Source organism: Glycine soja, chromosome 7 (genome assembly GCF_004193775.1).
Source record: "Glycine soja cultivar W05 chromosome 7, ASM419377v2, whole genome shotgun sequence".
NCBI classification, from domain to species: Eukaryota; Viridiplantae; Streptophyta; class Magnoliopsida; order Fabales; family Fabaceae; genus Glycine; species Glycine soja.
In genome coordinates, this window is record NC_041008.1 from 32,585,740 (window position 1) to 32,657,828 (window position 72,089).

The window sequence follows — 72,089 nt, forward strand, 5'->3', positions numbered from 1 at the left end:
GATGAGGGGAATTGGTGTCATTTCTATGATTTTTTTTACCAAACAAACAAGTAATAAAAAAAACTATGTACCAAAATGAGTGTTTATAAAACTATTTACATGTCATGAGTTGTTTTTGTCACCTAGTATAGTAGAAATGCCACATTGAATAATCCGGAGTGGCACCAATTGACGAAATAGTTTTTGGTTAAGAAATACAAGCCGTTACCACTTATACCAACCATTGTTGGTGGTCTTTTGTATATTATTCATAAGTTTAAAGCATAAATTTGGTTGGTGACTTATTGTTAATTTATTTAATTTCAGGGGTTAATGGAATAATATTTTACATTTTATTTAATATAGGCTTAATTGCAAAATCTGTCCCCCTATTTTGTCTATTACACTAAATTGGTTTCCCTATTTTTTAATTTACTATTTGAGTATTTTTATATTTCAAAATACATTATCTTAGTCCCCAAAACTGATTTTAACCGTTGACAGTTAAATTTTAAACGATGGCTAGACTATAAAGTTGACCAATATTTTCTTAAAAAATAAGAACTAAAAAAATACTTAAGGAAGTACTACACCCAAGTACTCATTTGAATATCTGGTTCAAAATGTAATATTAATATAATTTTTTTGTGAAAATAATTTAAAATTTAAAATTTAAATTTTATTCTTTTTTAATCTATTATATTTTTATAATCTTATATATTATCTCTTAAAATATAATATATAAGATTAAATTCTATTTTCAGATAAATTAAAATATGTATACTTATACAAGCTTTATTTTTATTTTGTATATTATATTTTTATATTTTTATGTATTTTTTATCACACAATTTAAAACTTATTTTATAAAGTAAATATATAATATAAATTTTATCTTTAATGTATATTTTTTAAATAAATTATAATTTCATAAAATGACAGTATTTTATTATCTTTTTAATATTTATATATGTGATTTAATGAAATATTTTTTTACCTATATTAAGATATTCTTGTTATTTATTAAATTATTTTTATTTATATTTAACTTTATTTAATCAGGTACAATTTTTTTAAAATAATTAAATTATATATAGTAAAGATACATAATTAAATAAAATGATAGTATTCTTTATTTTTAAAATATTTATGTATGTAATTTATTGACATTATTTTTTTATCTATATTATAATAAATTACATGAATATCTTAATATAGATAAAAAATATTGGTACTAAATCACAAACATTATTTTAAAAGATAAATATAATATATAAAATAAAATATATAAATATGCATATTCTAATTTATGTGAAAATAAAATTTAATATTATATATTATATTTTAAAAGATAATATATAAGATTATAAAAATATAATAAATTAAAAAAAAAAATTTGAATTTTTAACTATTTCCGCATGAAATTTATATTAATATTATATTTTGGACTAAATATTCAAATGAACACTTGAGGATGTAGTGGTAAAAGAGTGTATATCTTATTTCAAGGACCTAGTAAACGATTAAAATAAAAATCAGCTCTAGATACTAAGATAATGTATTTTGAAATATAAAGGAACTCAAATAGAAAATTAAAAAATAAAGATACCGATTTAATATAATAGACAAAATAAAGGAATGAATTTTACAATAAAATCTTTTAACATATCAACACGGGCCTGCATATTTAACAAGTTTATTTAAACTTAAAAAAGTTTCCATTTAAGAAGTAGATAACAGGCCATTTGTTTAGTTTTTTTTTTAAAATAAAATAAATAATTTTTTATATATTTGTTTAAACTTTTTTTCTTAAAAAATGCTTAATTACTAATTTCATCTCTAAATCATTTAAAATGCGTCAATATGATCCTCAAATTTTAGAACGCTCCAATTAGCTCTTTTAATTATTAAAATGCATCAATTAAAAATTTAAGAAGCACAAAACTTATCTTCTTATTAAAAACACTTTTTTGAAAATTGTTTTTTTTAGTTTAAACAAATTAGCCGCAGAGACACTTCATAAAAAAAACTATTAAAAAAACAGTTTGAACAAACACAACCAAAAACTTAATTTATTAAAAATATATTTTTCAAAAATAAATTTAAACAAACGTTATTTAATTTTCTATGTAGTGTTTAGTGGGATTCCTTGTTACTACTAGTAGTTTAAGGCAAATTTCAGTTCGGACCAGACTTCTCTTTCTTATAATATGCGGCACATTGCACTTTTTAGGTTTTACTTTCCCTTCAACACTACACATTTCAGAATAATGTTGCGAGGAAGAGCAAGAGCTTCCCTTCATTGGTTCCCTCTTCTTCTTCTTCCACACTTCGGTTCTCTTTCAAATTCCACACACTTTCGTTCTTCTTCAAACTTCACAAACAGAGCCCAATTCCTTGATTCCATGAGAGACCTCAAAAGTGAAGAAGCTGCTCTGAGTTTCTTCCACAAAATGGTTGTCATGAACCCTCTCCCTCGCGAGAAGGATTTCACCAAATTGTTCGGCATCATCGTGAAGATGAAACATTACGCAACCACCATTTCCCTTATCAAACACATATATTCATTAGGGATCAAACCCGATGTGTACACACTCACCATTATCATCAATTGTCTGTGCCATTTGAACCACACAGTGTTTGGGTTCTCTGTTTTGGGAGTCATGTTCAAAATTGGTGTGGACCCCACAGTGGTGACTTTTGCCACACTCATTAATGGGCTGTGTGCAGAAGGCAATGTGGCTCGAGCAGCCAGGTTTGCTGACAGTTTGGAAGACATGGGCCATCAATCCAACAGTTACACCTATGGCGCGATAATTAATGGATTGTGTAAGGCCGGTGACACGTCCGGTGCGATCTTGTATCTTGAGAAGATCAAGGGAAGAAACTGCGATTTGGATGTTGTTATAGCTTACAGCACAATCATGGACAGTCTTTGCAAGGATGGGATGGTATGCGAGGCTTTGAATTTGTTCTCCGGAATGACCAGTAAAGGTATTCAACCTGATCTTGTCGCTTATAATTCACTAATTCATGGCCTTTGCAACTTTGGTAGATGGAAAGAGGCTACAACTCTTTTGGGTAACATGATGAGGAAGGGAATCATGCCAAATGTGCAAACTTTTAATGTTTTAGTTGACAATTTTTGCAAAGATGGGATGATTTCGAGGGCAAAAACTATAATGGGTTTCATGGTCCATGTGGGAGTGGAACCTGATGTTGTTACATATAATTCGGTTATTAGTGGTCATTGTTTGCTAAGTCAAATGGGTGATGCTGTGAAAGTATTTGAGTTGATGATTCACAAGGGCTTCTTGCCAAATCTTGTAACTTATAGTTCATTAATCCATGGATGGTGTAAAACTAAAAACATAAATAAGGCTCTCTTTTTGTTGGGTGAGATGGTTAATAGTGGACTAAATCCAGATGTTGTCACTTGGAGCACTCTTATCGGGGGCTTTTGCAAAGCAGGGAAACCAGAAGCTGCCAAAGAATTGTTTTGTACAATGCATGAGCATGACCAACATCCCAATCTCCAAACATGTGCCATTATTTTGGATGGACTATTCAAGTGTCAATTTCATTCTGAGGCAATATCATTGTTTAGGGAGATGGAGAAGATGAATTTGGAACTTAATGTCGTAATATACAACATTGTTCTGGATGGAATGTGTAGTTTTGGAAAACTTAATGATGCACAAGAACTCTTTTCTTGTTTGCCAAGTAAAGGCATAAAAATTGATGTTGTTGCTTATACTACAATGATTAAAGGTCTATGTAAAGAAGGACTATTGGATGATGCTGAAAACTTATTGATGAAAATGGAAGAGAATGGCTGTCTCCCGAACGAGTTCACTTATAATGTCTTTGTCCGAGGATTGCTGCAAAGATATGACATTTCAAGATCAACAAAATACCTTTTGCTAATGAAAGGCAAAGGTTTATCAGCAGATGCTACTACAACTGAATTGCTTATCAGCTACTTCTCTGCTAATAAAGAAAATAGTGCATTACATGTGTTTTTGCAGGAGTTTGTTTGAGTATTTAATATTGGTATCTTTTAAATACCTACATTTTCATGAGGGCCATCATGTTAACAGAGTCAGGTTCTGTACATCAGGTTTTGATACACATTTTTCTGCTATTCCTCTTTTTAATATTCCTATTAACAATGTTTGTTTGTTAGGGCTAGTTTTTTTTTTTAGTAAATATATAGTTCAGTTAAAAACTGTTCCTTGCACATTTAAATGAATCTTTTCTAGAAACTGATGAAGTTTATCTAACCATGCAATGCATAATGTTTTTATTTTTGGCTTGTGATAGTTTGTAGGAAATGATTGATGGATGCAGTCATACAGTCTTTTCTTTGTAAAATTGTGAAATGGAAGTATCACCATCTTTTCTTTCAATTGTTATGGCCAGTTCTTGGCTGGTTGACTGACTTTTGTCTTGTTTGTCTAATTGACACTCAAATGAAATTTGATTTAGTAGCACATCTGTAAAAGATAAATTTGGCTGTGTTTGCCACTGAACAGGTTTATAATATCTTCCCAGGCACAAGATATATTTCTTTTCCATGTTCAGCTTAATTTGAAAATGATGCTTTTGTGACTCTGACCTTAATCATATTGGCATTTTAATGACACACTTTACCTTGAATGCAGAGTTAGAGGAAATTAGAATCTATTTTTTGTGAGGCTAAAATATTTAATTGCTACAATTGCATTTGCATCGATCAATTTGTCCCAGCTTTCACTTTTGTCCTTGCACTTATCTTCAGGTTGGTTGCAAACAAATTGGACCTATCATTTATTTCACAAAATAATACGGTAACTTTGTTGCTATAGACCTTATAAATAGTAGTCTTTGATAATAATGGTGCCAAAAAGAAAGTTAGTATTTGATGTTTTAGTTTTATTTTATTTTACAGGTAGCCAAGAGAATTTGAGAATCAAGAAGAGGGCTGGCCTAGCAAAGGTGTTTGGGACAATATTGTGTGTGAGAGGAGCCTTGCCTCTTCATTTTACCATGGAAAAACCATTGGTTAGGAAAATAAAGTATTCACTGGAGATATACAGAGAAAATGGAAAGAACTAGCTCTTTTGGCAAAGCAAACAGGCATCCAGGCCCTTTATGTGTCCTTAATTGGTAGCACCCTTATTTAGGTAGGATGGTTCATAATTCAAGTAAGCATCGTTATAAGTTATCTTAACCACTTGTTCTCTTTATATAAGAACTTATAGAATCACTATATTATCATATACTTGTTTTCTCGTTTCAAACAGACATAAGCAAGAAGTTTCCAATTCCTTACTTGAGCACCGACTTAATGTGTTTCTTGGAAAGCTTTCAATGCATGGTCACTGCCTTGTGTTTTGATCATAGGGCATCAGCTTGGTCACTCTACAATGCCATGAGACTTTCCTTTGCTCTTTATGCGGTACATATGCTTCTTCAATTGCTTTGACATATTGACATTTAATTCATTATGCAAGCTTGTATATATGTACATTACTACTATTTTAAACCTTATCAAAGGATTAAATGGGAGTTATTTATGTTGTAGGAGTATCAGAACAATCTGTTTCTGCAGTGTGGCAGGCAGAATGATGGTAATGCCCTGTAAAATTAGAATTATATGCCTTTGGGTATTTAAGGGAGTTTCTTCTAGGTGGTGCAATGAAGCCTACTACACATGGCCAGTGGGCTCATTTAGCTTGTGCCATGTGGATACCTAGTTTGTTTGTGTATGACTTTATTCACTCTTTTTTACCCAGTTTGGTTATTTTTACCAAGTGTCAAGATCATGGACATGACAGGTATAGTAGCATTCTTACACCATAAGGGGAGGGCAAAACATTCTTAACAAGATAATTTAAGAATGCAGTAGAACTATAAGGAGGAAAAAACATAAATATAGGTGATGTGATTGTCACAGGATGGTTAATTAGTTAAACGGTCTTGCTAATCAGTGCCCTTAGGACACTGGTCGCAGGATTCATCTATCGTGATTTCCAATGCATTCCCAATGTGAATTCCAACAAAAACTTTCTATTTTGGATTTCTTAACTAGTGTCCTAAGGGCACAGGTTAGCATTTGCCTTAGTTAAATTATCTTTCCTTTACAGAAAGTTGTTTTCACTTTTCAGTGTTCCCCAATTATAGTTGCTGAACGAGAATGAATTATTAAGCTGGAAGGAGTGTGCTAGAACTGTGTTTTTCTTGATGAATCCTCCAATGGGACAATGTGTTCCCTTGAAGTAGAGAAGAATTACAGAAAGAACCTGATAGGAATGTCCGAGAGCCTATCCACTCCCCCAATCACTTTCTAACAGACTAACCTGATACCCTTTCTCTTCTCCTTCTATTCTATTTATACAATTCTTACAAAACTAATCAATTACAGCAGACCCATCTTATTGGGCTTGGGCTATCCTCTTGGGCCTATACTTCTTGTGAGTCTTCCTTGTGTAAGTCTCTCTAATTGGAGGTCTAACAATACTTCCCCCCAAAAGAGCCACCTTGTCCTCAAGGTGAAATGCAGGAAATTGTTGCTGAATGGAAGTGACAGATTCCCAGGTTGCTTCAAAATCAGGAAGATCCTTCCACTGAATTAATACCTCTGCTGTTCCAAAAGGATGGTTGTGAACAGCTTTAACAGCTAAGGGCTCTACCAATAGTTAAAGGTAATGTGCTAACATTTGTGGTAAAGGTTGAGGCTGCACCGATGGAGCTATGGCTTTCTTCAAAAGGGACACATGGAAAACATGGTGGATCTTGCTGTCTGGTGTATGTTCAAGGAAATAAGCTACTTTCCTAATGACTTTGTTAATCTGGTACGGCCCATAGAACCTGGGACGGAGTTTTTCATTTATTTTCTTGACTAAGGACTTCAATCTATTAGATTGCAGCTTGAGATACATGCAATCATCTACTGTAAAATTGTTGGCATAGACTCTCATGTGGTCTTGGGCCTTCACCAGCTTTGGTTTTAGCTCGTTAAGAACTATGCCTCTGTCTTGGGTTAGTCAATTGACTTCTTCTACTGCTGAGGGTAGAGTTGTTCCTTTCAAAAGTTGAGGGGGATCTCTTCCATAAAGGGCTCTGAATGGAGTCAGTTTGGTGGAGCTGTTGTAATTAGAATTGAACCAAACTCTGCCCAGCTCAACCATTTGGGAAACCATGCAATCAAATAATTTCTTTGATATGGGTGACTAAGTGAGGTAAAATGGGTATACTTAGTGAGTCTATCAACCACCACCAGAATTGCATTTTTGCTTTGTGCTTTAGGAAGTCCCTCCACAAATTCCATCGACATGCCAGACCAAACCTGTGTAGGAATAGGTAATGGCTATAGGAGGCCCGCGGGAGTGAGGGCCTGATATTTATTTAGTTGGCAGATTTCACAAGAAGCTACAAACCTCTGATTGTCTTGTCGCATACCTTCCCAATACACTAAAGCAGCCAACCTTTTGTAAGTTTGAAAGAAACCTGAGTGGGCTACTATTGTTGAACTATGAAATTCAGTAAGCAGTGTGCGAATTTTGGAAGACCCTTTTGGTAAAACCAATTTCCCTTTGTACCATAACTTCCTATTCTGAAAAGTGTAACAGGGTGTGCAGATGAGTTGCTTGATAAATCTTGCATAATACTCCACAACTTGTCCTCAGCCTGGATTTCCATCTCCCATTATTCCTAGTCTGAAAATTGGACCAGGGAAATAGCTTCATAAGTCATTCATCTTGACAGTGCATCTGCAGCCCTGTTGTCACTTCCGGGTTTGTAGAGGATCTCAAAATCAAAACCAACGAGTTTGGAAGTCCACCTGAACTGCTCACTCCCCAACACTCTCTGATCCTTCAGGAACTTCAAATTCCTATGATCTGTATGGATGACAAACTTCCTCCCAAGTAAGTAATGTTGCCATTTCTGTACAGCCATGACGATGGCGATAAGCTCCCTTTCATACACTGACTTTTTCTGGGCTCTTTCTGGCAATGTTTGGCTTAGAAAAGCCACTGGCCTTCCTTGTTGCATGAGGACTGCACCCAGTCCCTTATTAGAAGCATCAGTCTCTATGCAGAAGGTTTGACAGAAATCAGGCACTGTGAGGATGGGGATTTCAGCCATAGCTTTTTTTAGTGTTTCCATAGCATACGGTTTATCATTTTATGTTTATTATTCTAATTTTGTGTAATTTCTGTTACATCCTTTGTAAAGTTGTTGATGAGTGCCAACAAACAATTACATAAAAAAAATGAAAGGCAAGTGTATGTCCATGTAATTGTGAACCCATCTCCAATTAGATAGCTTTCTTCAATCCACCAAAATTTCTCCTAGGCTGATTCAAGTAAGGTCCTTTTAACTTCATTGAACTATTTCCCTTCAATCTGATTTTTGGCTTTGTCTGATTTTTTGGCTTTGTACTTATGTCAAGGCTAATTAATCTTAACTATCCAGTTCCAAAGACCCTGAACAATCTGCAAAGTTTAGGTGATTAATCTAAATTCCAGAATTATACAAGAGTCAAATTTGTTGGCAAAATTTAATACAAATTTTTTAATATTCTTTACATATGATATGTCACTCTTTAGTGGATTTAATCATGTGGAGAGATAGCTCAAGTTCAGCATTTATCTTTGGGACTGGAACATTCACTATAGTTTGATTGTCTTATGCAATGGATGTCAATCTGAGGTTTTAGAAATTCACACCACAGAGAGTTCAATTCATTTTGTACATACACTTTGCCACATAAAAGAGAACCTAGAATTGACCCTTTGACCCTTAATTCTGTAATGTTCTATGTTGGCCTTGTCAATCTAGCTGTTATCTTCCTCTACGGATCACTAACTGTCTAACCCCAGCGCACATGTCAATATCAACTTGGGAATCATATAAAACAAAATTGCTAACAAATTTGTCCGGTGATAGAAACATTAATAAGTGGGAAAAAGTGTTTAGTAGAAGAGGTAGGAGCAAGGTAGTTAGTTACAACTAATTGATTAGTTAGTTAGCAGATAATTAGTTAGTTACAACTAAGTGATTAGTTAGTTAGGATATAAAAGGGAATGGGGAGAATTAGTGAATGGGGATATGGAGTAAGTAGGAGGTTGGTGAGGCCTCAAACTCACTGTGTAAGCTGTTAGGTGTTGGAAGCACCAATCATAATAAAAAATTCATTCATTACCCAAACCAGTTCTATTAACTGGTATTAGAGCTCCGATCTTGGAGCCCTTTTCCGTTCATGGTGTCGAAAGCGAATGCAAGGATGGAAACTTGCATGAAAGCTGTCGAGAAAGCAATCGAAGAGAACCACAGAGCTCGAGAATTGGGACTGACTTCCATAAAGTTAGTTAGCATGAAAATGGTCAAGGGTACCATGCTGGAAGTTGACCAAGGGTTTAATGTGGAAGTCAAAAGGGTAGAAGAAGAGAAGACAAGGGAAGCCGTGTATGGACTAGTGGCCCAGGTGTTGACACAGTTTGAGCAAGTTTTCCAGGAGCCTCAAGGGTTGCCACCACATAGAGAGAGAGAAAGATCATGCTATTACTATCCAGGAGGGCACAAGGATACCCAATTTAAGGCCTTACAAATACCCCAATCACCAGAAGGATGAAATTGAAAAGATGGTAAGGGATATGTTAATTGTTGGAATTATTAGAACCAGTACTAGTCCATATGGTAGTTCAGTGATTTTAGTTAAGAAGAAGGATGGGAGTTGGAGGTTTTGTGTAAATTATAAGACTCAATAAGACCACTGTGCCTGATAGGTTTCCTATACCCATTATAGAAGAATTATTGGGTGAAATTGGTGGAGTTGAATGGTTTTCAAAGTTGGATTGTGCCTGATAGGTTTCCTATACCCATTATAGAAGAATTATTGGGTGAAATTGGTGGAGTTGAATGGTTTTCAAAGTTGGATTTGCATTCTGGATACCGTTAGATTAGAATGAAGGAAGAGCACATCCAAAAAACAGCTTTCAGAACACATGAGGGTCATTACGAATTTTTAGTCATGCCTTTTGGGTTGACTAATGCACCATCAACATTTTAGGCATTCATGAATGAGGTGCTTAGGCTCTTTTTAAGGCAATTTTCCTTGGTATTTTTTGATGACATACTGGTGTACAACAGCTGCTTGAGGGACAATCAGTTGCCTTTGAAGAACATTTTGCAAGTTCTACAACATGACTTGAGGGTGAACAGGAAAAAGTGCATTTTTAGCTAGAATTCTTTGGAGTATTTGTGACACATCATTTCAAGGCAGGGAGTAAAAGCTGACCCTAGCAAATTGGCAGTCATGACTGAGTGGCCTAAACCTAAAGATGTTAAGGGATTAAGGGGATTTTTGGGGTTAATAGAGTATTATAGGAGGTTTGTGAAGGATTATGGGAGAATTGCACAACCATTGAATGCATTACTCAAGAAAGATGCATTTCATTGGGAGAAGAGGCTACTTCTGCATTTGAAGAACTTAAGGCAACAATGCAAAAGCTACCTATTGACGTAGCTCCATGTGGAGTTTGTAGGCCTTGGATCTTCTTCATCAATGGAGTCCTTTGTTTCTTGAAGTTCAATGACAGCGGAATGGAGAAGGAAGAAAGATGTTTGGAGACATCACTTCAAGGAGAAGATGAGTCAAGAACAAGCTCACCACCATACGAAGTCATGGATAAAAGCTTGAAGATAGGAGAAGATGAGTGGAGGGAGAAAGAGAAAAGGAGCACGAAATTTTATGCCTCAAACGAGGACTGAACTTTGAAGTATAATTTTCTAATGATCAAAGTTGAAAAATACACACATGACCTTTATTTATAGCCTAAGTGTCATACAAAATTGGAGGGAAATTTGAATTTCTATTCAATTTTCACTTGAATTTGAAATTAAATTTGTAGAGCCTAAGTGTAATTTCTGAACTTTGAAGTATAATTTTCTAATGATCAAAGTTGAAAAATACACACATGACCTCTATTTATAGCCTAAGTGTCATACAAAATTGGAGGAAAATTTGAATTTCTATTCAAATTTCACTTGAATTTGAAATTAAATTTGTAGAGCCAAATTTTGGAGTCAAAATTTTACTAATTATGATTAGTGAATTTTAACTATGGTTCAGCTCACTAATCCAAGATCAAGTCCAAGATTCTCCAATCTCCACTAAGTGTGCTTAGGTGTCATGAATCATGTAAAGCATGAAGGACATGCACAAAGTGTGACTATATGATGTGGCAATGGGGTGTAGCAAGAAAATACTCACCTCTCCCTCTAAAATTTAATTGGATTGAGCTTCTCCCAATTCAATTAAATTTATTTTCCAACACACGTCAAATATTCATTTAATGCATGTGAAATTACAAAACTATCCCTAATACAAAAACTAGTCTAGGTGCCCTAAAATACAAGGGCTGAAAAATCCTACATTTCTAGGGTACCCTACCTACATTATGGAGTCCTAAATACAAGGCCTAAAAATAATGAAACCTTAATCTAATATGTACAAAGATAAGTGGGTTCATACTTAACCCATGAGCCCGAAATCTACCCTAAGGCTCATGAAAACCCTAGGACCTTTTCTTGCATCTTTGGCCCGATCTACTTAGAGTCTTCTATCCAATCCCCTTGCAGGATAGGATTGCATCAAAGTGGCTGCTGGGTGTATAAATAAAGTCCCAAAAGTGTTCGGGGTAAGTGGCTGTTGGGTGTATAAATAAAGTCCCAAAAGTGTTCGGGGTAAGTGACTGTTGGGTGTATGCGAGGAACATACAAAACCGGTAACCCTAACAACTTCCCAAATCTACATTGGCAAGAAATAAAGTATATGGAAATAGAAGAGAGATAATTAGAAAAAACAAAAATAGAGTATTAATAAAATAGAATTTTTGGTTATTTGGTTTGAGTGAAATATGTGAGAAATAGAGTAGAAATAAAAAAAGTAAAATTATTTGGTCAAAAGTGCCTACCGAAGACAAAAAGTAAGTTAATGTTTTGTATCGTCTTAAGGGTACAAAGGTAAAAAATCATGTTGCTCAATAAAGACAAAATCGTGAGACCCATTGAAGTCTTCAATAGCATTGGACAATGATTAGAGATGTTCCTCTCCAAGACATGTTGGAAACATCCTGATCATCTATCAACCCAACTTGGTGAAATAAAAATTCTATCCAAACAACTTTTTGCTCTTCCATTTGGCCTAAACCGTGTATACTTTAATCCTACCATCGGAATATCTCCTACCTCCATCTCCTCAATGAACAAGTTGAACTCTTCCATCTCAAAGTTTCCCACCTCCACATTTTGGTCACCTCTCCTCTCTTCCAAAAACCTCACCAAGCTGAAGACCCTCAAAATACACCATTTGTCTATAGAACTTGATCTCTTTATGCTTCTAATAGCTTTCTATTGTTGTCTCTTGCTAGTCCAATCCGAGGAAAGATATGCATTTTTCAACATTCGTGGCACTCTCCCTTTCTCCTATATCCCTTTCACAATTATGAACCCATCACCAACATAAGTATTCTCCACTTCAAGAATCCCTTTCTTCCACGAAGTCACTAATCCACCAGCATTCCCTATTGTTGGATTTTCTCTCCATTCAACCTCATAGTCACCCTATATCGCATAACATACCTCTTTTTTTATATGGTTTCCGTATTAGTTTCTTGTAAACAAATAAATTTCATTCCTTCTCTTGCAATCAGCTCCCTTAGCACTTTCTTCTTAGCCCCCCACCCAACCCTCTAATATTGTAGCATAGCATCTTCATAAAGACTTCTGTTGAGCTACCTTTCCTACCTTCATCTCCCCTAACCTACTGCAAACAAGTCTCTTTCCTCCAACTTTCTACACCGTTGCACTGTGATCCTTACGAAAAGAACGCCTAACACTTCCTCTACGCCCCTCAAGAGTCAGTTGTTGTTCTTAAGGTCTAGGTACCACCAGCACAACATGATTTCAATAAGCCTTTTTTTTAGGATTCTTAAAGAGTAAACTATCATTTTTGTCCATGAAAAGTTTATAATGTTGTCACAATTGTTCTTGAAATTAAGAATAGTTGAAATAAGTCATTGAGATTTTTAGTTGTTTCATTTATATCCTTAAACTTAACCACTTACTATCATTTTAGTCCCTAAACATATGATAATATTGTCACTTAAGAAGAATTTTATTTTTTTCATTTTTTACTAACGTGATTTACAAACTGAAGTGGACCAGAAGGTCACTAGAAGGGGGGGAGGGGGGTATCAATTTCTGAAGTTCTAAAGATATATTAGAGTATCAACTTCAAGAAGCTTTGTAGAGAGCAAACATTATCCTTTTATAGTATTTTGTATAAAATTATTTTTTGATAATAATCATACAAAAATAATGTTGTATACTGCTTCAGAAGCTACTCATAAAATATTAGATTCAGGGTAGGTAGAATTTGTTTTGCCAACTCAAAACATGAATAGATGTATGCCTCTGAATGTGTAAAGCAGTTTAGCAAGCTTGAAAATTTTTATATCAAAGATATAATCATTTTAAAAAGTAAGATGCTCAAGGAAATAATTCAAAAGCACACAAATCAAAAGCAATAAGAAGGGTAAAACACACAAAGGAATTATCCTAGTTCACTCCACCTGGTCTTTGTCTGTCCCTACAATTGTAAGGCTTTTCACTAACACAAGCACCAACTTGATTTTTTTTTTTCTTTCCTAAAGCCTTCACATGATCCTACAACTCATTATTCTCTAAGTCTCTGTAGGTTATCTCCCCAAGTATTCTTTTGAAAAGCCTTTTTAGGCTTCAAACCCTTAGTAGCAACTACTACTTGACACACACAACAACACATTGTAGTCACTCTCAACCTTCGGAAGCAACAATCGCTTAATTACTATTATGAAATTCCCTATTTGAAATGGGTTCTGTTTGGATAGGTATCTAATACATCTCCCAGGGAAAATTCATTAGTAACCTCCCCTTGAGAAAATGTTTACAATCTCTTTATGGCTGAATAGATTCAGTTCTACAAATCAAGAGAGTGTGGATTAAGGAAGCCTGGTATCAAAAGCTAATAATATATATTTGCAATACAACTTCTGACTCATGTCCTCTCTATATTATTTTCCTTCCTAGTAAATAACTCCAGTTGTACTTCAATGTCCTTATATTGACTTTCTTGAAGAGGACCATTGCACCTTGTCTTGAAGGCCAAGGAAACATGTTACTTTTTATCTTGAAAGGCATGGAGGCCAAGTAGATTTGTTGTGAATTGTCTCTATTACACAACTGGTTCCTCCTCTTTCCTTAGCTATAGCAACTTGCACACAACTTTTGAATTTGAATTGTATCATTTGGTGCCTGTTGTTTGCTTAGAACTCATGACTTCTCCTTTTTTCCAGCTCAGTCATAAGGCATGCTACTTGTTTAGAATAGGAAGTCTTCTGCAGAATGGTGTTGATCTTTTCTTGATTGTTGCAGATTGTGAAGGACTACTTTTCTTCTTCATGGTTGCCTTGCTAATGTAGGGCTTAGCTTTCTTTCCTTTTGAATATATTTACAACTACATGACGTAGATATTTACAACTCCTAGTGTGTGCTTCTCAACTTTGTAGACACGTCTATCTTCACTTGTTGTCACAACATTTCATCTTTTGATGATCCTTAAGTCATGTGTAATTTTTTATATCTACCCCTTGACTTAAACTATCACTAGCATCATGCCTTTGATCATATACAACTATTGATATCTACAATTTGACCTAGAAAACATGATTGTGTTTCCAGGTTATTGTTTCTTGGTTCTGAAAGGCAAGCTTTAGATTTGGAAATCATGGTTGTAGGAAAATGCTTCACACCCTTTATCTATGCTTCTTGATAAGTCCTATTTTTTCAAAAGCACTTCAAGACAAACCATTAGTAGTAAAAGTCTAATCGACTTAAAATTTGCTTCTTAAAAGTTTGTTATTGTTAAAACATTCATCTCATAAAGGGTTCTGTTTCAACACAAATTTCACTTTTAGGAACTTATTTTGAATTTTTTTTTTTTTTTTAGTTTTAGTTATGTGATGGTGTTATACAATTTTGACACTAAAATAGAGGTTTAGAGGTCCTTTATAAACCATACTATCACATATTTGTGGATAAGTGAGGACCAGGCACGAGCTGAAGGTGGTCATCCATAGGATTGGATGAAGATCTTGTACTTCAAGAAGGAGCACAAGCAGGTGATGACATACTTATAGAGGTCTAGGCTATCGCCTTTTCTAGAAGCATGTTACCGTAGGTGGATAATGGTGTTCTGTACTTTAGGTGATTGGGGGTTGAAGTACGCTAATTCCTTCCACTTTCTTGTTGGGGATATAATAACCATCACTCTATAAGATGTGTCATCTGTTACATTTACCTTAGTTGGGAGGCTATGTTCAACCAAAGGGAATGTAAATACCTAATGTATCTACTTGAGATCACCTTTGACTAGACATTTGTTGAGATGGTGAAGACTTGAGTAGAGAGAATGTGATTTAGATGGTTGTGGGACTTATACAATGCACATGTTTGGCTTGGGAACATCATCTTAGAAACCATTGTTTTTCTAATGCATTTGGTGGCTTGCATCATACGAAGCAATTCAGACTTCTGAGGATATAATAATGCTTTTGTGAGTACCAATACTTTTTCTTTGGCTTCAAAGTTTTCTCTTTTATGACAATTATGTAAATGGCTTTACAAGCTTGGATCATTGAGCTAGTTTATGCCATTGGCTCTCGTCAATTGGCTGATGGATATACAAAGTATTCTTTCCATGCTTGTCATTGAGAGATTGTGAGGGGATCCAATGATGTAACATTGTGATTTTCTTAATGTGTAGTTAGGTGATTTTAATTAGATTGCAAGAGAAAATAAATTTAATTTTCATGTTTAAAAAAATATAATACCTTGTGTTGTTTAAGTGTTGTGGGTTAAATTGTTTTGGGCTTGAAACATGGTTTTAGAGGGCTTTAATATTGTAATGTTTGATAAAAAAAATGGTAAACAATGGAGACATGAGCAATGTAATTCTTGTACTTTACCCAAAAAAAGGATCACAGTTTAGTGATTTTGTGTGATGAGAATCTCTCCCTTTTTCATTATACCTTCTTTTTCTTCTTCCTTGCTTTTCTATTTTTCTTTTTTAATTTGTTTGCTTTAGAACCATCTTTTATTTGTTTTATTTGATTTTTTTCGCTTTCCTCTTGTTTTGATTTTGTAAGACAAAAGATAAAATAAAATAAAACTCAAAATTAGGTATTGATAACAATGTTTCATATAGCTCCAACTTATCTACTAATAATCTACATATAATTTATTATTTTATAAAAAACTTTTGAGTGCTTGCTAGACTGCTTACAGAACACCCTATTTTAAGTGCTTGCCATAAACAAAAAAAATTAATAAAAACTTCTATGATTTATTTTATACTCTATCTTTATTATTGGTTTCTCATTTTTGTGCAAAACTACTAATAAAATAGATTTTTACTTTTAAAACATTATGGAAATAATTAATAAAATTCTCATGATTAATGTGTTAGCATTATGCATTATAATCACACATAAATATGATATCTCTGTAGATTACGAAAATCTAGCTTATTTATTTTTGCCGAGATCAAGTAGAATGAAGATGTAGAGAAGAAAAGAAAATTTGTACAAGTAAAAGAGTTTGTGTTTTTAGAATCAATCCCAATATATCATTTCATAATTATTGAATTTCTTAATTAAATAATTTATACATTCAGAAGGTAAAAGTCAACGAGTTTAAAAAATAATTATTTTAAAATCAACTCCGATCCATGAATTCATACATATCATGTTTAATTCGATCTCTAAATCTAAAAGGTCAAAGTCAGCTAGATTTTAAATTTCTTCAATTTTTAGTATTTGACATGCATGTAAGGCTTGATACCATTAATGTGAACTCCACCATTTGCTATAAATATGGATTATAACTTTCTATTCATTTTTATATTTAATAATGATTTGACTACCATTTATATTTGATAAATATAGTATTTAATGCTTCTTTCGGTCATTTTTTTATAAATATGAATTATAACATTTATTAAATATGACATAGTTATTACATGGGATAGTGGGCTTAAATGCTGAGTGAATACTTTAGTCAAATCTCACATCTTTTTTTTTTTTTTTTAATTTTCTAACATTCACTACTCCACAAAAGAGCTTTAATATCAATTATGGAGAAGTTTCAACATCGATTTTGAAACGGTTGTCATTGAAAGTGAACATTTTCAATATCGATTTTAAAGTTGATGTTGAAAATCATTATCTACCTCGGTTTAAGTTAAAATTGATATAGAATTGTGACTAAAATTCTATACTCTGAAGCGCTTTTAACATTGGTTATGAAAAAATAAATATTAAAAGTCATATATAACATCGGTTTTAGACCAACTAATGTTGTTTTCTACAAAAAAAATTAATAATAATTATAATAAAATACTACTACTACTAATAATAATAAAAAACTAGCGTACCCCATTGCCCAGAGGCTCTTCGCTATGCGAAGATATGAGGGAGGGATATTGTATGCAGCCTTACCCTTGCATATGCAAAGAGGCTGTTTTCGGATTCGAACCCATGACCAACAAGTCACTAAGGCACAACTTTACCGCTGCACCAGGGCTAATAATAATAATAATGGTTAATTTTATCCCTAAAATTACAAGTATTTACAACCTAATAACAAAAGGATGCAACAATTCTATGACATCTAGCAAGCTATAAGAATAAATGCATAGATGTATTTACAACTAAGAGAAACCATAACTTTTCTCTATAATGGAACATAATTATTTTTTGGCTGCATTCATGAGCACAATGTACAATACTAACCGAAAAACCTTCATGTTCTTCACAAACCTTAGTTATATTTAGTTTCCTCATTTCCTAACCACGAACCATTTTAGGAGATTGCATACTTTTCTCCATTTTCTTTGTGCACCACCATTGGCTGGAGGACGTGCCAGCATGAAGCTATCAATAGCACTCTATAAATCTCCTTGAACGTTAGTTTGAATATCAATATAAAAAAATTGCAGATGATCTTCATCACTAAAAGCATAAGTCATTGAATCAATGTCAGAGATCAAAGAGTTTGAAACTTGGACTGGAAAATTGAGGGTCTGATCATATCTAAGGCCCATTTGGTCAAAATTAGGCAAGCAATAGTCATCCCACAAAATAAATGGATGACATGATATCTCTTATACCCTAATTTTGTCTAGGAACTATCGTTCGTTGATCTTTTGATCCTTACTAGTCAACTTACGATGTTAAACACCAGTTACAATGCAAAGCAAGAAACCATTCAGTGTTTCGATTAGGAATGCAAAAGATACAAAAAAGGAGGAGCAAAAGGGTCTTTTTATTGAGTTTCCTGGACCCTAGCTCGCCTAGGCCAGCCTCTGGCTCGCCTGGCCCCCCAAGAGACTTCAGGGTGAAGTAACCAGCTCACTAGGGAGAGCCAGTTACTTCAGGAGTAAGCATCAGCTCGCCTGGGCGAGCTGCCATTGCCCCAATTGTCCATTTTCCTATAAATTGGTGTGCTAGGGAGGATGAGGAAGGGTTCTAAGGTTCAGAAGGTGAGGGAATTGAGAGAAGAGAGAAAGAAGAAGAAGAAGAAAGAAGAGGAAACGAGGCCGAGGTGCTACCGAATCACGTCTATGATCAATCTCTACATCATTCCTTGTTCGGTGTTCTTTGTGCGACCGTCTGTTAGCATTGTTTTTAAGATTTGAATGTGATCTATGCACCCTTAGGGTCCCCTTTGTTGTTTTGTGCATATTCATTTCCTCCATCTATCATCGGCGATCTCATTTTTTTTTTGTAAAGTTCAATCTTAACCGATCACTAGTGTTGTAAAGTTGTCTTTAAAGAGATTGAAAGTTAATAAACAAAACCAAGATAAAACTAACTCATAACTAACTTCTTTTTATCAAATATCACTTGAGATCTTTTCAAGGTCCAATGCCTTAATGATCCTTTCCGCTTTTCAAAAATTTAAAAGATCGTTTCAAGGTCCAACGCCTTAACAATTCTTTCCGCTTTTCAAAAATTAAAGCATCGTTTCAAGGTCCAATGCCTTAAACAACTTTTTTGTTCACAATTAAAATAAATCTTTCAAAAACATAAAAATCAATTTAACACACAAATATTCAAACTTAATGAACTATGTAGGTCTAAATTCCTCATCGCACCTGAGGATACGTAGGAGTAAGGACAACACCCTTGTCGACCCCAAAAAAATATAAAATATAAAAAGGGAAAATAAATAACATTGAAGTCACATTTTTTGCACACTCGGTTAAAGGCTGTCGTCCCTAGTGACGGGCGCGTGGGGTACTAATACCTTCCCCATGCGTAAACAACTCCCGAACCCTTATTTTCAAAATCCACAACCCTTTTTTGGTTTTTCTAACGTTTCCTTTCAATAAACGTTGGTGGCGACTCCACGCGTTTTCTTCATGAGAAGATGCACTTTGGCTTTTCGCTCGCACTTCCGTCGTAGTGTAGGTTGCGACAGATGACGACTCCATTGGGGACCGTTAGAGAGTTAAGCCATTCGATCAGTGTGTAATGTTTATCGTGACTTCTTCTTTATTTATGTTCCCTTTTCTCTATTATCTTTTGTTTTGTCCATATTTCTATATAAATTTTGCTGTTATTGTGTTTGGTGCCTGTCTGTCTTTCTATTACATTTGTAGTTAGAAATATTTTTGCTCTATGCACACATGGCACCTACACGTTTGCACACACGTTGAGATATTAGGCCCTATACCCGGGTCTATGTGAGCCATAAGGAGCGGAGGTCGATCTGTCATCATGTTGTGTCTCCAACTCGCTTGATAACTGTGAAGCCTCATCTAGAGTTTTCCTCTCTTGGTGATGCATTGTCGCTGATAGTCCCTATCGCCACAATGTATTATCTAAGAGGATGATATCTCTAGAGACCAGTAAGGTTACATGAAACCACCCTTGGGATATCATCATGCATCTCTTGGGATATCATCATGCACCCTTGGGATGATATCTCTTGATAACAGTGAAGCCTCATCTAGAGTTTTCCTCTCTTGGTGATGCATTGTCACTGATAGTCCCTATCACCACAATGTATTATCTAAGAGGATGATATCTCTAGAGACCGGTAAGGTTACATGAAACCACCCTTAGAGGCACATAGCAAACTCACTATGGCTTGTTCCTTGATCGCATCATGCATCTCTTCATGGCATCATAATGGACATATCATTCCTGCATTTATCATTTATCATATTTATGCATTGCGTTTGCATAAGTCATTGCATTATCATACATCTTCATTTAGCACGCTTTTGTTCTGCCAATTGCATACATTCCATTTTCATCGTTCACATGTTATGTTCACTCATGCATGATCCTGACACATAGTTGTTCATACCTTGCATTTTCCCCTAAAAAAAAAAAAAGAAGAGAAAGTCACAATGAAGCATGAAAGTTTACACCACATTCTTAGTTACATGTGTTGGGTACCATGATGATAGCTATAAACAGACCATGTTAGGATTATACACCCATTTCTCTTGGAAAATGATTGAAAATCATGTGAACCTGGTACCTAATGCATTGTTAACTAGGAAAGGATGGTTCTTCAGGTGTCTCATGTTGATCTCATAATTACATTTGTCATACATAACATAAGTATGCCCTGATCATTCATCTCTATGATATGTTGTCAAAATATTGACAATCAAAAATTTTATTCCTTGGGTTATGGGGTCGAACCAAGCACATGATTTTAAGAAAATGTTTTCATCAAGTGAAGGTCAAATGTGGAAGTAACCATCTTGCAAAAGTTGGGGCAAAAGATGAATCGAGTTTTACATAGCTTATTTGGTTATTGCCAACACATGATTGAGCTAAATAATTTACAAAAAAATGAGACCGTCCATGTTTTATTTCCAGTTGCACTTTGACTCTGACAAGATGTAATGTTGTCTGAATTGATTCGACCCTATGTTCTACTGAATGTCCTGTGTAAAATTTGCAATACTTCAACAATGCATCATTCACATACATCCATGCTTAGTTTTCTTTTCACATTGGTCGCATTGCTCATTGCATTCTTTCCTTGAAATTAGAATTGTAATCATTGTTATCAAAAGGAAAGAACGCATTTTACAGTGCCCTTACCGAACGCGTGCCAGAGCTAGAGTAATGAGTGAAATAGAGGAGGTGCAAGAGCAGATGAAGGAGGTCAATGCGGCTACAGTTGTTCTGCAAGTACCGCCACAGAAGTGGACCCGACTCACCCACTTGGCTTCAATCAAGTAAATCGTCCAGCCTCAGATATGGTAGGTCAGGGAGGCAAAGAGTTGGGATGTGCGGGCGGCCCCCATTTTGTACAAGTTTAGAACAAGCATTCCTTCCCACCATATGGCTTGCCTCCCAACTATACACCACCCAATGTTGCGCACACTCCCGATGAGAATGTCGATAACTCCGCACCCATGCCCATTGAAAGCCAACAACCCCAATCTGATCATGCACATGTCTCTCAACCTATGGGGGAGACACATGAAGCACCCCGAGACCACAATCTAGTCGACTTCGAGCTTCACGTCGGATATGCCGCTGAGGGGCAGGCGTTTTGCAGTGTACCCCTGCCAAACACTTTGGGGGCCCCTCAGTATCTCCCACAGCCACAACCCTTGCAAAGTCCTTGCTTTTATCTTTCATAGGACTCAAAGTCCTCGCCTTTATCTTTCATAGGACTCAAAGTCCTCGCTTTTATCTTTCATGGGACTCAAAGTTCTCGCTTTTATCTTTCATAGGACTGAAAGTCCTTTGTCTTTATGCTTTCATAGGACTCAAAGTCTTCTGTCTTTTACATTTCAAAGACTTCAATGTCTTCAGTCATTTAGGATTTCAAAAGATTACAATGTCTTCATTTACATTTCAAAGACTTCAATGTCTTTAGTCATTTACGCTTTCAAAGACTAAAATGTCTTCATTTACATTTACAAGACTTCAATGTCTTTTGTCTTTTACATTTTACAAGACTTCAATATCTTCTATCTTTTACACTTTATAAGACTTCAATGTCTTCTGTCTTTTATAGGACTCAATGTCCTTGTCTTTGTGCTTCTTAGGACTCAGTGTCCTTTGTTCCTATGCTTTGAAAAAAAAAAGAAGAAAGAAAAGAAGAAAAAGAAAAGAAGAACTTCAAATGTCTCTGGCTTTACAGGACTTCAATGTCCTTCGTTTTATATTTCATAAAACTTCAATGTCCTCATGTTTTTTCGGTTTCACTTCCTTGGTTTTTGCCAGTTGCCCGATCGAATAGCAAGATCGCTCGAACGAAATTAGTGTCCTTATCTTTACTTCCCCTTTATTTCCAATAAAAGGTAAGTAAAGAAGGACAATTGTCATACCCTAATTTCGTTTGGGGACTATCGTTCGTTGATCTTTTGATCCTTGCTAGTCGACTTACGATGTTAAACACCAATTACAGTGCAAAGCAAGGAACCATTTAGTGTTTCAATCAGGAATGCGAAAGATACCAAAAATTAGGGGCAAAAGGTTTTTTTTTTTTATTGAGTTTCCTAGACCCTAGCTAGCTCGCCTAGGCTAGCCTCCGACTCGCCTAGGCCCCCAAGAGACTTCAGTGTGAAGTAACCAGCTCGCCTGGACCGTCGGTTAGCTTTGTTTTTAAGATTTGAATGTAATCTATGCACCCTTAGGGGTTCCTCTTGTTGTTTTGTGCATATTCATTTCCTCCATCAATCATCGACGATCTCATTTTTCTTTGTAAAGTTCAATCTTAACCGATCACTAGTATTGTAAAGTTGTCTTTAAAGAGATTGAAAGTTAATAAACAAAACCAAGATAAAACCAACTCATAACTAACTTCTTTTTATCAAATATCACTTGAGATCATTTCGAGGTTTAACGCCTTAACGATCCTCTCTGATTTTCAAAAATTTAAAAGATCGTTTCAAGGTCCAACACCTTAACGATTCTATTTGCTTTTCAAAAATTAAAACATCGTTTCAAGGTCCAACGCCTTAAAGGACTTTTTATTCAAAATTAAAATAAATCTTTCAAAAACATAAAAATCAATTTAACACACAAATATTCAGACTTAAAGAACTACGTAGGTCTGAATTTTTCATCGCACCTGAGGATACATAGGAGGAGCAAGGGCAATACCCTTGTCGACCCCACAAAAATAAAAAAAATAAAAGGGAAAATAAATAACATTGAAGTCATGTTTTTTGCAAACTCGATAAAAGGTTGTCGTCCCTTGTGACAGGCGCATGGGGTGCTAATACCTTTCCCATGCGTAAACAACTCCCGAATTCTTATTTTCAAAATTTGCAGACTCCTTTTTTATTTTTCTAACGTTTCTCTTCAATAAATGTTGGTGGCGACTTCACACGTTTTCTTCATGAGAAGACGCACTTTGGCTTTTCACCCGTATTGTCGTAGGATAGGTTGCGACAATATCTAAGGAAGAGGCACTTGCTGGCAAGTAATTGAATCTTCCGGTCTTTTCGGGGGAGCCAAAATCTTGTTGGCACTTGATCCCTCAATCTTGGGAGAGCTTGGGGAGTAGAATACATTAGTTAAGTGTAAAGATCCATCCACGAGAGAGTCTTCATCTTCGATTTTTTATGGGGACCAACAATACAATTAAGCCAATATAATATTTTAAGTATTTCATAGGCAATTGTTTATAATATTATGTTGGCTTAAGTTAAATAATTTTGACCCAAACAAGTAATAACAATAAACCAACATTATTAATTTATTGTTTTTTAAGAATATTATTAATTTAGTATTTAGTTACATAATTTTATACTGTATTACTTTTTTTTATTATTGCTTGTTCGGGTTCATGTGCAAAATATCGGTGATATCGTTTGCACTTAATTGCTTGTGCGTTGTTAAATAATTACAATATATAATCTAATAATTAAGAAATGATTGAAGTTATTCAATAAAAGGAAAGATTGAAGTTATAATTAATAATGTACTTTGGGACTATTGATTTAGAGTTTATCATGAAACCAACTTCTACTCCCTGTTTTTGTCTATGATTTTATACCACTTCTACTTCTACTCCTTGTCGTTTAACATAACATCAACTTGTGTTTTATAGTCGTAATACTCTTTCAATTTTAATTTAACAACAACTTGGTTCCCTAATTTGAATTAATTCACAACCTCCATTTGACCTGAAAATCAATCACACCACAGTTAACTAAGTGATGTAAAATATGTGGTTAACTTACATCACCGAAACATAGAAGAAATAAAAATGTTAAATATAATTACCATTAAATATTTTAAACCGGAACAAATATCAAATATTTTAAGCCTTCATTTAAAACTACTAATTTAATTCCCAACTATTTTAGTTTCAAGAAAACATTTTTAATATTTTTTAGAAGTATATTTAATAAAGAATTCAACAAATTTCAAAATATAAAATTCATAAATTTGAATTTAATTATTTATTAAAAAAGTTTCAATAAAATATTTTTAACATTTTTAGAAGTTTAAAACTTTTATAAAGAATTCAAAAGTTTTCAGAAACATAAAATTAATGAATTTGAATTTAATTATTTAACATCAATTCTTTCCCTTTTCAAGCAAGCATTTATAACAATTTTTTCGTAACTTAATATTCAAAGAAAAAATTATACCAATTTTTAAAGAATTAAAAATAAAAAAATTATAATTATTAAATTAGCCAAATAATATTCCTAATTTTAAAAAAAATGATAACATCATTTTGAATTTTTTAATTTAAAAAACACTTATTACAGTTTTATATTCATATATCAATTATTTAAACAATTAAACTTAGCAAATTTGAATTTAATAATTCAAAGGGTTGGTATAGTAATATAAGACTTAGTTGCATCACATGAGGGATAACCATATATTTAATAGAAAAACTCGTATTTGATTCTCACTATATAAAATTCTTTTAAAATAACAACAATCACACACCTATAAAAAAAGTAAATTTGAATTTTATTATTAGCAACACATGTAGTGAGTTTAAAGAAAGCATTTAATACAATTTTTTAATAAATTTTTTTGAATTTTTCAAGCAAATATTTACTACTAGAATTTTTAATAGTTATATTTAGTAAATTTCAAATTATCGAAGGAGATGAGCAAATGCATAAAGGATAAAGTATAAAAAAGTATATAATTTATTTTTTAATATACAAATCTAAAAAGGCAAATGCATGTAGAAGTACAACTTAGTTTACCTATCTGAACTTATTTTAAAAACTGTATTTATCTAAAATGTTAACATAAAACATAAGGCGTTTTATTATATTCCATCATATTCCACGTATACAGTATATCTCAATTTTTTATATATATATTTATAATTTTTTTATATTCATTTTAATGTACTCATATACAGTTTGATGATATATATATATATATATATATATATATATATATATATATATATAAAATTCAAAAATAATGAGTGTGATATAGGGGTTTGGAATTATATATGGAGTAATTCATAAGTTTTAACTAGTTGCTTCCAAAAGCATCCTCAGAACATAGTCTGCTAGAACATAATAAATAATTACTAATTATTCATTACATTGGGGGAGATGAGGACATGGTATTTATTTTTGCTACTTTAAAACAGAAAGCAATTCTAAAAGGCTAGAAATTAAAGATATGTAATAAACTTTCACTTCACCTTTATACAGTGAAGGAGAATCGTACACATCATATATTCATATTCATCCACCAGACCTTGTTCCCTATGATTAAAGAAAGGCGTTAAAAAGTTTAGAAATTTGTCATAAGCAGAAAAAAAATTAGAGGAAAATAGTTTTTTCTCGTTGATGATTGATGAATGATCCAAAAAAATTAGGTAAAAATCATTTAATAAAATATTGAATAGTTTTTAATCCTTCAAAAAGTAGCAATATGCATACTCTCAACAAAATTTCTTGTTACAACTTTTCCAAATAAAAGTCATGTTGTTAGCTAGAACTTTACATACACCCTATAAAGCAATATTTCTTTTTTTTTTTTTACTGCCTAAAACAGTATTTCTAGCATACTATATTTGTAGTTCTTAAATATAAAAATCTCAAACAACTGTTAGTTAATAGAAATACTCCATATTTACTTTTTTTTATTATTAAGGTCAGCCTTAAGATTAATCTAAAATTTGTATTTTTCTGTCATAATCATATTGAAAACCCCAAATAAAGGAAGAAAAAAGAAGAAAGAAGACATTCACTATTATGCATATAGTCTACCTATATTCCTGTCGGCAAAGGATGCAATGAACATGGCAGCACTTGAAATCCTGTAAGCAAGTGATTATTTTTTGCCTTGAATGTTTCAAATAACAAAAAATCTAATCTAATCTACTTTATATCTACATTTTTTAGGCTGTGGAAAACCCATTTCTATCATCTTTTGGTTGATTGACATGTGTTAAATTTTTTAGTTTTTTGTCTTTTCAGCTTTTTCTACTCACCCTTCCTCTACTCAACTTAAAATTCAAAATTCTCTACCAAATACTATCTTTCCAGAACCCTCTAATCTCTTCTTTCGAATGTGCAAAGATCTTTGACTTGACTGAATGCTGTTGCGGTTGAAATCGGTGTGAAAAATACCTGTTTTTTTTTCTTCTGTTTTTTTCCCGATGTTTGTGGTTATGTTGTTTTGAAAACAAATACCTGTTTCAGTTTCATCTATTTTTGGCTGACGAATTTGGAGATCGAGGTGTTTTTGTTTCACTTGATGTTTTCGTTGACTTCAAGGAACGTGAAAATTTTGTAGTTGGAAACATCGTCGTTTAAGGTATATAGGCTTTGAATTTCATGAAAATAACTTTGCGTATGTGAAGATATGTTTGTAGTTAATGGAATAATACTTGTGCTTATTGCTATTTTATTTCTTTATGTATCTAGAATATTCCTGAGTAACTCATCTATGCTTAATATTTAGTTCTAATTTCATTATTAATCTCAAAGATTGCCAATGCATAGCACTTAGTCATGATACCAGCCTAAGCTGAAAACATTACATGTATCTTGTGATACTCATGTTAGTTTTATGTGGAAGTCTCAAAATGTGATTCATCGCCCATAAAATTAGTCTTAAGCTTGAAGGAACCGAGAAGCTTCTTCACAATAGTTTCTTTCAAACTTCACACCGGTTTGTTTCAAACATGAAATTTATTTTTACCTAAAACTAGTCTTGCTTTTGCTTATTTTAATTGTTGAAATTTGTTTTTCTTATAAGGTGTTTGACAAAATGTTTCTAATAGAGTCAAGGTCTTTTTTGGCTTAATTTTTTAGTTTCAGTTTTTGTATATTATTCCTTTTTTGGTAAAAGGCTTGACTAGGTTGCATTTTGTGTTTCGTTTGAACATGATTTTATTAAGCTTGAAGGACCCGAGAAGCTTCTTCATAATAGTTTCTTTCAAACTTCACAACGGTTTGTGTCAAACATGAAATTTATTTTCACCTAAAATTAGTCTTACTTCTGCTTTTTTAATTGTTGAAATTTGTTTTGCTTATGAGGTGTTTGACAAAATGTTTCTAATAGAATCAAGGTCTTTTTTGGTTTAATTTTTTAGTTTTAGTTTTTGTATATTGTTCCTTTTTTGGTATAAGGCTTGACTAGGTTCCATTATGTGTTTCGTTTGAACATGATCTTATTAAGCTTGAAGGACCCGAGAAGCTTCTTCACAATAGTTTCTTTCAAACTTCACACCGGTTTGTTTCAAACATGAAATTTATTTTTACCTAAAATTAGTCTTGCTTTTGCTTATGAGATGTTTGACAAAATGTTTCTAATAGAATCAAGATCTTTTTTGGTTTAATGTTTTAGTTTCAATTTTTGTATATTGTTCCTTTTTTGGTATAAAGCTTGACTAGGTTGCATTTTTGTGTTTCGTTTGAACAAGATCTTATTAAGCTTGAAGGACCCAAGAAGCTTCTTCACAATAGTTTCTTTCAGACTTCACACCGATTTGTTTCAAACATGAAATTTATTTTTACCTAAAAGAGTCATCGGTTCATATAAATGTTCCTTTTCTTTGCTTGCTTATGATTTTGGGAGTTTATACACCTGTTTGGTTATATATATATATTTTAATAACAAAAATCCTTCTCCTGTAATTTTTTTTCTTTTTTATGATGAAATGCACTAGCTTGTTGATTTGTTGTGTTTCATTTTTTGGGGTCATTTTTTGTTCTTATTTTGGTTGATGTTTCCTAAAACATTTAAATATTTCTTTTTATTTAGGTTTAACAAAATGTCACGTGGTATTATAATGCTCAGTTTAGTGGCATATGATATACCTAATACTAAGTTTTGAGCTTTGTTTCTATTTCATCCTTTTGATTTATATTCTTATTCGTTTTCATTATTTATAAGACTAGGAACCTTCATTTCAGAATTAAGATTAAACATATGTGAAAATAAAATAAACCAAGTGAGCTAATATACTTTTATTGTCTAGGATAATGGATAAAGAGAACAATTCCAAGAGTAATGATACAACTCAAGCACGACTGAAAAGGATGATTATATTACGTGACAAATGTGTTTGTAAACCTTCAACTGGAGAAAAAAGTAAAAAGTTATGTGCTGAGACACATTCTAGAAGAAGGACACCACTAGGTGATATAACACCAAACATAATCAGCCAATAGTCTAAGATTAATAATCATATTAATCAAGTGTGCACTCAACCAGGTCACACTTATAATTATTTTCAAACTCATCGATGCATAACTGCGATGCACTTGGCAAGGGTCAATTTAATGTCAGGGTTTGATGCTTCCAATGTGAATAACTCCACCACTGATTACACTGAGAAAACTTGCAATCTGGTGGAAGATTTGTCAAATTTGAACTGTTCAACATCAACACTGTGATCTTCTAAAGGAACAACAAATATCAATTTTTTAGATGAAAACACTGGTCTTGATGCAGATAACAATGTAGAATATATCAGATCTTCTCCTCAGTTGGAACAAATACAAGGTACAAGATTAAAAATAATTAAGAGCCTTGGTATGCTTTTTGTCACCTGATTAGTTTATTCATGTTACAAACAATTTTTTTCTTCATAATGTAGACTTAATTTCTGAAAATAATTTTGATTATGAGGAAGATGACCTATTTACCAATCCCACAACAATTTTTGTTGATGACCTACAAGAAGGTATTGTATATTGTATATTGGTTATCAATTTAGCTTGAGTCTCAATATCTAATGTCAATTTTATTCATTGTAGGATATTTTGATATTGGGGATCCAATAATCCAATATACACATTGCCAAGCTTAATATGGTATCAAGAAAGAACACGGAAACACAAGAACACTACAATCCCCAAATTTTATCTTTGTTGTGGTGATGGCAAAGTTCAACTCCCTCTTTTGAAAGATCCACCTCCTATGCTCCAGCATCTTCTATTTGATAACAATGCTAATGATAGCAGAAATTATCAACAACATATTAGGATCTATAATATGATGTTTGCATTTACATCACCGGGGGCTAAGCTTGACAGATCTATTAACAATGGTGCAGGACCACCAACCATAAGGATACAAGGTCAATCATGTCATTGAATAAGGAGTTTGCTACCTCTTCTTGGTCATGCGCCTAAGTTTGCACAACTTTACATTTATGATACAAAAAATTAAATACATAATTGGATTCAATCAATTGGGTATATATAAACCTTTTGATAACAGTAGTTAAAATTTTAATGTAGTTTATTCTATTATCTTAGTGTCAGATACTATACTAGCAATGTCTTAATGGTACTTTAATTAATGTAGGAACCAAAAGAATATAGATGCTGAAATTGTGTCTAATTGTGTCTAAGTTATCAGCCATGCTAGATGACTACAATGTACAAGCAAAGGCCTTTAGAATGGCGAAGGAAAAGCTAAAAATTGAACCTGTTCATGATCTGAAACTGGTGCTAATTTCTAACAGAAATAAAGATGGTAGAATATACAACATACCATCTATATATGAAGTTGCTGCCCTAATTGTTGGGGATGTTGATACAGGTTCAAAGAGAGATATTATTATGGATACGCAGAGTGGAAAACTTCAACGAATTAATGAATTGCATACTAACTATTTAAGTTTTCAATACCTTCTTTTGTTTCCTTATGGTGAAGATGGTTACAGACACGATGTTCTTCACCGATCAACACATACTTCTCAAAAAAGGATTTGACTTACAATCAGGGAGTGGTTGTGTTTTAGAATCCAAACTCGAGCAAATGAGGCACAAACTCTGCTTCGGTCTAGGAGACTTTTCTAGCAGTTCCTGGTAGATGGTTATGCAATACTAGAGGTAGAGAGACTTAATTTCATTAGAAGGAATCAAGCAAAACTAAGAGTTGACAAATATTGTAACTTGATCGAATCACAGCAAGGTGTCCAAATTGAAGGTTCAAGTAGAGGAAAAAGAGTGATTTTACCTTCATCAATCATAGGAGGTCGACGCTACATGAATCAACTTTATTTTGATGGAATGGCTATATGTAGTCATGTTGAATTTCCATAATTGCTTGTTACTTTTACATGTAATCCCTGCTAGCTAGAAATTGAAAGGTTGTTGAAGTCTATGGATTTGAAAGCACCTGACCAGCCTAATATAGTGTCAAAAGTATTTAGAATCAAATTTGAAGAACTTTTGGCAAACTTGACAAAGAAACATATTTTGGGAAAAGTGGTTGCATTTATGTCACATTTTCTTTTTCAATACAAATTAAAGATTATTCATTGACCTTTTAACAATAGAATTATAAGTTACTGGAATATGTTTAATTTTGCTTTGTTTACAGATATGTACACAATTGAATTCCAAAAGCGAGGGTTACCACATGCTCACTTGCTTATCTTCCTACATCCACAGAACAAATACCCAACTGCTGAAGATATAAACCGAATCATTTCAGCTGAAATTCCAAGTGAACAAGATGAACCTAAGTTATACAATTTAGTGAAAGCTCACATGATTCATGGTCCCTGTGGTTCATCCAACAAATCATCACCATGCATGAAAGGTGGAAAGTGTTCTAGGTATTATATCCTAAGAAGTTCCAAAATTCAATCATTGTTGATCAAGATGGTTATTCGGTCTACAGGCGAAGAGACAATGGTCATATAGTTTTGAAAAATGGTGTAATAGTTGACAATCATACTGTTGTCCCTTACAATCCTAGGTTATTATTAACGTTCCAAGCACATATTAACATGGAATGGTGTAACTAGAGTACCTCAATTAAGTACTTATTCAAGTACATCAACAAGGGTTATGATAGGATTATAGCAGCCGTTGTTCCAACTGAGCACCAAGTATCATGTTCTAGTGGGGTGGTTGATGAAATTAAGCAATACCTAGATTATAGATATATATCACCAACATAAGCTTGCTAGAGAATATTTTTTTCTTTTCCTATTCAAAGCAGGAAACCAACTGTTGAAAGGTTATTCTTTCACTTACCTGTTGAAAGATAACGAAGTGATTGATGATGTTCTTTTAAACCTAAATGTTACCGAATCGATATTCACCTCCTGGATGGATGCAAATAGAAAATATCCAGAGGCAAAGAATCTAACCTATACTCAGTTTGTGTCCAAGTTTGTCTATGTCAAAACTTGAAGAACTTGGAAACCACGCAAGTCAGGTTATACAATTGGAAGGTTGATGTGGGTTCCTCCAAGCACATATGAGTTATATTTTCTTAGATCAATGTTAACTGTTGCAAAAGGACCATGTGGTTATGAAGCAATTAAGACTGTGGGAAACATTGAATAACCAACTTTCAAGGAAGCATGTTTTGTTATGGTTTCATTGGAGATGATAAGGAATATGTTGAGGCAATTAGAGAAGCTTACCATTGGGGTTCAGGTTACTTTTTGAGGAAACTATTTGTGACTATGCTGCTATCAAATAGCATTAATAAACCCAAAAATGTCTGGATAAAAGTCTGGCATTGGGTTTCAGATGGGATTTTGTTTCAACAAAGAAGAATGTAAAATATTCAAGGTAAATACTGAATCAAGTATTGATAAATACGAGTCATGTTTTACTATTTGTGTTTGATTATTTATTATAATGTGTTATATGTATAGATTTGCAGTTTATTGATCAAGAGTTACAAAATTTAACTTTGATTGAGATTGAGAAATTACTAAAAAAAAATAGAAAAAGCCTAAAGGACTTTCCATCGATACCTTATCCACAACATTATGTCACAACACATTTGGTAAATAGGTTGATTTATGCAAAGCTAGATTATGATATTACTGAATTGAAATCTCAATTCAATAATTACTTTAAATCTCTTACAGGTACAATAAAACTTTTAAATGTTCAAATAAAGGATGTATTGATTGATTTTTTTCATTTCAAGTATTGTTTTTTCTTCTCTAATATGATGTATTTTATTTAACTACTTCTACAGATGAGAAAAAATATATATTTGACAGAATTATGACAGTTGTGGATAGACAGGAAGGTAGGATGTTTTTTTTTATACGACTATGGTGGTACAGGAAAAACCTTCATGTGTAAAACATTAACTTCGACATTAAGAAGTCAGCGGCAGATTGTTTTAACAGTGGCTTCAAGTGAAACATCATCATTGTTGGTACCTGGAGGGTGAACTGCACACTCTAAATTCAAGATTCTTGTTTCTACTTTTGAAGACTCAATTTGCAATATTCACCAAGGTAGTGAATTAGTTGAGCTTTTGAAAGTGACAAAGTTGATTATATGGGATGAAGCACCTATGGCCCATAAATTTTGCTTTCAAGCACTGGATAAAAGCTTGAAAGACATCATGGAACTTGGTAATGAATCATCTACAATATTTGGAGGAAAGGTTATTGTTTTCGGTGGAGATTTTCGTCAAATCTTACTGGTCATTCCAAGAGGAAGCCGATCTAATATTGTTCATTCAACGATTAATGCATCATATATATGGGATCGTTGTGAGGTGTTGATTTTGACAAAAAAAACATGTGTTTGCAATCTGGTATGGACAACTTATTTGCAAGTGAACTTAGTAGCTTTTCCCAATGGATACTTGATATTGGAGATGGAAAATTTTTTGAACCAAATGATGGTTATGCTATAATAGAGATCCCGCAAGAGCTTCTCATCTCAGATTTTAATGACCCTATTCATGGCATTGTCAATAGCACCTACCCAAATCTAATGGACCAATGCAATAATGAGGAGTATTTTCAATGTAGAGCTATTTTGGCTTCTACAATTGATACTGTTGATGAGATAAATGATTTTGTTCTATCATTAGTACCAGGTACTAACTTATTTATTATAGTTTATGCATAATTCAATTAGAAATAAGTGCTGCATACATAAAACATTATGCATTAATCTGTTTATTTTTCTAATAAATGTAGGAGGTGAAAAAGAATATTTAAGTTTAGATATGTTAGACAAATCAGATGCAGCAGACAACCAAGCATGGGAAACACTTATCCCTGAATTTCTAAACTCTCTTAAGACATCTGGACTTCCTAACCATAAAATTAAACATAAAGTAGGAAGTACGATCATGCTTTTAATAAATATAGATCAATCTCAAGGTTTGTGTAATGGCGCAAGACTGATTGTGACAAGATTAGCAAACCATGTCATCCAAGCAAAAATCATTGATGGAAACAAAAATGGAAATCTGATATATATTCCTAGAATGTGTATGTCTCCATCACAGTCACCATGACCTTTTAAACTAATTAGGAGACAGTTTCCTATCATGCTATCATATGCCATGACAACAAACAAATCTCAGGGTCAGTCACTAGAATGTGTTGAACTTTACTTGCCTAGACAAGTTTTTAGCTATGGTCAACTATATGTAGCAATCTCAAGAGTTAAGAGTAAACAAGGATTAAAGATCTTGATACATGATAAGGAAGGAAGACCATTGAATACTACAACAAATGTAGTCTTCAAAGAAATGTTCCATAATCTTTAATTGGTAAAATTTTGATTATATCACACATGAAAAGCACTTTAAGTTATGACTTCCAACTTTTGGTAGTTCAAACTAATACTGAGGCATACATTCTACTTTGACTTAAGTCTTATTTCAATTCTCAAGTTCTACTTTCATTTAATTAAATTAAATTTTAGTTTTCATCTTGATCAATACAATGATTTACTCAATTAGGTAATTGAATTTGCTAGTTAGGAAATCAAAACATGAGACTACCAATGATTAATTTTTTGGGTTATATTTTTATAATAGAATGACTGTTGAGGTTTAATCTTTTATTGTGTTGTATATCTTTTCACTCATTGTTCCTAATTACTGTTTTAAAAAATGAACGGCTTCAACCTCAAGAGGGTGAAGAATGTGATCAGTTTCCCAAACCTCAGTCACTTGATGCAACTATTAGTCGATGAATATGACTAACTTTTGTGTAAGAAATCTATGTAAATTGTATCTAACTCCTCCCATTAATGGTTATTTTTGTAGTGTTGTAATTATTTTTTGTTAAATATAGGTAATAAGTACTTAGTACTCCCATTTTTTGTATTTAATAATCATTTCCTTTCAATTTCAGGTTAATTAGGCAAGTTTGTGAAATGTTGATTTTGATCTGCTTTCTAAGCCAATCTGTCAGCTTAGCGAGCCATCCACTGAGCGCACCACTCTTGTGGCTGAGCGCACAACTCCTGCAGTTGAGCGTGAGGTAGAATCTGGAAGAAGGATGAGCTGGACACACATGCTAAGTGAAGGCTCATCTCGCTAAGCGCACAGCGTGCATGCATTCGCTAAGCGAGAAGATGCGCGCTAAGCCGAAATTCACTTATGTGCGCTAAGCGAGCCAGAGTTGCACTAAGCATGCAAGCACCAACGGGGCCACCTATTTAAGCCTGAAATCAAAAATGGAGAAGGGAGTTTGGGCTTTTCCTTGAGCTTCTGCATTTTTAGAGATTTCTAGGGAGAGAAAGGTCCAAGTTCCAGAGAGTTTTGAGAGCTTTTGCTGTGCGAAGACTGGTAGAGAACTAAGCTTGAAGAGGAAGCCATCCTGAGAACATGAGATGAGTTTGTGAGTGATTGTGAGGTTCTAGAGGTGGAGGAGACATCCCCACTATTTGTAATTCTTCAATCCTTCATTTTTCTCTTCTCTTTATTGTAAAGGAAGCTTCCCAGATATGGAGAGCTAAATCCTCTGTTTGTTCTTCCTTGTAGGTACTTGATGTAAATACCTGTATATCTATTTAATGATGTTTTATGGGTTCTCTGTCCAACAAGAGGGATCTGAGGATGATGCTTGATCAGGATTAGGCTAGACTATCACGAGGGATCGGGGTTTAGCATTTCAGGAGACACCATAGAACACATGAACATTGTTAAGTAGAGAATATCCTTATAACATTAGGCACCTAATAGGAAGACCAACACATTGTCTACTTGTCTTTACACATCATTACTCACGTGATTTTCCTTTTTAATAGTTAGTTTACATACATGTTCATAGTCCACACATATCTTTTCATACTAGACACCTATTCACTGAATATAACTTTACCAAGTAACACAAGTTCCCTGAGAGTTTGATACTCGGTTCTTACCATTTTATACTACTTGCGTGATCCGGTGCACTTGTCGGGTTCAACCAAGTTTTTGGCGCCGTTGCTGGGAAACTTCTTTCTATTTGGAAAGTTTGTTCAGTCCTAGTGTCTATTCTTTATTCTTTGATTAACTGTGAATCTTTGCTTTCAATTCATATTTGTTTTCTTCTTGAATTGGATAACCGCTATTTCTGTTAGTGTTTTATATGCATAGATCTCCCATAGGCAATTTAGTTCCTCTGGACTTGGAGATTGAAGCTACGTTAAGAAGGAACAGAGCCGAGAGGAGAAGAAAATTATTGCAAGACAGGACAATAGCTTCCATTCTAGAGGAAAAAGCTCATTTTTCTGATTCTACATCATCTAACTCACCATCACCAAGGGAATCCACGGCATATTTACCAGAAGTTGTTATCATGGTTGATGAACACCAGCAAAGGGTTACCCTTGAGGACTACTCAAGAAGTTTAGTACCATAATTCTTTACCAGCATCTCACGTCCAGAAGTTCAAGCTCACAAAATAAACTACCCTCATTCTTTAATTCATTTAATACAGGGGAACTTATTCCAAGGATTACCAAATGAGGACACCTATGCACATTTGGCAACATTCATTGAAATCTATAACACTGTAAAGATTGCAGGCGTGCCGGATGAAGCCATCAGACTCAACCTATTTTCATTTTCCTTGGCAGGAGAAGCCAAGAGGTGGCTTCATTCATTTAAGGGTAACAGTTTGAAGACCTGGGAAGAAGTTGTTGAGAAATTTCTGAAGAAATACTTCCTCGAGTCAAAGACAGCGGAAGTGAGGTGTCATTGTTTTCTCCTATTTCTTAACCCTTTTTGTCACCAATTTAATTACTGACTAATTCTAATTGTCAAATTTATTATTCAGTTTTATCAATTAACACTGTAAAGATTGCAGGCGTGCCAGATGAAGCCATCAGACTCAGCCTATTTTCATTTTCCTTGGCAGGAGAAGCCAAGAGGTGGCTCCATTCATTTAAGGGTAACAGTCTGAAGACCTGGGAAGAAGTTGTTGAGAAATTTCTGAAGAAATACTTCCTCGAGTCAAAGATAGCGGAAGTGAGGTGTCATTATTTTCTCCTATTTCTTAACCCTTTTTGTCACCAATTTAATTACTGACTAATTCTAATTGTCAAATTTATTATTCAGTTTTATCAATTGGGTCCACTTGACTAATTTGGTGTTTTTAATTCAATTTCAGGATAATTATAAGCAATTAGGCTGAGCCAGATTGGACTTGAAGAGAGAAGACAATTTTACTAGATTTCGTCTAATTTCATTTTATTGCGTTCAATTTTTATTTAGTATTTTTATTTCGTTTTAGGCCAAAATAATGTAATAGGGCCCAGTGACTTTGAGTGACCCTTATAAATAGCAGCCTTGGGATTCATGTAAGGGGATTCTAGTATTCTATTATTAAGGAGTTTTAGCGTTTTATGTTTGGAGCTAGATATTACTGTTCACGTGAATGCAATTCTCCATTTTCTACTTCTAATTTCAATTTCATTTTTATTCCTTCTTATGCCTTTAGCTTCATTTATGTTTTCTGCCTTTAGCTTCATTTACGTTTTTGCTTCTAGTTTCATTTACGTTTTCTGCTTTTGTTGAACTTATGGAAGGCTAAATTTCTAGTGTTGTTTCCCTCTGAGGATGAAGCATAATTCTCTTTGATGTTCTGTTTTTAATGTTCCTCTCTTATCGGTTTTCCCTTCACCAATTAACCCACATGCGTTCTGTTAATCTGTGCACATTTCGTGTTCGATTAATTGCCTCTGTGCTTAAATTACGTTCGTGCTTAATGAACAAGGGGTTAATTGGTGTATGTGTTGCTTAATCACATATTGATAACCCTAAGTTGATTTTCGCTTAGTAAATTAAATTAGGGTTGGATTAAGTGGTTAACTGCTAAGGGTGAAATCCTCACAACATAGGATAAGAGAATAGCTTCTGAATCAGAGGAAACAACGCGTTTTTAATACTATTAATTTCGTATGCTAATTTGCTTGTTCATAAATTCACAAAACAAACACCCCCCAATTGTTACTGTTATAACGAAGCATATTATGAACATTTGGTTAGTCATTACTCGTTGGGAAACGACCTAGGATCACTTCCTAGTTACTGCATTCTAATGTTTATTTGATTCGGGTACGGCCTCGATCAAATTTGGCGTTGTTGCCGGGGAGCAGTGTCCAAAGGTTCATAATAGCTAGTGATTCGTGTTTTATGTTTAGTTGTTTTACGTTTAATTCTTTAGTGTGGAGTTAGTGTTGTGTTAGTGTTGCTTAGTGTGTCGCTATTTTGTTTAGTATGGTGTTTTGTTTAGTTTTTCTGTTCAGTGCTTCCCCTATTTCAGTTTTTTATGTTTGGCTGTGATTGATGCCTAGTGACGGAATTAGAGACTGATTCTGTGTTACTGTTCATACAATATTGCATTAGTGACTAAATTAGTGACTGTTGTTGACAATTTAATTGGTGATTTTTGTTTTGATAGTTAGGGTTGTTATTTTTTGCTAAATTTTGGTGTGGCAGGTTCTTTTGACTCATATTTTGTGTGAAAAATACCAGGAACACTTGGTGTGGCCAGATTTGAGAGATTCAAAAAAATTTGAGAACTTGTGTTCAACAAAACTTCAAACGGCCATAACTTTTGCTCCGGGTATCAGAATGACTATTATTATATATGTATTTGGGGTAGAAAAAAATTTCCCATATTGTGGCAGCCCGCCCTAGGCCGTCTGAGGTCCCTAACTAGCCAGAATCGCCTATTTACTAGTTTTTTTATTTTTTATTTTTCAAGTTTTATTGTTTTATTTTTCTAAAGTTTCCTTAGGCAGTTTCCATAGTTAGACTTTGAATTTTTGTCTGAAAATTTTTGTGCTATCTTTTCCATGATTTTAGGGTGTTGCTCACAAAATTTCAAGTTATTTGGATATCATTTGATGGTAGCTATTGTTCAAACCTACATTATTACTTGCATAAGAAGGCAACTAGTTGTGCATGCTGAATGTAGTGTATGACTAGAGGCAATCCATCTAACTCACAACCCTTTGATTCTGAAATAGATAGAACATTTCATAGATTATTTAGGCATAGTGTGCATCCTACTTTCCCTGAACATTTTGTGCCTTTTGAACATCCTGAGCATCCTGTTACTGATGAGTCTGTGCATTCTGTGGTTGGTGATTTTGAACATCCTAATTTTGAGCATTCTGATTTTGAACATTCTAAAAATATGGCTCAACCTCCACCTCGTGAGAGGACTTTAAGGGAAATGGCTGCACCTGATTTCACTTATGAAAGCTTGTGCATTCAATACCCTGATGAGGATGTCCCATATGTTCTTAAAACTGGACTGATACACTTGTTGCCCATGTTTCATGGTCTTGCAGGTGAAGACCCTCATAAACATCTAAAAGAATTCCATATTGTCTGCTCTACCATGAAACCTCCAGAAGTCCAAGAAGATCACATCTTTCTAAAGGCCTTTCCTCATTCTTTAGAGGGAGTGGCAAAGGACTGGCTATATTACCTTGCTCCAAGATCCATCACGAGCTGGGATGACCTCAAGAGAGTATTCTTAGAAAAAATTTCCCTGCTTCTAGGACCACGACCATCAGAAAGGATATTTCAGGCATTAGGCAACTCAATGGAGATAGCCTATATGAATACTGGGAGAGATTTAAAAAACTATGCGCCAGTTGCCCTCACCACCAGATTTATGAGTAGCTTCTTCTCCAATATTTTTATGAAGGCCTCAGTAACATGGAGAGAAGTATGATTGAAGCTAGGAATTTAATTGAGAAGATGGCTTCCAACTCCCAGCAATTTAGTGCCATAAATGATGTTATTGTCCTTAGAGGAGTGCATGAAGTAGCCACGAATTCATCTTCATCAGCTGAAACTAAGAAGCTTGAAGGTAAACTAGATGCCTTGGTTAACCTGGTAACCCTGCTGGCCTTGAATAAAAAATTTGTACCTGTCGCAAGAGTCTGTGGTTTATGCTCCTCTGCCAACCACCATACAGACCTTTGCCCTTCTATGCAGTAACCTGGAGCAATTGAGCAGCCTGAAGCTTATGCTGCAAACATTTACAATAGACCTCCTCAACCTCAGCAAAAAAATTAGCCACAACAGAACAATTATGACCTCTCCAGCAACAGGTACAATCCCGGGTGGAGGAATCATCCCAACCTTAGATGGTCGAGTCCTTCACAACAGCAACAACAACAACAACAACAACCTTATTTTCAGAATGCTGCTGGCCCAAGCAGACCATACGTTCCTCCACCAATCCAGTAACAAAAGCAACAACAACAACAACAACAGCCCCAGAAACAACAAACAGTTAGGCCCCTCTGCAACCTTCCCTTGAAGAACTTGTGAGACAAATGACTATGCAAAACATGCAGTTTCAACAAGAGACCAGAGCCTCCATTCAGAGCTTAACTAATCAGATGGGACAATTGGCTACACTGTTAAATCAACAACAGTCCCAAAATTCTGACAGATTACCTTCTCAATCTGTCCAAAATCCCAAAAATATGAGTGCCATTACATTGAGGTCGGGAAAGCAGTATCGAGGACCTCAACCAGTAGCATCTTCCTCATCCGCAAATGAACCTGCCCAACCTCACTCTACTCCAGAAAAAGATGATGACAAAAATTTAAAGAGTAAGTTACCTAACAATTTCTATGCAGGTGAATCTTCCACTGGTAATTCTAACTTACAGAAGCAACATATCCCTCTTCCATTCCCTCCAAGAGCAATTTCCAACAAAAAAATGGAAGAGGCAGAGAAGGAGATCTTGGAAACATTTAGAAGAGTAGAGGTGAACATACCTTTGCTAGATGCAATAAAGCAAATTCCAAGATATGCTAAATTCTTGAAAGAGTTGTGCACTCATAAGCAGAAGCTTAAAGGAAGTGAAAGAATTAGCATGGGCAGAAATGTCTCCGCATTGATTGGTAAATTTGTTCCCCAAATCCCTAAAAAATGTAAGGATCCAGGTACATTCTGCATACCTTGTATTATAGGGAACAATAAGTTTGACAATGCCATGCTAGATTTAGGAGCTTCTGTTAGTGTTATGCCTCTGTCTATTTTTAATTCTCTATCTCTTGGTCCTTTGCAGTCAACTGATGTGGTGATTCATTTAGCTAATAGAAGTGTTGCCTATCCTGCTGGTTTCATAGAGGATGTCTTAGTTAGAGTTGGTGAACTGATTTTCCCTGTTGATTTTTATATTTTGAATATGGAGGAGGGATTTTCTCAAGGATCAGTTCCCATCATTCTAGGCAGACCTTTTATGAAAACTGCTAGAACTAAGATAGATGTATATGCAGGAACACTATCTATGGAGTTTGGTGATATAATTGTTCATTTTAATATTCTCGATGCTATGAAACACCCATCTGAAGATCTTTCTATATTTCGTGCTAAAATAATTGACCATGTTGTTGATTAATACATGATTGATCTTCATTCTAATCTGCATGCCTGTCACTCTTCATGCATTGAGTCTAAAATTGTATTTGATCATATGTCTGAATTTGATGCTGAGAGTGAATCTGAATTTGATATTGATTACATGTATGGTGATGTTTTACCTCTTGAGATTGATTTTCTAGAGTCAGATAGAACTAACCATGCTTCAGGAAGTTCATATACCTCTGACTTTCTTTATGAGGTACACGCTGAGAAACCATCTCTTTCTACCACTATCCAGCCACCCACACCAGAATTGAAGCCTCTGCCATCAAATTTAAAATATGCTTACTTGGATGATAGCAAAAGTTTTCCAGTAATTATATCTGCCTCCCTTGCTGATGATTAAGAGGAGAAGCTGTTATCAGTTCTCAAGAAGCATAAGAAGGCTATAAGCTGGACCCTAGTGGACATTCCTGGTATTAGCCCATCCACATGTATGCATTTGATAAATTTAGAGGATGGGGCTAAACCAGTAAGACAGCCACAGAGAAAACTCAACCCGGTGATTCTTGATGTAGTGAAGAAGGAGGTAACCAAGCTTTTGCAAGCTGGAATCATTTATCCTATCTCCGATAGCCAATGGGTGAGTCCCGTCCAGGTAGTCCCGAAGAAAACCGGCCTCATCGTGATCAAAAATGAGAAAGAGGAGTTAATTCCTACTCGGGTGTAGAACAGTTGGAGAGTCTGCATCGACTATAGGAGGCTGAACCAGGTTACCAAAAAGGACCATTTTCCACTGCCATTCATTGACCAGATGCTTGAACGCCTTGCAGGTAAATCTCACTACTGTTTCCTTGATGGTTTTTCTGGTTATATGCAAATCACTATTGCTCATGCGGATCAGGAAAAGACGACATTCACCTGCCCCTTCGACACTTTTGCCTATAGGAGGACGCCTTTCGGCCTGTGCAATGCCACTGGTACCTTCCAGGGGTGCATGATCAGTATTTTCAGTGATTTTTTAGAAAATTCAATAGAGGTGTTTATGGATGATTTCACTGTATATGGATCCTCATTTGATGTTTGTTTGGATAGTCTAGAAAAGGTTTTGAATAGATGCATTGAAACTAACCTTGTTCTAAATTTTGAAAAATGTTATTTTATGGTTGAGCAAGGTATAATTTTAGGCCATATTATTTCCAATAAGGGCATTGAAGTAGATCCTACAAAAATTTCTATTATTTTACAATTGCCTTACCCCTCTTGCGTGTGAGAGGTGCGGTCTTTTCTTGGTCATGCAGGATTCTACAGGCACTTTATAAGAGATTTTAGCAAAGTAGCCCTTCCGCTATCCAACTTGTTGCAAAAGGAGGTGAAGTTTGACTTTAATGATAAATGCAAAAAGGCTTTTGATTGCCTCAAAAGAGCACTGACTACCACCCCCATTATCCAGGCACCCAACTGGACAACCCCTTTTGAGCTTATGTGTGATGCATCAAATTATGCATTGGGGACTGTCCTTGCTCAGAAAATTGATAAATTGCCTAGGGTGATATATTATGCTTCTAGGACTTTAGATGCTGCCCAAGCGAATTATACTACTACTGAGAAAGAGCTACTAGCCATAGTTTTTGCTCTTGAAAAATTTTGTTCTTATTTGCTTGGTACTCACATTATTGTTTATACTGACCATGCAACTCTAAAGTACTTGTTGAAGAAGGCTGATTCAAAGCCTAGGTTGATCCGATGGATGCTCTGGCTCCAAGAGTTTGACTTGGAGATCCGTGATAGGAGCGGAGCACAAAATTTAGTTGTTGATCATTTGAATCAGATCGAATGTGTGTTTGATGAGGACTCACCCATTCGGGATGATTTCCCGGATGATCATTTTTATATATTGTATGGTATTTCTGATTCTTTTTCTACTCCCTGGTTTGCTAACATTGTAAATTATTTAGTTGCTTCTGTTTTTCCTCCCTTAGCATCTAAGGCTCAAAAAGATAAAATTAAAAGTGATGCTAAGCATTTTATTTGGGATGACCCCTACTTGTGGAAATTATGCAGTAATCAGGTCATTAGACGATGCATTCCAGATCATGAGACTGACACAGTCCTGCAGTTCTATCATTCTTTCGCACCGGGAGGTCATCTGGGTGTTCAAAGGATAGCTTGCAAAGTGCTTGACTGTGGCTTTTATTGGCCCACCATCTTTAAAGATGCGTGGAAGACTTGTAGCACTTGTGAGCAGTGTCAGAGAGCAGGAAGTGCACTTACATGGCGACAACAAATGCCTCAGCAACCCATGCTATTCTGTGAGGTGTTTGATGTCTGGGGCATAGATTTTATGGGCCCTTTTCCTGTCTCTTTTGGTTATATTTATATTCTCCTTGCAGTTGATTATGTTTCAAAATGGGTGGAAGCCAAGCCCACTAGAACTAATGATGCTAAGGTTGTTATAGATTTTGTTAGGTCTAATCTATTTTGCAGGTTTGGAGTACCTAAAGCAATCGTTAGTGATCAAGGAACCTATTTTTGCAACAAACAGAAAAGAAATGGACAGACAGAAATTTCTAACAGGGAGATCAAGAGAATTTTAGAGAAGATTGTGCAGCCAAGCAAAAAAGATTGGAGTACCAGGCTTGATGATGCTCTTTGGGCACATAAGACTGCCTACAAATCACCCATAGGAATGTCTCCTTATCGGGTTGTCTTTGGAAAGGCATGTCATCTTCCCGTAGAGATTGAGCACAAAGCATACTGGGCAATGAAGACCTGCAACTTCTCTATGGATCAAGCTGGTGAGGAAAGAAAGTTGCAACTGAGTGAGTTAGACGAGATCCGCCTAGAAGCGTATGAGAATGCCAAGTTCTACTAAGAAAAGACCAAAAAGTTCCATGATAGCATGATAATTAAGAAGGACTTCACGGTTGGGAAAAAAGTGTTATTGTATAATTCTAGGCTTGGACTCATGAGTGGTAAGTCGAGGTCTAAGTGGATTGGTCCTTTTGTTGTTACTAATGTTTTTCCTTATGGTACAGATGAGATCAAAAGCGACTCCACAAACAAGAGCTTCAAGGTCAATGGACATCGACTTAAGCCATTCCTCACAAACCCTTCTTTAGTGGACGCAGTGGTGGAAGAGACTTCCTTACTCCACCACCTTGACTTAGGGAGTTCTTCTTTTCTTATCTCCTTCTTTGATTTTATTACACTTGACGATTCTATTTGATGGTTTAATTGCTTTAAATCTTCTAATTGTGCTACATTGAGGACAATGTGTGGTTTAATTGTAGGGGGGAGATTGTTCTTTGTTTAGGTTTTTCTAGGTTAAATTTGTGTTAAATTTGTTATGTTGGTTTTATGTTTTATGTACAACATTGTATGTTTCTCTTTGAATTTTGGGTTATGTACAGGAAATGGGTAATTGTTTTCGAAATAGGAGTTTCTTGGCATTTTGTGAATTGAAATCCTCGCCTTCTCTACATGTCAAGTTAGTTATGAAAGGTCAAATTGAAAGTGATAAATTTACCATTGGTGAGATTTTGAGCCATCATTGTTTATTTTATTCGGTGTGCTTTGCCCCATTGATTACTTGCACAATAGCCTTGGCTTGATTCTTGTTGATACTTCTTGGTTCACATCCATGTTGGGAGATGATTTAGGCATTTCATTCTTATAAGTCTCTAGCCAAATGAGCCTACCTTGAATTAATTCCTTTGATAGCCCTTTTGAGCCTATGTTTTCCCTTTCCTTGTTTTGAAGCTCACTACAAGCCTTAAGTGAAAAACCATGATATCTCCTTACCCTTAGAGTGTGTTTGGATGGAGAAATTTTAAATTCTTAGAATTTCAAATACTTCAATTGAAATTCTTTTATTTTCAAAATTTTGTGTTTGGATAAAAAAAATTAAAATTATGAGGATGAAAAAAATGAATGAAAAAAAAGAGAAGATATGGTTGTGTGCTAGTTATACGTGTTCCTCTATGCTTACACCCGATCGATATTTTAGGAGCTCAGACGGTGTTTATTGAAGAAGACTGTAAGAAGAGAATTTCAATTTCTCACCTTTTAGAAGGAAATTGAAATTCCATATTTTTAGTTGTTTAAAATTCTGTTTTAAAATTTCAAAATTTTAAATTCTTCATAAAAAACATCCAAACAATGAATTCTAAATTACAAAAATTCAAATTCTCTGATAAATTACTTTCCTCAGTTAAAATTCTCTATCCAAACGCACTTTAAAGGAATTTTGGAGCTTTGGAATTGTTTTGGGAATAAGTGTGGGGGGTGTTTCATTGGAAGATATGATTTTTGGCCATGCTTAATGTTTTATTTTGGACATGCTTAATGTTTATATATATTGCCTAGTTCTTGCTTTAATCTTCAAAAATTCAAAATACTTTCAACTGCTGCAAATTCGTACTGTTAAAAAAAATGAAAAAAAAGAAGTGACGTTGAATAAATAAGGTCTTGTTTTGAGGACTTGATTTGGGTTGAAGCCTTGGTGGATTTTGTTGATATTAGAGGGTTTGGGTTTACTACTTGTGCTTAATTTCCACTTATTCCCAATTGCTCCTCTATTCTTTTGGGATTTAGCTACTTATTCCATATTTTCCCTACCTTGTCCTTGGCCCCATTACAACCTTTAAAAACCTTTTGATCCTCATGTGCATGTGTTTGTCAAGTTGTTTGTCAATTTTAGAATTTTGCCAAGTCTATGTGGTGTTTGTTTTCATGGGTGCCTTGAGAGTAAACAGTAGCCTAGACACTTGAGAGATATAGTGCATGTCTTGTGAGGCTATATCACTTATATTTGAGCTGATTGACTACTTGACCATGTTTGAGATGCTTGGATGATTTTCATGACTGTCTTGATTCTTTAACTCATTACACATTGGATATTACCCATTCCTTTCATTCCCTAAGACTCATTGAGAAATATGTAATTGTTTTGGTGTTTGTTTATCTCTCTTTAATGTCTCTGGATTTGATTTTTTGCTTTGCTTTTAATTTTGTCCAGGAGTGCAAAAAGCTAATTGTGGGGGATTTTGATGTGTCATTATTTTCTCCTATTTCTCAACCCTTTTTGTCACCAATTTAATTACTGACTAATTTTAATTGTCAAATTTATTATTCAGTTTTATCAATTGGGCTCACTTGACTAATTTGGTGTTTTTAATTCAATTTCAGGATAATTATAAGCATTTGGGCTGAGCCAGATTGGACTTGAAGAGAGAAGACAATTTTATTAGATTTCGTCTAATTTCATTTTATTGTGTTCAGTTTTTATTTAGTATTTTTATTTCGTTTTAGGCCAAAATAATGTAATAGGGCCTAGTGACTTTGAGTGACCCTTATAAATAGCAACCTTGAGATTCGTGTAAAGGGATTCTGTTATTCTATTATTCAGGAGTTTTAGGGTTTTACATTTGGAGTTGGATATTACTGTTCACGTGAATGCAATTCTCCATTTTCTACTTCTAATTTCAATTTCGTTTTTATTCCTTCTTCTGCCTTTAGCTTCATTTACGTTTCTACTTCTAGTTTCATTTACGTTTTCTGCTTTTGTTGAACTTATGGAAGGCTAAATTTCTAGTGTTGTTTCCCTCTAAGGATGAAGCGTAATTCTCTTTGAGGTTCTATTTTTAATGTTGCTCTCTTATCAGTTTTCCCTTCACCAATTAACCCACATGCGTTCTGTTAATCTGTGCACGCTTCGTGTTCGATTAATTGCCTCTGTGCTTAAATTAGTTTGTGCTTAATGAATAAGGGTTTAATTGGTGTATGTGTTGCTTAATCACATATTGATAACCCTAAGTTGATTTTCGCTTAGTAAATTAAATTAAGGTTGGATTAAGTGGTTAACTGCTAGGGGTGAAATCCTCACAACCTAGGATAAGAGAATAGCTTCTTGTCGCAACCTACCCTTCGGCGGGAGGGCGACGCGAGACTCGCGGGATGCGTGTTCCACGAAAGGAATACGCGCGGAGTCGCCACCAACGTTTATTTGAGGAAAACGTCGGAAAAACCGGAAAAGACGCGATCTACGAACTTTTAAGTGAAAGGTTCGGGAGTTGTATTTATGCACGGGGAAGGTATTAGCACCCCACACGTCCGTCCCAAGGGACGACAGCCTTTAATCGAATGTGCAAATATGACTTTGATTTTTACGTTCCCTTTTTATGTCCTTATATCCTTTATACCTTTTTTATATTTTTTTCTCTTTTTGTGGTCGACAAGGGTGTTTCCCTTTGCTCCTACGTATTCCTCAATTTGCGATGAGGAAATCAGACCTACGTAGTTCTTTCTTATCAAGCGATTCTTTTTTACTCAAGAGGTGATCATTTTAAGGCGTTGGACCTTGAAAATGATCCATTTACTTAGTAAGAAATTTAAATGATAAAATTCAAAACCTATTTTTGTGGACGAGCTTGACTAGGTGAGTTGATTTTAGCCTTAGTTTCACTTTAGTTATTAGTCAATTCGATTAAGAATGAGAAATCCCAAAGAGAAAATGTCCGATTGATTTTCCGCTTTATTTTACTAAAAGATGTTTTTTTTATTATTATATTATTATTTTACCTTTTTTTTTTATTTCCAACGTGGTTTCGGCACGACCGAACGGTCGGAATTCATTTTAACCGAAGTTAACGGATAATACAATTCAAACGTTCGGTGGAAATTTATTTTATTTTTAAGTTAAGCGAGAAATGACTTAAGTAAAATGGCTTAAACACGTCAAAAGGGGGTATAAAAAGTAAATGAAACGAGAATAGAAATACACAAAACACAATGTGGACCACCATGGGTACATAGAATGAATCGAAAAGCTTGGTTCGAGGTACTTACCCGTTGAAGATCGAAGAACGATGAAGAACGAATGAAGAACGTCGAAGAACGGTCAAAACCTTTGCGAAATTCCTCACGGAAAACGTTACGAAAACGTTTTGGAAGCGCCTCGGCTTAGATTTTCTTCACGGAAACAATTTTTCCAAGCAAATTCTAAAGAGAGAGAAGTGCCTAAGGGCCTGAACCCTTTTCCTTCTCACTTCCTCCCCTATTTATAGCAAAATAGGGGAGGTGGTTGCCGCCCAGCTCGCCCAGGCGAGCCAGGTTGCTTCCTCCAGAAGCAACAGCCTTCTGGAGGAATATTCTGGAGGGCCCAAGTGGGCCTGGGTGCTATTTGCACCCCCATTTTTACTAAGTACACCCCCTCTGCTTTTTTTTGGTGATTCTTTTTTTCGTAAAGTTACGAAAACTTATGAATTTCGTAACGATACTCGTTTTCTTTCCGTAATGTTACGGAACCTTGCGGATTACATAATCATCCCCTTTTTGACTTACGGAATGTTACGGAATCTCACTTAATTATGCAACGATGCTTCCATTTGATTTCCGGTGTGTCACGGAAACTTACGGATTGTGCATCAATATATTTTTGGTTTTCCGGCATGTCCTGGAATTTCACAAATTGCCTAACGATGGGTGCCAAGCACCTCACAAGGACCAAAGAAAGGTCGCATGTCATCAAGCAAAGGTCCCCGGACGAAATTAGAGTATGACAGTTGCCCCTCTTTACTTGTCTTTTATTAGAGATAAAAGGAAAGTAAAGATAAGACACTAATTTCGTTCCTCTCGATTTGACGAGAGTCGCGGGTGACCATAAAATCTCCACATGCAAATGACTTGTTGTTCCCGGAATTTCACAAATTGCCTAATGATGGGTGCCAAGCACCTCACAAGGACCAAAGAAAGGTCGCATGTCATCAAGCAAAGGTCCCCGGACGAAATTAGGGTATGACACTAATTTCGTTCCTCTCGGTTGACGAGAGCCGCGGGTGACCGGTCCCCAGACGAAATTAGGGTATGACACTAATTTCGTTCCTCTCGGTTGACGAGAGTCGCGGGTGACCATAAAATTTCCGCATGTAAATGATTTGTTGTTCCCGGAGGAACAAAAGGTGCAGAAGACCATGTCAGTCTCTGCATGTCATCGGGCCCGCCGCCTCTGGATGACAAAAGGGTGCGGATAACCGTAAGGTATCTCCGCGTGTCATCGGGCCCGCCGCCTCTGGATGACACAAAGGCCCGCCTCTGGATGACACAAAGGTGCAGATAACCGTAAGGTATCTCCGCGTATCATCGGGCCCGCCGCCTCTGGATGACACAAGGGTGCAGAATGACCAAATTTTGTCTCTGCGTGTCATCGGGCCCGCCGCCTCTGGATGACAAAAGGGTGCGGATAACCATAAGGTATCTCCGCGTATCATCGGGCCCGCCGCCTCTGGATGACAAAAGGGTGCGGATAACCGTAAGGTATCTCCGCGTGTCATCGGGCCCGCCACCTCTGGATGACACAAGGGTGCAGAATGACCAAATTTTGTCTCTGCGTGTCATCGGGTCCGCCGCCTCTGGATGACAAAAAGGGTGCGGATAACCGTAAGGTATCTCCGCGTGTCATCGGGCCCACTGCCTCTGGATGACAAAAGGGTGCGGATAACCGTAAGGTATCTCCGCGTGTCATTGGGCCCGCCGCCTCTGGATGACACAAGGGTGCAGAATGACCAAATTTTGTCTCTGCGTGTCATCGGGCCCGCCGCCTCTGGATGACAAAAGGGTGCGGATAACCGTAAGGTATCTCCGCGTGTCATCGGGCCCGCCGCCTCTGGATGACACAAGGGTGCAGATAACCGTAAGGTATCTCCGCGTGTCATCGGGCCCGCCGCCTCTAGATGACAAAAGGGTGCAGAATGACCAAATTTTGTCTCTGCATGTCACATGACCTCAGGGTCAGTATGACAGATCTTGTGGGGCGGCCGACAAAAGCAACGCTCTTGCTCCTACGTATCCTCCAATGAGGAACTCAGACCTACGTAGTTCTAGATAACTTGTGAGACTTGAAAAAGTCTCGACCGGAAGATGTTGACATCTCCGGAAAGGGTGCAAATGACCACACTGGCCTTTGCTCATTAATCACACTTGGGGTCACTGAATGACGAGGTGCGGATAACCGTAAGGTGTCTCCGCGGGTTACCAGCTCTTGGGTCATGACAGCAAAAGGTGGTGTGGTCGACAAAAGCAAGGCTCTTGCTCCTACGTATCCTCCAATGAGGAACTCAGACCTACATAGTTCTGGATAACTTGTGAGACTTGAAAAAGTCTCAGTGTTTTCTCCACTAAAATGCAAACATGCTTTAGTAAAGAGACAAATATTCCAACTGATTAGAGCAGCATATGCTTTTTTGAGTGACAAACAATGCGTCTACCAGGGAAGGAGAGTCTGCTGATGAAATCCCCCACAGCCATAAATGAGATTTTGGATATTAGCGTTTCGTTTCTAAATGACCATTTAGAGGAAACACTGGGTTCGACAAAAAATAGAAGAAATCCACTCAAAGTGTATCAATCTCACACAGGTAAGTGTTTTATCCTAATTCCGAACCATAGATATGTCATGACTTGACTTTGCAAATTATTTCCTATCAAATCAAAAATTACATGTGTGATCATGGATCAATAGGACTTCCCTTGGGAATGGGTTCTTTTGGGGAGTTTTTCGGCTTTTGATTATTTTTTTGCCTTTTCCTTTTCTGTTTTGGTTTTGCGCGAGGCGAACAAGTCACCGACGCACAGGATTTTGGTTGGCAATCAAAGGGAGAAGACCACTTTAGGTCATGGTTTCCTTTTCTTTCTTTTGTTCATTTGATGACAATTCTGTACTGTTCAGATATTGTCTGGTCCAAAGACCTCTCTGCACATTTCTTCTGGTTTCTTTGACCAGGAGCTTCCTTCTTTTTTACTTACTCCCATTCTTTGGTTGGGAATTTTCTTTCTTTTCTTTTTTCTTTCTCCCACTCTTTGATTGGGAATTTCCTTTCTTTTTTTTTTTCTCTTTCTCCCACTCTTTGATTGGGAATTTCCTTTCCTTCCTTTTTTTTCTTTCTCTTTGATTGGGAATTTCCTTTCCTTCCTTTTTTGCTTTCTCTTTGATTGGAAATTTCCTTTCCTTCTTTTTTTTTGCTTCCGAGGGTAAGGTTTATGGTGAGTCAGGATTTTGGCTCAAGGCTTGTAGAATGGCTAGACATGATACATGTCAGGGTTTGGTTTGGTTCAAGGATAAAAAGGGATGCCCCACATTATTTCCATGACACAAATGCAAAAATGATGATTTGGAAATTTTATGCAAAACTGGTTATGCATGCACCTATGCGGACACTCAAGTGTCAAATTTTTATGGTCATGTGATGCTAGGGCTCAGGATTCATTTCCTCTATTTTAAATCAACCCAATGTTTCCAAAATATGTTCTTTTATCAATTTGTGCATTCATCCGAGTCCATTTCGGGCGTCCGGGGAAATTTCACAGCATTCACCCTTCAGGTGTAGACACATTTTCCAAAAATTGGTTATGATCAATGAATTTTTTTCAAAGAAAAGTTGGAAATCATCTCTTTTCAAAAGCATGTCGGTTTTTCAGCTAGACAACTTATTTTCCTTTTTCCCATTTTTTCTTTTTTTTTATTTGTTTATTTCTTTTTCTTGTTTGTTTTTGTTTTTTTTCCTTTTTTTTCATGAGGTATTTTGCTACCTAAACATGTGTATATTTTTGTGAGGTATTTTTGCTATATACATGCATATCCAAGGTATCTTGCTACCTAAACATACATATATATATTTTGTGAGGTATCTTTTTGCTACATACATGCATATCTAAGGTATCTTGCTACCTAAACATACATATATATATATATATATATATATATATATATATATATATATATATATATATATATATATATATATATATATATATATATATTTCGTGAGGTATCTTTTTGCTACATACATGCATATCTAAGGTATTTTTCTACCTAAACATACATATATATATTTTGTGAAGTGTTTTTTTGTTTACATACATGCATATCTAAGGTATTTTCACTACCTAAACATACATATATATGTTTTGTAAGGTATGACTACCTTCCGAGCTTGCGCTTGTTTTATTTAAATTCCCAGGATCATGAGCAACTAGGTGCGTCCTACTATAAAAAGTGATCAAATAGCAGGCAGAAATTTAAAAGGTACTAGGTTGCCTCCTAGTAGCGCTTCTTTAACGTCTTGAGCTGGACGCCTTATGACTTGTCGGTCACTGACCTAATACTTTGCTTACCTTTGGCTTTGGACTTGGTCACCTATGGGTCGGCCATGTGTCGTAGGCGACGCTCTAACCTTTTTATGGATGAGCTGAGGTGAACTCTAGAGTTGGTGGCGGTGTGTCTATTGCCCGCTACCGGCCATCCCAATGCTGATGTGGTGTTTCGCCCTGCGCCTGCCTGGGGGCGCAGTACTTCTTGATGAAAGCCCGGTTAATGCGGGACCTAATGACCTTGTTGGGGGCAACGGGCACTCCGTAGAACTAACAGAGGCCCGTAATTAGAGCTGGCACCTCTAATACCCTATTGGCCTTCTTCGGGTCCACAGAGTGTTTTGTGGGCACGATCCCTGCAAACAATAGATGACATCAGAAATCAGTTGGGGAGAGGCGCGTACTTACCTAGGTCATGATGGCATAAACTTGATGGGGGGACGGGCGCCCTGTAGGGCCGACAGAGACCCGTAACCAGGGCTGGAAACCCCAGGGCCTGTTGGACTTCTTTAGGTCCACTGGGTGTCTTTGTGGGTGCGATCCCTGCAAGCAATAGATGGTATCAGAAATCAATTGAACCATATGCATACTTACCCATGTCGGGACAACACAGACCAACTGATACTTTTGCAGGGGGAGATTGGCATTGCGGTCGCTGGGCAGAATGTTGCTAAGTAGCAATGTCATCTATATCTGTGTAAGAGTGGTCATGTTGGTGCACATGATCCGCACTCGTCTCTTTGCAGCGGCACGGGTGAAATCTTGCCCCGGTATGCATAGTAGCTGTGTGATAGCCTCCCTCTCTGGTTGTGCTCGCACAGTTGGCCCTCCTCCAATATCAGGGGGTGGCCCAGGAACCGTTAAAAGGAAACTACTGGTCCCTTAACCGGGAGTGCAAGTCTCGGTTAAGCATTTAAGGACAGAGGACCTTAAATTCTCTTAAGGTGCGGATGTGGAGCACACTGAAAATGAGGACATGTAGCCCTCTAAAGGTGAGGGCGTGCAGCCCTCTCAAGGCGAGGATGTGTAGTCCTCTGGAGGTGAGGGCGTGCAACCCTCTGATGGTGAGGGCGTGTAGCCCTCTGAAGGTGAGGGCGTGCAGCCCTCTGATGGCGAGGACGTGTAGTCCTCTCAAGGTGAGGGCGTGCAGCCCTCTGATGGCGAGGACGTGTAGTCCTCTCAAGGTGAGGGCGTGCAGCCCTCTGTTGGTGAGGACGTGTAGTCCTCTAAAGGTGAGGGCGTGCAGCCCTCTGTTGGTGAGGACGTGTAGACCTCTAAAGGTGAGGGCGTGTAGCCCTACGAAGATGAGGACATGCAGTCCTTTGATGGCGAGGGCGTGTAGCCCTCTAAAGGTGAGGACATGCAGTCCTCTAATGGCGAGGGCGTGTAGCCCTCTGAAGGTGAGGACGTGCAGTCCTCTGATGGCGAGGGCATGTAGCCCTACAAAGGTGAGGACGTGCAATCCTCTGATGGCGAGGGCGTGTAGCCCTCTGAAGGTGAGGATGTGTGGTCCTCTAAAGGTGAGGGCGTGTAGCCCTACGAAGGTGAGGACGTGTGGTCCTCTGATGGCGAGGGCGTGTAGCCCTCTCAAGGCGAGGACGGGTAGTCCTCTGGAGGTTAGGGCGTGCAGCCCTCTGATGGTGAGGACGTGTAGTCCTCTCAAGGCGAGGACGTGTAGTCCTCTCAAGGTGAGGATGTGCAGTCCTCTGAAGGCGATAGGTACAAGTACCCAAGGGTCCACCCTTATGAGAAAGCAAGAGATCGACTCATCGAGAGGGCCGGTCATCCCAAATCCACAAGATTTGGACATTAGATGTAGGAAATCTATGCAGTTAACATGATTTTTAGGGATGCAGATGCATGCAACCTTTGTCATGAAATTTGGTAAATGGGGACTTCATATGAAACAATGCAATGTAATGGAAAGTTGTACAATGTTCATGACATTCTTTCCCTATTTTGTGATTTTGATTTTGATTTTGATTTGATTTTTTTTTTTTTTTGGAAAACACAAATTGACTGTCCTTTTGAAAGAGGTGATAGTCCATGCAACCTTATCCTATCTTTTGCAAATCTCTCCGAGAACTCCCTCTGAGTGTTGTTCAGTTTGATTTAGTCATTTGACCATTTTGGAGTGACGACAATGGAGTCGTTTGATGTTTAATCAATCCATTGAAATCCTAGGGTTTGTCCCCTTTTTTTTGTTAAAAACATCGATGGGTGAGAACTTTTGATCGGCCCCTATGTTCACTTGAGGCTCATGCACGGTGCCCCTCATTGCCCTAGTGTAAGGCTTTGAGGTACCAATCGTTGTCTTTTGTCATGACCTTGTAGGAGGGAACCTATTGGGTGAGAACTTCTAATCTGCCCTTAGGTTCGCTTGAGGTTTATGCATGGTGCCTTTCATTGCCCCAGTGTAGGGCTATGAGGTAACCATCGTTGTCTTGTTTTCATAGCCTCGTAGTGAGGAAGAATGAAAGCAGTTGATTCTTGCAAAAAGAATTTTTCCAAGGACGAGAAATAGTTGAAGGATTTTTTGATTGATTAAGTCAAATGACTCCTATGTAGAAGCAAGATGTTTTAATGTTTTGATGATGCCAAAGGATCAAGTGCTTCCAAGTTTATTCGAGACAAGAAATCAAGATATATGATCAAGTTGATCTCTAGAATCTTAGGAAGAAGTTTCCAAATTGAAAAACAAAAGGTTTGACCAAAGAATTCTATCATTTCAAATTGAGATTTGCTCTCTGGTAATCGATTACCAGCAGCTGAAAATGTTTTAATTCAAATTTTTAAAACCTGTAATCGTTTACACAAGTCTTGTAACGGATTACCAGAGGGGATTTTCGGAAAATAATTTCCAAGAGTCACATCTATTCAAATGGTTTATGAATGGGCATCAAAGGTGGCTTGGAAGCACGAATTTAAAGAGAGTTTTCATTGCCCACAAAGTTTATCCTCTCAAAAGATTAAGAGTTTTTCTGAACTGAACTGTCTTATCCTCTCAAAAAGATTCCTTGGTCAACCACTTGCATATTCAATAAGGAATTTTGATTGGTCTTCATTGTACAACCTATCCCTTTTAAGAGAGATTTCTTCTTCTCTTCTTCTTACTTCTGAAAAGGGATTAAGAGACAGAGAGTCTCTTGTTGTAGAGGATTCTTGAACACAAGGGAAGGGTTGTCCCTGTGTGGTTCAGACTTTGTAAAAGGAGTTTTACAAAGAGAGTGGAAAATCTCAAGTAGGTTGCTTGAGGACTGGACGTAGGCGCGGGAAGTGGCCGAACCAGTATAAATCAAGCTTGCATTCCTCTCTTCCCTTAAACTTCTTTTATTGCTATTTATCTTTTGCTTTAAAGAAGTTTATTTTGATTTGTCTTTTGAGTAATTCATGTTAAGGGTGCATTGTTAATCCGAAAAGAGAGAGTGAAAGTTTAATTGGGGAATAGTCTTTGTATCTTAATTCAACCCCCCCTTTCTTAAGGTAACTGAGGCCATTTGTCCAACATCCTATTCCTGATAACTCACTTCTCTCTAAAAAGACAAAATGAGGTCACATGAACGTCTATATTTTTACTTGAAAACACAATCAATCAAATGCCCTTTTTTATTTTTTATTTTGAAACTTGTTTTTTTTTTTTTTTTGAAACTTATTTGTTTTGAACTTTACTCGTTGTTTTATGACACCCCCACCAACGTGCAAGACGAGTAATCTCTGATTGAACAGTCTTGGAAGTCAACACTCAGGAGCGCAGGTCGCTTGAGCAAACAGACCAATGGCTTGCACCCACATTCCGGTGGAAGTTGAATAAGCAAAGATGTGTTCGTGAGAGGATGAGAGAGACAAGGATGTCCATTTTATCCATATCATTTAGCATTGTAACTGTGGTTTATGGCATAAACTTGAAAATCCTGATGAGTCATAACAACAGCTTCCAGAATTGCCCCATGTATGGTGTTGCTTGTCAATGTTAGGATTCAACAAGCGATTCTCCTCAAATTTCAACCAGCCCGCATCAATTAGACTTCACACTTTATGCTTCGGGGTCATACAATGCTCAATGGAATGCCCCGGGGCTCCTCCATGATAAGCATACGTTGCATTCGAGTCGTATCCTCAGAAAAATGGAGGTTGAGGAACCTTGGTTGGGGTTATGGCTACCATTGAATTATCGAGTGGATATGGGATCAAGTTTAGCATATGACAACGGAATTTGGGGTGAACCCTACAGGTTTTTTGCTGCAAAATTCCTTTTTGTTGGTGTTTTTGGTTTGTGCTAAAGGTGGTCTTCGTCATTGAAAGTGCGGTAGACAGGCTTTGTGGTTGATTTAGGGATGGCCTTTGTGGATAACTGGGCGGTGGGTAAGGAGAAGGTTTGTTATTGGCTGAGTAAAGACATTGTTGGGTTGGAGGGAAACTTGGCCGTACAGGAATGGCAGTCACAGGATGGGTTTCTCCCTCATCCTCACCCTCTTTATTTGCCCCAGTTTTCTCATTCATCCAAGCAGGATTATTAAATTTGCCTCTTTTCAAATCCACTTCGACCTTTTTGCTGGCGAAGACCAAATCTGTAAAACTTGAAGGTGTGTAACCCACCATTTTTTCATAGTAGAACACCGGTCACATGTCTACTATCATTGTGATAATCTTTTTCTCTGTTTTTGGGGGTGCTACTTGAGTTGCCAAGTCTCACCATCTTTGGGCGCATTCTTTGAAAGATTCGTGCCCCCTTTTTGCACACTTTTTGTAGTTGCATCCTATCCGGAGCCATATCAGAATTGTACTGACACTGCCTAACGAAGGCAACCATTAGGTCCTTCCAAGAATGGACTCAGGAAGGTTCCTAAGTTAGTATACTAGGTGACAGTTGTCCTAGTAAAACTTTCTTAGGAAAAATATATCAGCAGTTTCTCATCTTTTGCGTATGCCCCCATCTTCCGACAATACATCTTTAAGTGGTTCTTGGAGCAAGTAGTCCCTTTGTACTTGTCAAAGTCCGGCACCTTGAACTTGGGAATGACCATGTTTGGGTATTAGGAACAACTTTTCTAGGTTAGCAAAGGCATAATCTTCGCCTCCTTCAATGGCCCTGAGCCTTTCCTTTAGATGATCCGCCTTTCCCTTTCTGCCATAGCACGAGGGTTTTTACTTGTTGTGGAACGTGAGGGTTAAGGTTGTGGATGATACTGAGGGCCCTCCAAAGTGTTTTGAAGGGGTACACCACCAACTGCTTGCCCTTCAGCGGCATATCCGAGGCAAGGCTCGAAGTCGGCTAGATCGTGGTGGGGAATTTCATGCGTCTCCTCCATGGGTCGAGAGACATGTGCATGATCAGATTGAGGTTGTTGGCTCTTAATGAGTATGGGAGTGGAGTTATTGACATCCTCATTGGGAATGTACGCCACATTGGGTGGTGTATAGTTTGGGAGGCAAGCCATATGGCGGGAAGGCGTGCTTGTTTTGAATTTGCACATCATGGGGTCATCCGTACTTCCCAAATCTTTGCCTACCATATTTGAGGTTGGATGATTCATTTGCTTGAGGCCAGATGGGAGCATCGGGTTCACCTTAGCGACAGCGCTAGTAGCGGCAACTATAACCGCATTGGCTTCCATTATCTTCTTCATGCTCATCATGGCCTCCATCATTGTGGCCATTTGCTTTTTTATGGCCTCCATGTCGGCCTTCATCTTCTCTTGCACCTCCTCTGCTTCACCCATTACTCTAGCTCTAGCACGAGTTCGGTAAGGGCGCCGTAAAGCGTGTCCTTTTCTTTTTGATAACAATGATTAAGTTCATTTTATTTTATTTTATTTTATTTTGCAAGGAAAGAATGCAATGAGCAATGCAACCAATGAAAAGCATGGATGTATGCGAATGATGTACAGTTGAAGTATTGCGAATTTTTACGCAGGATATAGGGTTGAATCAATTTAGATTTTCAACATGGTCCATGACATCTTTGTCAAGGTGAAACTGGAAGTAACAAGGACATCAACAATCCTAAATATGTTTGGCAGTAGACGAAGCAGTGATGTGACTCGATTCATCTTTTGCCCCAATTTTGCAAGACGGTTACTTCCATATTTCAACTTGACTTGATGAACCTTTTTGTAAAAGCATGAGCTTGGTTCAACCCTATAATCCAAGGAATGGCAATTCTGATCGCCAATACTTCAACAACATCTCATAGGGATGAATGACTCGGGCATACTTTAAGCTTATGCACGGAAAATGTAATTATGAAATTGAGATGCCCGAAGAAACACCATTTCCTAGTTAACCATGCATTAGGTACCATGTTCAATTATTTTGTTTTGTTGTTTTGTGTTTTTTTTTATTTTTAGAAATGGGTTTATGATCCCAACATGGTTGGCTCATGGTGCCTAACACATGCAACTAAGAATGTAGTGTGAAGTTTCACGCTTCCCCTTTTTTGTTTTTGTTTTGTAGAGGAAAACGCAAGGATGAGCAAACATGAAAACAAATGGTATGCAATTTTGCAGATCAAAAAGTTTGTTGAACGCATATGCATGATGATGCCATGACTCATGCAAAATGTGAGGCTGTAATATGATAACAGACAAATGCAGGAACGATATGTTCATTATGATGCCATGAAGAGATGTTTATGCGATGCATGATATGAATGCATTTTACGGACACGAGAGCCCGGAAAATTATCTCTTCTTACTTGCGCATTTGGGGGCGCAGTGCCCCATGTGTACAATTAAGAAGGTGATATGAACCTTCCGGCTTCCCGTGACAAAGGACGAGACCAACATACAATGCATGCTAGAGATAAAATGCGGGAGTGACTTGATTCGCACTGATTTTTGGAGTAAAAACGTGAGATAAACTCATTTTATTCAGAAAGTTTATAACTAGTCAAGACCTGAGCGACAATACAAACTTCCTAGCGATTTCTAATCATATGGTCCATTAAGTCTATCATATGCTGACAATAGCTGAGAAGTCCGTGGATCTCCTTGGGGGCGGAGTAGGTGTCCGCCATTGCTTTGGCCTTGGCTAGCAATCAGGGAAGTTCTTGACTCCTGTTCAAAGTAAGAGCAAATCGGTCCATCCTCATTGTTGCCTCTTGGTGTAATGAATCAATTACCCTTTCCCTTGCTTCCCTTTCTACTGATATCTTGGCGTACTCATCCTCTAGCCTTTGCTCGTGAGTCGCCGCTAGATTTAGCTTCTCTTTGCACTCATCGATGATGGCACTCATCAATGATGGCCCACATATTCCCTTCAGTCTCACTTTAACTGTTGGGACAAATTTCTTTTCGACCTAAGGCAAGCCTTTAGCTCATCCTTCCAGATCATGCCTTTGACCCATGATAATTCCTTTCACCTCTTCGGAGTTTGAGCTCACTATTGCTGCCCTATAAAGCCCCTCAAAACTTGTTTTGGTCGTGTTCTTTCTTTCGAGCCTTCTTGTTTTCTCATTCCAAGGCTTCATCGGTGGCCATATTGACGTCCCTTAGTTCATCATACTCTCTTCAGACTTTGATGGCTATGGACTTGAACTTCTCTTTGACTACCCGGGCTCTTTCAAGCTTTGCCTTTAGGGCTTGTACCTCATCACTTTCTTCCGAAGCTTTAACCTCATCGTCTCTCACAGTCTTTAGATTTGGGAGCCAATCCAATCCTTGTGTTCGGACTCTCAGCCGCTTATGATAGCCGCCGATGATCCCATTACTGCTTCCCCTAAGCTTTCTATCCTTTCTTCACGCCGAATCCCATGCCTTGCGAACTCCTTGGAGTACCCTCGCGTTGTGGTCACTGAAACCCCGTGCGATGAAAGGCGTGATGCTTTCGTCTGATGGCACTTCTCTCATGGGGTAGCCAAGCTGTCTTATGGCGAGGACGGGATTATAATTAATACAACCCCTTGTTCCATCAAGGGAACATTTGGACATCCTTCGCATGAAGATAGAATCCTGATTCTTCCTTCCTTCTAGCGAGGGAACAAATTAACAGACGCCCCTCCATGCTAGCCAAGAGTTGGTCCCAATTCGCCTTTCCTTTTTTGATGCACGAGCGGTGACCTTGTAGCGGATAGACGGGCCTACCTTCTTGGAGAAAAAGGTGTGAAACCCGCCACACATAGAGAGCCAGTGCACAACAAACAATTCTTGTGCCACTCTTTTCACATCCCCGGTCGAACGTGTCATACATGGCCAAAATGGCGACGACCAAGCTTTCCTTGCCATGATGAAAGGCGAGGAAAACGTCAATCACTGCTAGGTCCACTAACCCTTCCATATTTGGAAAGAGGACAACTCCAAAGATCAAAAGCGCCAAGATGTCAATAAAAGAAAGCCCATTTGCCTTGATTTTCCAAGGCCTTTGCCCTTTCCTCCAAACACTTCCTTGGTACTCCGACAACTCCATTTCTGTTTTGCTTTACACGGTCCAACTCTTGTGCTGAGATTTTCACTACCTTGGAAACTCTTGTCGTGGAGGGATAGAACCCAGAGAAAAGATATGGCTTCCTTCCTCCCAGTGGGCATCCCAGGATTTCTTCAAACTCTTTCACAGTCGGCACTAGCTGGAAGTCCTCAAATGTGAAGCACCTTAGGGGCTGGTCATAATACTGGGAAAGGGATGCAATCAGTTCCATGGAGACTTCTACCCTAGCTAGGTCCCAAATCTTACCATAGGCTTTGCGGAAGGCTTGCCGTTGAAGTTGACCCATTAATTGCCCCAACTCTCGTAAACTAGTGACCTCTAAGCTCTTGATTTTGACTTGATAGAACCTCTTTTTAAACGAAGGCTTTTGACTCGATCCCATGTTTTACTAAAGTGAAATAAAATCTAGTGCGAATCAAAACTCCGACATCTATCATGGGTGGAATGGATGAATGCATGAAGAAATGCATATGACACAGATGCAATTTACGAATACGGGAGCCCGAGAAATTGTTTCCTTCTTGGATACAACGTTTGGGCAGCGTGGCACCCAACGTATGTTTTTAAGAAGGCGACACGGACCCTCCGTCGGTTTGCTAAAGTGAGGGGATCAAAGACGAAACCCACGCATGATGCATATGTGAAAGGCACAACACGGGGATGTACATAGTACGACAATATTCACAAACAAATATAAGCAAAAGGGTATATGATATTCATGCATGGCAGTGTGAAAAATGGCACGCAGCGTGTTTGCTCCGTGCCCCTATTTAAGGGACCTATAAGGGAGAGAACTAACTAGGCATTTAGTGATAACCCCCAAGGTAGTCATATCTCTTTTGATAGTTTCTAGAGGTATCATTCTCTTCGAAGAACATATTGCAGCAGTAGGGACTACTAGCAACAATAAGTTTTCAAAGAGAAAAGCTCTAGATGAGGGTTCACTGTAATCAAGCAAGTCGGAGACTTAGCATGATCACAGATTCACCTCCACTCCTTATGTTCCTATGAACCCGGGTATAGGGCCCTTTTTCACTCACAGTGTGTGCAAATAGTGTTGGTGTTTGTGTGCATCAAATGAATAAATATTTACTTCATGCATACATTTTAAAACGCACTAAAAGCAACAAAGAGTTTATATACACAAGTACATAATGAAGGGAAACCAACAAAGGGGTAAGTCATGGTAAAACATTGCACAAGATTAAATGGCCTAACTCTCTAAAAATAGTCCCCAGTGGAGTCTCCAACTGTCGCAACCTACCCTTCGGCGGGAGGGCGACGCGAGACTCGCGGGATGCGTGTTCCACGAAAGGAATACGCGCGGAGTCGCCACCAACGTTTATTTGAGGAAAACGTCGGAAAAACCGGAAAAGACGCGATCTACGAACTTTTAAGTGAAAGGTTCGGGAGTTGTATTTATGCACAGGGAAGGTATTAGCACCCCACACGTCCGTCCCAAGGGACGGCAGCCTTTAATCGAATGTGCAAACATGACTTTGATTTTTACGTTCCCTTTTTATGTCCTTATATCCTTTATACCTTTTTTATATTTTTTTCTCTTTTTGTGGTCGACAAGGGTGTTTCCCTTTGCTCCTACGTATTCCTCAATTTGCGATGAGGAAATCAGACCTACGTAGTTCTTTCTTATCAAGCGATTCTTTTTTACTCAAGAGGTGATCATTTTAAGGCGTTGGACCTTGAAAATGATCCATTTACTTAGTAAGAAATTTAAATGATAAAATTCAAAACCTATTTTTGTGGACGAGCTTGACTAGGCGAGTTGATTTTAGCCTTAGTTTCACTTTAGTTATTAGTCAATTCGATTAAGAATGAGAAATCTCAAAGAGAAAACGTCCGATTGATTTTCCGCTTTATTTTACTAAAAGATGTTTTTTTTATTATTATATTATTATTTTACCTCTTTTTTGATTTTCAACGTGGTTTCGGCACGACCGAACGGTCGGAATTCATTTTAACCGAAGTTAACGGATAATACAATTCAAACGTTCGGTGGAAATTTATTTTATTTTTAAGTTAAGCGAGAAATGACTTAAGTAAAATGGCTTAAGCACGTCAAAAGGGGGTATAAAAAGTAAATGAAACGAGAATAGAAATACACAAAACACAATGTGGACCACCATGGGTACATAGAATGAATCGAAAAGCTTGGTTCGAGGTACTTACCCGTTGAAGATCGAAGAACGATGAAGAACGAATGAAGAACGTCGAAGAACGGTCAAAACCTTTGTGAAATTCCTCACGGAAAACGTTACGGAAACGTTTCGGAAGCGCCTCGGCTTAGATTTTCTTCATAGAAACAATTTTTCCAAGCAAATTCTAAAGAGAGAGAAGTGCCTAAGGGGCTGAACCCTTTTCCTTCTCACTTCCTCCCCTATTTATAGCAAAATAGGGGAGGTGGTTGCCGCCCAGCTCGCCCAGGCGAGCTCAGCTCGCCCAGGCGAGCCAGGTTGCTTCCTCCAGAAGCAACAGCCTTCTGGAGGAATATTCTGGAGGGCCCAAGTGGGCCTGGGTGCTATTTGCACCCCCATTTTTACTAAGTACACCCCCTCTGCTTTTTTTTGGTGATTCTTTTTTTCGTAAAGTTACGAAAACTTATGAATTTCGTAACGATACTCGTTTTCTTTCCGTAATGTTACGGAACCTTGCGGATTACATAATCATCCCCTTTTTGACTTACGGAATGTTACGGAATCTCACTTAATTATGCAACGATGCTTCCATTTGATTTCCGGTGTGTCACGGAAACTTACGGATTGTGCATCAATATATTTTTGGTTTTCCGGCATGTCCTGGAATTTCACAAATTGCCTAACGATGGGTACCAAGCACCTCACAAGGACCAAAGAAAGGTCGCATGTCATCAAGCAAAGGTCCCCGGACGAAATTAGGGTATGACACTTCTGAATCAGAGGAAACAACACGTTTTTAATACTATTAATTTCATATTCCAATTTGATTGTTCTTAAATTCACAAAACAAACACCCCCCCAATTGTTACTGTTATAACGAAGCATATTATGAACATTTGGTTAGTCATTATTCGTTGGGAAACGACCTAGGATCACTTCCTAGTTACTGCATTCTAATGTTTATTTGATTCGGGTACGACCTCGATCAGGAAGGAAAAGCTGCAATTTCACCATTTCATCAGTTCCCTGATGAATCCCTAAGTGAAGCATTGGAGAGGTTTAGAGGTTTGTTAAGAAAGACCCCCACCCATGGACTCTCTGAGCCAACCCAACTTAACATATTCATAGATGGACTGAGGCCACAATCTAAGCAGCTGTTAGATGCTTCTACAGGGGGAAAAATAAAACTGAAAACCCCTGAAGAAGCAACGGAGTTGATTGAAAACATGTCTTCCAGTGATCACACCATTCTACGTGATAGAGTACATCAACCCACTAAGAAGAGTTTACTGGAGTTATCATCACAAGACGCTGTGTTGGCACAAAATAAGTTACTCTCTAGGCAACTTGAGATCTTGACAGAAACCCTGAGTAAATTGCCAACTAACTTGTCCGATGGTCAACCTTTACAGCCTTCTGTTTTGCAGGTTACAAGTTGTACCATATGCGGTGGTACTCTTGAATCTGGCCTTTGCATTCCTTTTGAAGAGCAAACGCAAGAGGTTAGCTACATGGGGAATCAACAAAGGTAGGGATACAATCAAGGTGAATTCTCAGGTTTCCAGCAGGGTCCTTACAACCAACAAGGACAGTGGAGATCACACCTTGGTAATCAATTCAACAAAGACCAGGGTGGACCTTCCAACAGGCCGCCTCAACAAGGGCCTAACATTTTTCAGAGGACAACCAACCTGAAGGAGACTCTGACTCAATTCATGCAGGTGACCATGTCAAATCACAAAAGCACTGAGTCAGCATTGAAGAACCTTGAGATCCAGTTGGGCCAACTAGCCAAACAATTAGCTGAAAAGTCATCCAATAACTTTGGGGCGAACACAAAAAAGAATCCCAAAGAGGAATGTAATGCTGTGATGACAAGAAACAAGAAGCGTTTGGTAGTTGACGATAAGGATAAGGTGGCTTTGGAGAAACAAATTGTTGTAAAGGATGACACTGAGAAAAATAAAGAGGAGGTAACAGATGTGACAAGTCAGGAGAGTGAAAAACCATTAATGGTCAAGGAGAAAGAAATAAACGACCAAGAAAAAGAAATAGAGGTAAAAAAGAAAAAAAATGGAGAAAAAGAAAAAGTTGAAAAAATAAAGAAGGGAAAGAAAAGAGTAGAAGTGAGAAAGCAAGAGAGAAGAAGAAAGAAAAGGCTTCAAATGAGGATACGGAAGTACCATATCCTGTGGTACCTTCCAAGAAGGACAAGGATCACCATCTGGCGAGATTCCTTGATATTTTCAAGAAATTGGAAATAACTATGCCTTTTGGGGAAGCTTTGAAACAAGTGTCACTCTACTCGAAATTTCGGAAAGATATGTTGACAAGGAAAAACAAATACATCCACTAGGAGAATATTATTGTGGAAGGCAACTGTAATGCTGTAATACAGAGAATTCTTCCACCAAAACATAAAGACCCTGAAAGTGTTACTATTCCTTGTTCAATCGATGAAGTCACTATGGGAAAGGCTCTCATTGATTTGGGAGCTAGTATCAACCTAATGCCGCTCTCCATTTGTAGAAGGTTGGGAGAGTTGGAAATCATGCCCACGAGAATGACTTTACAACTTGTTGACCGATCCATCACAAGACCTTACGAGGTAATTGAGGATGTTCTGATAAGAGTGAAACATATGGTCTTTCCAGCTGATTTTATGGTCATGGATGTGGAGGAAGACCATGAGGTTCCAGTCATTTTGGGACGTCCCTTTATGTCAACTGTAAGCCGTGTGATCGATATGGGAAGAAAGACACTGGAGATGGGTTTTGAAGATCAAAAGATCAATTTTGATCCTTTTGAAGAAAACAAGTCGGTGCCAGAGCATAATGTTTGCTTGCAAGTGATGGAGGTTGAAGAAAAAGTCCTGAAGGTGAGGACCAATATTTGATTGCCCATTGAGGTAAAAGTGTCAAGCTAATGACGTTAAAGAAGCGCTTCCTGGGTGGCAACCCAGTTCTAATTTCCGCTATTCTGTTTTTTTATATGCATTGTATAATGTGGAACTTGCTTCATAATCATTACATTGGGGTATATCAGCTTGTTTTTGAATAATAGATATAAGGGTTTCAAATTCTTGAGAAAAGGACTGAAATAGAACTTAGAATATTTTTTTTTTGAAAATCAGTCCTTTCGCTAAGCGCAAGCCTCGCGCTAAGTGCATCTTTTGTCATGCGCCAAGCAGAGAATCTCTAGCACTTAGCGCTCAACCCTTGCATCTCAAGCTGATTTGGTCCGCTAAGCTGGCCAAGGCTGAGCTAAGCCCATTTCAATTTGATCTGAATTTGGCTAAGCGATGTCCTGATTGATATGCGCATTGTATTTGCTGGCTAAGTGCGAGACGTCGCCGCTAAGCCCATTTCCTTCCAGCTTAAATTAGGTTTCATTGAGCTAAGTGCAAATCATGCCAGCTAACCCAAATTCCTTGCGGCCATAGCAGCGCTAAGTGGTCCATCATTCGCTAAGCGCAAGCCCCTCTGTATTTAAGATGCATTATATTAGCTAAGCCAGCTCAGAGCTAGGCTTAGCGAGAGTTGCAGGTTTTATGATCTGCAGAATTCGCTAAGTGCCCCTTCTGTGCTCTAAGCCCAACTTTATGAAAAAAAAAGCACTGCATGCATTCTCTCCCTCACCCAAATTCGTGCATTGTGTGTTTTTGCTTTCTTTTTGCATCTCTACGCATCTTCAGCAATCAACAATCCAAGTAAGTTTCTCATTCCCTTTACTCTTTTACTTTGGTGAACCTTAGGGCGGAGAACCATAGAATTTAGCTTTTAATTTTTAGGGTTTTAACGATATTAGATTAGTTAAAAATTTGGACATTGTGAATGATTGTGCTGTGCATATAGTTTTGGTTGTTTTGCAAGCTTGATATGCCTTAAAGAGGCCAAAAAAAGAGAAGAAAGTGAACTTCGTTTTCTGCGTTTTTTCTGGAAAATGCGATGAATTCGCTAAGCGTGCATGTTGCATTAAGCGAGTTCATCAATATTGCTTGAATATATGCATTTTCAGACGAACTCGCTAAGCGCGCCTACGACGCTAAGCGAGTTCATCTTTTGTGGATGAACATTCATCTCCCTGATGAGTTGACTGTGGCTAAGCGGGGCTGATTCACTAAGGCCAGGTAACTTAGTCAAATTTTTGTTGAACGCTGCGCGCTAAGCCCAACCTATCTAGGCTAAGCTCATTTCATTGCGGCAGCCATTGTGCTAAGCGAGCCTAGCTTGCTAAGCCCACATACTTAGTGAAATTTCTAAAATTTATGGTCCCGCTAAGCGCAGCCTTGCTAAGCTTAGCGCATATCTGTTGCGGCTATCATTAGGCTTAGCGGGCATTCGCTTGCTAAGCCAATTATGCAGAAGCAGAATTTTCTACAATATTCGCTAAGCGGCCCCTATGTCGCTAAGTGGTAGTGTTTATTTTGTAAAGGCGCGCTAAGCGGACCATGTCCCGCTAAGTCGCTAGTGTTTGTTCTTTTCTTTTTCAGTTTTATTTTTCTATTTTTCAATTTGAATAACTTGTGGTCTAACTAGCTTTTTGGGTTCCTTTGTGTTGCAGATGGCCTCTAGGAAGCGTAAAAGCATTGGGGCAAGGCCAACTGCTCAGTATGACACTAGACGGTTCCATTCGCTTGATGCTTGGAACCGTTATACAGATAACGTCTTAGGAAGGAGCATTTTGCCAGAGAGGAAGGTAGAGATATACCACACAGAGTTTGATGACTTCAAGATAGAGTTGGAGAGGCGTAATCTTCACAAATGCCTCACCAACTTGGCTGATGGGACTATTGATGTTGCTTTGGTGAAAGAATTTTATGCTAATCTCTACAGGTCTGAGGATCCTTCACCAAAGCAAGCAAGAGTTAGAGGCCACTTGGTGAAGATAGACGCCTACAGCCTTAACACATTTCTAGAGACTCCTGTAGTCCTAGAGGAGGGGGAGACATTACCCACCTACTCTAGGTACTGCAGGTTACCATCAGACCACAGAGAGATTGAGGCTGCTCTTTGCATACCAGGGATGGGGTTTATTTTAAATGTTGAGGGCCATCCGAGGAGGATTCTCAAGAAGGATCTGACTACCTTGGCCCAGGTGTGGAGTGTTCTCTCGTACTCCAACCTGACCCCTACATCTCATACATCAGACCTTATTGTGGACAGAGTCAGGTTGATCTTTGGCCTGGTCTCTCATGTGGACATGAACATCGATGCTCTCATCTCAGGATAGATGACTTCCATTGCTCAGTCAAACTCTTGCAGACTTGGGTTTCCTACTTTGCTTACCACCTTATGCCGAGCCCGAGGGGTTGTCTCTAACAACCTCACATTTGAGCGCCTGAGCCCGGCTATTAACTTGGCATACATCAGGAAGAACTGTTGGAACATTGATGATCTAACAGTTGCTTTCCCGGGGGCTAGGAGGGCGAGGGTGAGGCCAGTTGATATTCCATCTACTTTTGCAACTCCATCACCTACTCCAACATCTACTTTTGCAGCTCCTTCAGTCCCAGCTCATGTTAACACTTAGCACTTTAAAGCCATGCTTCAAAGTATTCATTAGGGACAGATTCTTTTGTTACAAAGTCTACAGATGGTATCTTCTCCAAAATCCATCCTATCAGTGGATCAGTTCTTAGAGAAGGTAGCTTGGCTTGGGGCCCATCCTTCTCTTGATAGGGAAGGTGGAGGTCCCACAGCCCAGGTAGCCCAACAGGTACAGGATGCTTCATTTGAGACCACCATTCCAGAGCCATTCACTCTTCATCATGAGGTAGGTGAAGAACAGGTGAGACCAAAGATTGATGTTACTTCTGAGAGATCACTTGAGGGCACATCAGAGCCTCCTACTCCCGTGGCAGACCTTTCCTCACCATAGCTTGTAGCTGACCCTTCCACTCCTTTACTTGACATACCAGAGAACCAGACCACACCAGTCCTGGCACTGAACACCTCTCCTCCAGCTACTCCAGTACTTCACTTGACAGATGAGGAGGATGCTCAGACTTAGGATACACAGGATCTGTCTCAGGGATTTTAAATTCTTGATGATTTTTCTTTTTGGATAATGATTACAACTATACTAGTTTCAGTACATTGTTTTTAGTGATTTTGATTTACGTCTATATATACTTGTGTTTTTTGTGGATAGTTAGTATGCATGTTTTGAAGCATACAGAATAGTTTGACTTGATCTTGATGAATATGCAGTGAAACACTTTTATCTTTTTGTGAAATGGGTGTTATAAACTGATATTTGGATTGAATGCATGATTGTGATGAAGATTGCGTTTCTTTTCATAGGTTTGAGCAAGTGTGTATGTTAGACAAAGAAATAACAAGAATGTGAACTTGCAATTGGAATTGTTAGTCAGTAGACAGGTTGATTGAGAAAGAAAAGCTTGAGCCATAACCAGTGAGAGTGTGATCTTAAACTGTGAGTGAATGACTAGCTTTGAGTAATAGTCTTTGCATCAATCTCTAAATTTTAGAATGAAATGCATGAGTGTGGACATGATGAAGGCCATGATTGTATATACAAGTCAATTGACCAAAAAGCTTACCTTGAATTATAATTGTATCCTTTGCACCCATTGCGAGCTAAATTATATTATCAAAATTTAACCCTGAACTTGAATGAATATCTCCATATACCTTGCTTAGATTCTAGGAGAGCAGATGGTTCAAGGCAATTAGCCCCAAATTTTGGGGAGTTAACCAGGATTTAAAGTGGAATGTAAAGCACATCAGCACACACAACAAATAAGTTGTGTTTAAAAAAAAAAAGCAATCAAAGAAAGTGTGTGCTATTGTAATAAGGTCACATGCAAATTAAAGTGAAAGGCTAGTAAGTAAGCTAATTGTATTGAAAAGACTACTTGGATAAGTCTAGGATTTGTGCTCTCTTAGAATCTAAGCCTTTGAATCCTAGAAAAACTAATTATTTTTGTAGCCAAGCCTCACTACAAGCCTGTGAAAGTCCTTCTGATTCTATTTATGAATTTCTGACTTTATGGCATGAGATGAAGTGTAAAGACTAGACCTCTTGCTAGTTGTTATTGATGAAAAGCTTAAACACTTGTGCTTAAGTGAAACAATAGCCGTGAGACTGTGGTTTAAGCTACTTCCCTTGATATTTGTCTTATGCCTAACTCCAATTAATTGTACAGGATACATTATATTCTTCTCTTTGAATAACTGCATGTTTTGTGAAAGACAAGTGATGAGGGCATTTTGCTTCATTCTATTATCATGCAATCAATAGTTTTTATTGCATACACCTTTGTACATAGTCACTGCATATTCTTGTCACTTGGGGACCAATGAGCTGTTCTTTATTTGCTTGAGGACAAACAAAACTGTAAATTTTGGGAAGATATTAGTCAATGAATATGACTAACTTTTGTGTAAGAAATCTGTGCAAATTGTATCTAACTCCTCCCATTTATGGTTATTTTGTAGTGTTGTAATTACTTTTTGTTAAATATAGGTAATAAGTACTTAGTACTCCCATTTTGTATATTTAATAATCATTTCCTTTCAATTTCAAGTTAATTAGGCAAGTTTGTGAAGTGTTGATTTTGATCTGCTCGCTAAGCCAATCTGTTGTTGGATTGAGTGGCCTCAGAATAATTAAGAAGGGGGGGTTGAATTAATTATTCCTAAACCTTTACAAATTAAAAATTTACTCTTCTAAGGCTTTTACTAAGTTGCTAAAAGAATAAGGAGTAGAAGAGAAACTTAACAGAAAGTAAAAGCGGAAATTAAATGCACAGCAGAAAGTAAAAGAGTAGGGAAGAAGGAAACAAACACACAAGAGTTTTTATACTGGTTCGGCAACAACCCATGCCTACATCCAGTCCCCAAGCGACCTGCGGTCCTTGAGATTTCTTTCAATGGTGTAAGCTCCATTGGAGCTTGTAGGCCTAGGATCTTATTCATCAATGGATTCCTTTGCTTCTTGGAAGATAAATGGCAGCGGAATGGAGAAGGAAGAGAGAGAGGAGATGCCACTTCAAGGAGAAGATGAGTCTAGAAGAAGCTCACCACCATAGGAGGCCATGGATAAGAGCTTGGAGGAAGAAGGAGATGAATGAAGGGAGAGGGAGAGAAGAGCACGAAATTTTGTGCTCTAAAAGAGCTCTGAAATCTGAAGTTAATATTCAAATGATCAAAGTTGAAAAAAATGCACACACATGACCTCTATTTATAGCTTAAGTGTCACACAGAATTGGAGGGAAATTTGAATTTCAATTCAAATTTCACTTGAATTTGTGGAGCCAAACTTTGGAGCCAAAATTTCACTAATTATGATTAGTGAATTTTAGTTATGGTTCAGCCCACTAATCCAAGATCAATTCCAAGATTCTCCACTAAGTGTGCTTAGGTGTCATGAGGCATGTAAAGCATGAAGGACATCCACAAAGTGTGACTATATGATGTGGCAATGGGGTGTAGTAAGCAAATGCTCACCTCCCCCTCTAAAATTTAATTGGATTGGGCTTCTACCAATTCAATTAAATTTATTTCCAACAACACACATCAAATATTCACTTAGTGCATGTGAAATTACAAAACTACCCCTAATACAAAAACTAGTCTCGGTGCCCTAAAATGCAAGAGCTGAAAAATCCTATATTTCTAGGGTACCCTACCTACAATATGGAGCCCTAAATACAAGGACCAAATATAATGACATCCTAGTCTAATATGTACAAAGATAAGTGGGTTCATACTTAGCCCTTGGGCCCGAAATCTACCCTAAGGCTCATGAGAACCCTAGGGTCTTCTCTTGCATCTTTGGCCCAATCTTCTTGGAGTCTTCTATCCAATGCCCTTGGAGGGTAGAATTGCATCATTCCCTCCCCCTTGAAAAGTATTTGACCTCAAATCCCGAGGTTCTTGAAACTCATTAATTCTTTCCTCAACACCTGCAAAAAGAATAATAACATATGTATTAGTGATGTTGGGTATGTTAGAGTATGGTAAGGACTGAAAACCCCTTTCCTGGCCATCTTCCCATGAGAGAATATAGTTCCTCACTAACTCAATGAGTGGTGTTATAAGTATAGAAAAATATGGGACAAACCTTTTGTAAAAGTTTGTTAAGATATTGAAGCCCCAAATTTCCCTTATACTTGGTGGAGTAGGCCACTCAGGAATGACCTTTATTCTCTTAGGGTCCATGGGAAGCCCTTGATCACTATTTAAAAAGTTAAGGAAAGTAATGGAATAATAC

General features: G+C 37.1%; 1 protein-coding gene, 1 non-coding gene and 2 pseudogenes across 5 annotated transcripts; 3 read left to right on the forward strand and 1 right to left on the reverse strand.

Moving 5' to 3' along the window:
• Window positions 1-2,178: 2,178 nt before the first annotated feature.
• On the forward strand, window positions 2,179-16,043 carry LOC114419315 (putative pentatricopeptide repeat-containing protein At1g12700, mitochondrial). Of its 4 annotated transcripts, none has more exons than XM_028384970.1 (5): window positions 2,179-4,099; window positions 4,760-4,808; window positions 4,910-5,144; window positions 5,265-5,419; window positions 14,443-16,043. In XM_028384970.1, exon 1 carries the CDS (start codon window positions 2,190-2,192, stop codon window positions 4,017-4,019), a length of 1,830 nt encoding a protein of 609 aa, XP_028240771.1. In that variant the 5' UTR covers window positions 2,179-2,189; the 3' UTR covers window positions 4,020-4,099; window positions 4,760-4,808; window positions 4,910-5,144; window positions 5,265-5,419; window positions 14,443-16,043. The 4 variants fall into 4 exon arrangements, with proteins under 4 accessions (XP_028240771.1, XP_028240770.1, XP_028240772.1 ...); XM_028384969.1 differs by lacking the exon at window positions 14,443-16,043 and adding an exon at window positions 5,546-6,026; XM_028384971.1 differs by lacking the exon at window positions 14,443-16,043 and having other exon boundaries at window positions 4,910-5,165; window positions 5,265-6,026.
• A 13,883-nt stretch (window positions 16,044-29,926) lies between these two features.
• LOC114420596 lies at window positions 29,927-31,870 on the forward strand (annotated as a pseudogene).
• A 1,224-nt stretch (window positions 31,871-33,094) lies between these two features.
• LOC114420597 lies at window positions 33,095-34,061 on the forward strand (annotated as a pseudogene).
• A 5,247-nt stretch (window positions 34,062-39,308) lies between these two features.
• On the reverse strand, window positions 39,309-39,415 carry LOC114420800. Its single transcript, XR_003668433.1, has one exon. It is a non-coding gene; the product is annotated as a small nucleolar RNA R71 (small nucleolar RNA).
• Window positions 39,416-72,089: the final 32,674 nt, after the last annotated feature.

Coding starts and splice junctions, on each gene's coding strand:
- LOC114419315 (XM_028384970.1), top strand. CDS start 2,190: ATGCGGCACATTGCACTTTTTAGGTTTTACTTTCCCTTCAACACTACA.